General features: G+C 43.3%; 1 protein-coding gene across 2 annotated transcripts; it reads right to left on the reverse strand.

Annotated features, from left to right (window-relative positions):
- Positions 1-21269: 21269 nt before the first annotated feature.
- On the reverse strand, positions 21270-53516 carry WFIKKN2 (WAP, follistatin/kazal, immunoglobulin, kunitz and netrin domain containing 2). Of its 2 annotated transcripts, none has more exons than XM_044004147.1 (2): positions 53438-53516; positions 21270-25254 (listed from the first exon to the last, which is right to left on the reverse strand). In XM_044004147.1, exon 2 carries the CDS (start codon positions 25183-25185, stop codon positions 23740-23742), a length of 1446 nt encoding a protein of 481 aa, XP_043860082.1. In that variant the 5' UTR covers positions 25186-25254; positions 53438-53516; the 3' UTR covers positions 21270-23739. The 2 variants fall into 2 exon arrangements, with proteins under 2 accessions (XP_043860082.1, XP_043860081.1); XM_044004146.1 differs by lacking the exon at positions 53438-53516 and adding an exon at positions 31001-31602.
- Positions 53517-72089: the final 18573 nt, after the last annotated feature.

Below are 72089 nucleotides of genomic sequence, written 5' to 3' on the forward strand. Positions count from 1 at the left end.
TATATTATTTTTTATCCTGCCATCTTTCCTTCCTCTTTCTAACCCCTATCCTTGTTCTTCATCCTCAGTATGACCTCCAGTGCTTCCCCTCTTCAGTTCTTTCACAGGCCATCACCCCTGCACTGATATTACTTTCTTTCCTTCCCTACCTTGATCCTTTAGGGAGTAAGTTCAACTCAACACTGGCCTCCACACATAAATCCCTTGCCCCCTTTTCTTCTTACCAATCACACCTTGATAAACCCCAACCTTGAATTACCTCCATCATTCACCACCTTCACTCTAATTCTTATGCTTCTGAACAGAGCTGGAGAAAATCACAAAACTGGATCCATTCTAAATTTACATCATTTCAACTAGGCCCTTACTGCAGTAAGACAATAGATTATTTTTTTACCCATTTTTTTTTTTTGCGGGGCATTGAGGGTTAAGTGACTTGCCCAGGGTCACACAGTTAGTAAGTGTCAAGTGTCTGAGGTCAAATTTGAACTCAGGTCCTCCTGAATCCAGGGCCAGTGCTTTATCCATTGTGCTAACTAGCTGCCCCCAAGACAATTGATTCTTTTGTTTGTTTGTTTTGTTTTGGTTTTGGTTTTGGTTTTTTGGTGAGGCAATTGGGGTTAAGTGACTTGCCCAGGGTCACACAGCTAGTAAGTGTTAAGTGTCTGAGGCCAAATTTGAACTCAGGTCCTCCTGACTTCAGGGCCGGTGCTCTATCCACTGTGCCACCTAGCTGCCCCTAAGACAATTGATTCTTTTTCTTTTCTTTTCTTTTAGTGAGGCAATTGGGGTTAAGTGGCTTGCCCAAGGTCACACAGCTAGTAAGTATTAAGTGTCTGAGGCCGGATTTGAACTCAGGTACTCCTGAATCCAGGGCCGGTGCTCTATCCACTGAGCCACCTAGCTACCCCAAGACAATTGATTCTTAACCAATTCACCACATCTTCTATTCTAGATCTTTTCATCCCACAACACCCCCTCTCTCCATTCTCTCAGCTGAGGGCTCACCTGATATTTTACCCCCCCCCCCAAAAAAAAATTGTGGCCATTCACTCAGAACTGTCTCTTTTCACTCTCCTCCTCATCTCACATCACTCAAACATCTTTCCCCCACTATCTCCTCCTTCATTCTGGTCTCAGTTAAAGAGTTGGCCCTTCTCTTTGTCAAGATAAATATTAATACGCATACTCTTGGTCCCATAGCCTCCAGTCTCATACAATAAATTGCCCCCACTCTCATCTTCAGTCTTATATTCAATCTCTCCCTATCTACTGTATCCTTTCCTGTTAAAACATGCTCATATCTCCTCCATCCTTGAAAAAAAACACCTTTCATTTCATCCAACTATTCCCACTAACTATTATTTTATATCTCTCTGCTCACACAGCTGCTTCTCGTTGTTCAGTCATGTTTCAGTCGTGTGTAACTCTTCATGATCTCATTTAGGGTTTTCTAGGAAAAGGTGCTGGAGTGGTTGGCCATTTCCAGAATCAAATTTAAATGCTCTATTTGGCATTTTACAATCTGGCTCCTTCCTATATCCCTTTCCAATCTCATTACTTTTTGCTCCCCTACAATCCAGCTATTTACTGTTCTTCAAATATGGAATTCCATTTAACGTTTTTATGCTTTGCATTGAAGTGTCCCTAGTGCCCAGAATTTTCTCCCTCTTCACCTCTGCCTCTATATTTCTCTGATTTCCTTCAAGGCCAACCCTGCCACTAATCTCTGCAAAGTGTTTTCAGGATCGAAAGCAAGACTTCCCTCCATTCCCCCATTGCTGTCTTCCCTCTAAGATTACTTTCCATTGCTCTTGTATATACCTTGAATGTACATAGTTGTCTGCATCTTGTCTTCCTCATTAGAATTTGAGATCCTTGAGGGGAAGGAATATGGTTTTGTTTTGGGTTTTTTGTCATTCTTTGTATTCCTAGCCCTTAGCACAGTGTCTAGCACATCTCAAAAGTTCGCTAGATGCTCATTGACTCACAGATTGAGTGACTGTCCAAAGTTTTTTGAGCCGAGGCAAAGCAAGACAAAAATCTCTGCATAAGGAGGAAGAGTATGGTGGTAATATGAAGAATAGGGTAGCTAGGGGGCATGGTGGATAGAGTTCTGGGCCTGGAGTCAAGAAGATTCATCTTCATGTTGTAAAAACGAATGCTAAAGGGGGCAGCTAGGTGGCGCAGTGGATAAAGCCCCAGCCCTGGATTCAGGAGTACCTGAGTTCAAATCCAGCCTCAGACACTTGACACTTACTAGCTGTGTGACCCTGGGCAAGTCACTTAACCCCTATTGCCCTGCCCTCCCCCCAAAAAAGGTTAAAAGGCTAAAAATTGTCTTTACATATAATTGGAAAAAAATACTATTAAAAAAAATTTTTTTAAAAAGAAGACTCATCTTCATGAATTCAGATCTGTCCTGGGACACCTATGAGCTGTGTGACCCTGGGCAGTGCCTATAAAATGAGTTTGAGATGGAAATGGCAAACCACTTCAGTATCTTTGCCAAGAAACCCCTAAATGGGGTCATGAAGACTAAAAAAATGAAGAATGCAACTGGGGAAAAAAGCTGGGAATGCCTTTTAGGAGGTGATTTGCAATCATCCAGGCCAGTGTTAATGAAAAATCTATTACACTATTTGCCCTGGGAATAAAGAACGGGCATGGATTCCTGTGTATATTGCAAAGTTGAAATCAATATTCTGTAATTGGTTATAAGAGATGAAGGATGGGGGATAATCAGAGATTATAACAAATTCACAGGATTTAGACATGGAAGATGGTTTAGAGATGATCTGATTCAACCCTCTCATTTTACAGATAAAGAAATAGCCACAGAGACATGAAGTGACTCGTCCATAGGCATACAAGTCATCCAGACAATTATGGCCTGAGGAAGAATTCAAATGCAGACCCCTTCTGACTTCAAACCCAGTCCCTTTTCCCATACATTTCCTTTCCCTTCATAACAAGATCAGTTTGGGATATTTTTATGGATTTGTTTGTTAGGCTTTTTTTTTTCAGATGCTGCTGGAATATCTAGGTGGAGATAACATGTAGACAGTTGGAAATGTGGGTCTAGATAGAGTTCAGGAGAAATGCCAGGCCTAGAGTCATCCACACAGAGGCTTTGGAAGAGCTAGATGGAAGATTGCCAAGGACAGAACCTGGGGAAAACACCCTCATAAAGGGGTTTGAAGATGAGGAATTACAGAATGGCACCGTTTTCCCAACCAGAGCTTTCATAGGGAATAATTCAGCCTTTGTTCTCCTTCCCTCCCCCCAAGAATGAAATCTATCCTGGAAAAGTACACAGACCCTGCAGGGAGCAGAGAACGAACAACAGGAGTTGTGGCAAGAACTTCCTTCATTTCTCTGGAGGAGCTGCCTTTTGGATTCCCTGACTGGGGATACAGGGGATGGGATGATGCTCCAGAAATGTATTCCCCAAACCCTGGGGAGAAGGTGAAAACCAAAGTCTTCAGTCCAAATCCTAGGTGTGAAGATGGATTACCCAACTATGAACACAGCAGCTGTTTTTACAAAAGGAGTGTTGGGTGTAATCTGTTAACACTGGTTTCTATATAAGCAGGACATCTAGTCCAACAGGAGGAAACAGAGGCCCAGACAGAAGTGGAATAGTATGGAAAGCATCGGACTGTTTTCTGTTTTATTCATCAGAGTTTGATATTCTAACGAGCAACTGAGCTGCTTTGGGAAGACAGTTTGGAGGGCGTTGCTTTCATTAAGCAGATCACTGCAAAGGGCTTCCAGGATCCAAACCAAGACTCCCTCCTTTCCTCCTTCCTGCCTCTGGCCTAGCACATTTATGTCTTCATAGAGCTCACTGGTCCCTTTCCCCCACCCCCACCCCTCACCCCCCACTCTTTGCCTTTTGGTGGCCTTTAGGATGCCTTGCAGGCTGAGTGTAAAACAAATCAGAAACACTGGGGTCAGAGGGAAAGCTTTGTGTGGGTCCAAGCCAGGAATCACCAGTCACAAACAGCTACTCACTCGGGCTTCCCAGCAACGAGAGGCTGCCCTTCCCCAGCCGCCTCCTCCTGCTGCTGTCCATTCGGTCACCCACTGAAAATACCCGGCAGACTGGCCAGCACTCCTCATGTGACCTGGGCATGGTCAGCAGCAGTACCAACTGTTCTACTTTGGCACTAGATCATGCACTGGGGCAGAAAGCAGAGCAGGGCTCTGTGCCTCACACCAACCTCACCAGCAAGGACAAAATGACCAAGCAGCTGCCACTACAGCAGCAAAACCAGGATATTCCTGGCCACTATCATCTTCAGGTTTGGTGGTTGTTTGGAAGGCCAGCTTGAGTCCATGAAACATCAACATTCCCCCTTAAAACCTCATCTGTCTGCCCCTTGCCTCAAGAAAAGCTGATAAGATGAACTATAGCCGGGAGCACAAGAGATTACTTGCTCTCTTTGTAGCTTTCTTTTTTTTTTTTTTAAGGCACCATGGAAATGTACTCAGCCTGCCCCAGGGTACCTTGGACACAACTTGGTATAACTAAAGTCAATGCAGTAAACATTTAAAAACAAACAAACAAAAACCCTACTGTGTTCTGAGCACTGTGCTAGACACAGGGAGATTTTTAAAAATGAGCATGGGATCACCATTGAACGAATCAGTTATTTACATGCACTGAGGGCGGCTAGGTGGTATAGTGGATGAAGCACCGGCCCTGAATTCAGGAGTACCTGAGTTCAAATCCGGCCTCAGACACTTGACACTTACTAGCTGTGTGACCCTGGGCAAGTCACTTAACCCCCATTGCCCTGCAAAAAAAAATAAATAAATACATGCACTGAGCCTCAGTTTTCCTCATCTGTAAAGTGAGGTGGCACAATCATCTCTAAAGTGTTTTCCATCCCAGAATCTACAACCCTATGAAACTTACAAGAAAGTAGGTAGAAACCACACTTAGGTTCTATTTTGTATTATTGGTTTGTTTTAGAGTAGCATAAATAGTAATATTCGAGGATCTACTGCTTCCTTCCCTGCCCCCCCACCCCCAAAGAAGGCGACTGACTCTTGTTTGGTCCTTTTTGATGGTGGGGTTGGAGAGGGAAATCAGGAAAATCTTCCTGGAAGAGATGGTATTTGAACTAGATCTTGGAAGATGGTTAACTATATCAAATTGCTTTCTCAGTGGGGAGGGAGGGAAAGAATTTGGAACTCAAAAAAAATTTTTTTAAAGAATGCTTAAAATTGTTTTTATATGCAACTGGAGAAAATGAAACAAAAAATAAATGTAATGGGGGTGTGTTAAAATTTATTAAATAAATAAATAGATAAAGTGAAAATACATTCGAAACTACAATTTTAAAAGGAAGGATGGTTAGGATTTCAACAGGTGGACATCAATCAGTGAGGGAGCAGAAGCGGAAAAGCATAAGGTATGCTCAGAAGTGGTCCGGTGTGACTGCTACTTAGAGTAAGGGGTAGGGAGTGAGATGCATAGGTAAGAGAGTACCAGACTGTAGAAGGCTTTGAATGCCAAACTAAGGAGTTAGTGTGTCCTTAGGCAAATCATTTTACATCTCTGATCTTCAGTTTCTTGATCTGTAATATGAGGAGGCTGGATTAGATCTTTAATTCTAAATCCTATGACCCCACTCCCACCCCCAAACCCTAGGTGCTGTGCTCCTTGCATTTGCCTATGTCTGGGATTAGGATGTATGATCTAGGAAGGTTACTCAGGAAATAGGGGACTACTAAAGAGTTTTAATGAAAGGCATGACAAGGTCAGATCATAGATTTAGAACTTAAAGGGAATTTAGAAGGCATCTAGTGCTACCCTCTCATTTCACAGATAGAATATAAGCTCTGTGAAAACAAGGAATGTTCATTTTCTCTTTCTATCCCCAGTACCTAGCTCTGTGCCTTACAAAAACCAAGGCATTTAATAGGTTCTCATTGGATTGAATCACATATGTAGAATTTGAAGCCCAGAAGGACTAAGTGACTTATTTGTGCAAGGTCACACTGGGAGTAAGTGGCAAAGTCGGAATTTGAACCCAGTTCCTCTTATTCTGAACTGCTGATACCACCAATACCACCACCACCACTACTTCTGGTATTACTGTTTCAACTACTACTACTTCTGTTATTATGATTACTCCCACTTCTATTTCTACTACTACTTCTACTTATTCTACTTCTACTACTACTACTATTACTATTTCTACTACTATTATTAGTTCTACTACTACTATTATTTCTACTTCTACTACTAATATTAATACCAATAGTGATAATATTTATATAGTGCTTTAAGATTTTGTACTTTTACATATGCTATCTCATTTTATCTTCACAACTTGTGAGGGAGGTGCTTTTATTAGCCCCATTTATTACAGATGAGGAAACTGATACTGAGAAAGGTCAAGTGGTTTGCCCAGAGTCTGAATAACTTAGTATCTGAAGCTGGATTTGAACTTGGTCTTCCTGACTCCAAATATAATACTCTATCTCCTGTGCTCCTGGCTGCCCCACATTCTATGCATAAGGGTATGTGTAAATCTCATTTGAACGTCATACAACCCTGTGATGTACACTGTGCAAACATTATTCTTCCTATTTCACAGATGAAGGAGCTGAAAGAAGTTAAAGGGCTGTATTCAAGGCCACACATTGACCCTGAGTGAAGAGCAAGAACTGGAAGGGAAGGATAGAGATAGAAATGTGCCTGGGGTAGGGTCAACATAGGAGCTACTATTTGTGCCTTTAGCTAGTAATCTCAAAGGTACTGTGGGACTTAGCCTGTGAAGAAGTCCCCAGTGACCCCAGATTCTTCATGGCCTTGGATGGATAAGTAGAGGGGATTTAAGGCTCTTGCAATTAATGTAAGCAAGTCAGCTTGTGGTTTCCCCAATGAGCTTGGAACTCCATCTTTTATTACCCAGTTTTCTTCCTTCCATGTTCACAGGATGAAGCAAGAATGAAATTATTGACTGCGGTTCTCTTTTGTGGTGAACTGAACAGTTATTGATCATCCTTGGTCTTTGAGATTACCTTCACTTTTGTTCCTTGTTTCCCTTTGAGGAAGAGAAAGGGTAGCAGGCCTGGCCAGAGGGGCTTTGGATGCTCTGAACCCTGACATAGTTGGGGAAGGGGGCCAAGAAATGGTCTTGTCATCTCTATCAAGGCATTGTTTCATATTATAATCACTTTCATCAGTTCACTTCATCTATGTCTGCCATATTTTACCATGGTGGTTGTGAGCCTAGCTTGTTTTACTGGCTTGTTTATCATGGACAGACTTAGACCAACCCTTGCTCCCATCCCATAATCCACTTTTGAGAAAAAAGACTATATATCTTGCCTGGTTATATTGTCTGTGGTGGCTTAGGGTGATGATCATTCTCTTACCACTCTAGTCCACATGACCTTTATTTAAATATTCTTCACAACCCAAGCAAGGCATCTGTTTAAAATAATTTTTAATGTTTAAAACAATACTGCTCGGGGCAGCTAGGTGGCACAGGGGCAGCTAGGTGGCGCAGGGGCAGCTAGGTGGCGCAGTGGATAGAGCACCAGCCCTGGAGTCAGGAGTACCTGAGTTCAAATCCAGCCTCAGGCACTTAACTCTTACTAGCTGTGTGACCCTGGGCAAGTCACTTAACCCCAATCACCTCACTTAAAACAAACAAACAAAAAAAAAAAACCAATACTGCTCACAGAGTACATTAAGGTCACACACAAGTTATCACCCTCATGATGTCATTGGTCCTCTTCCAAAGAAGGAAGAACAACAAACATTAAGGTTTGCAAATATTCCCTCTGGGTTCACTCACTGGTAGGTTGGGTCACAGAGGGGCAGCTGTTACCTTTGGTTCTAGAGGTAACCCTGTGGTCAGCTGTCCTATGTACATGAGCCCCTGCTAGTGTGGTTCCTATTAATAATCAATCAGTAGACTCAGTTCTTAGCAAAGGCAATTTACTCAAATGGCATAACAAGAACAGCAGTTACAAAGCATTTCCCCTCAAACTTTGGGTGTACCCTTTCACAAATATACATATTCTATAGTGTGGAGAGTGAGCATGAACTTACAGTACAATGGTAGTGATGCACATATGCAGGGAACACATTTGATCTAGATAACTCATGATTCTAGAACTACAGCAAATTCCTTTATCTCTAGATCATCCCCATGAAGTTCACTGTTGGTTATGATGTCTATGATGAACGGGATAACTCCGCTGATAGGCTGGGCTGTCTAATCTCAGGGCATAGCATCTCATCTAGATGAGGGGTTTGCTCTTCAAGAATCATGATGTCCGGGCAGCTAGGTGGCACAGTGGATAAAGCACTGGCCCTGGATTCATTTCAGGAGGACCTGAGTTCAAATCTAGCCTCAGACATTTGACATTTACTAGCTGTGTGATCCTCTGCAAGTCACTTAACCTTCATTGCCCTAACAAAAAACAAACAAAAAAAAGAATCATGGTGCCCCTGTTGGATAGGTTGATCTACTATAGGGCTAGGCCAAGTAGGTCATACAGCCACTGGACTGGCTCCTCATTAAACATAGTGGCTACAAAACTGGATCTTGTAGGTCACTTCGCTGATTGCTGGTTCTTCACAAAATGTTGGATGGGTCTATCTACTGGGCTCACTCTTCATTTGCATCTATAGACTCCACCACCTCTAGCCTCTGGCTTAGCTGAATATTGGTGCACCCTTTTCAGCAGGAGTGCTATGGAGCACTTTCAAAAAGGGCTGAGACTCTTACTCTGAAATTGGCAGCTGCCTCTTCTCTTTGGGTCCCCCAGGGCCTCAGTTCTGAGGTTTGTCATCTCCTGGGCAAGACATGGGAGAGCTATAGCCTCTTTTTGTTAGTTCTCAATTCAAAGATGAGTTCCTTCAGGAAGGGACTCTACCTTTACTTATGGTGACCAACCAGTTTTATTTCCCAGGTTCTTGTGATCTTATGCTGAGGAGTGACTGAAAACAAAAGTATCAAGGTAGTTTTTGCTCTGAGATAAGTTAATTGTCTTTTTTGGCCTTTTCCTACACCATTCAAAACCTCAGGCTTCATTCAAAGTGGGGAAAGCTTCATGGACTGAAAGGGTTTCACCTTTTTATTTCATTGTCTCTGTCTTTACCCCCTCATGGCCTTAAATTTTGCTAAAGTCTACATGAAGCATGCCCTTACCTCAAAGTTATCGTCTATCAACTACTCTATGAGGTAGGTAGGGCAAGTGGCATTATTTCCACTTTACAGTTTAAGAAACTGAAGCCCAGGGGGCAGCTAGGTGGCACAGTGGATAAAACACCGGCCCTGTATTCAGGAGTACCTGAGTTCAAATCTGGCCTCGGACACTTGACACTTACTAGCTGTGTGACCCTGGGCAAGTCACTTAACCCTCATTGCCCAGCAAAAACAAAACAAAACAAAACAAACAAACAAAAAAAGAAACTGAAGCCCAATTTGCAATTCTTGTTCATGGTTGCACTGAACCCACATCTTCTTACCCCAACTGCAGCAATTGTACTACCCTAACATAATGGAGGGAAAGCAGGGGAAACAAGTAGAACCTTGATTTTGGAGAACTAAAAACTCAATAGGTCTCAATGTGATTAAGCCCAAGAAAGCTAATGTGATCTTAGGCTGCATTTAGAATAGCATAATGTCTAAGAATAAGGATGATAATCCTATTCTCCTCTCCCCTGGTAAAACCACATCTAGGATTTTGTATTCAGTTTGTGGTATCCCATTTCAGGAAGGACAATGTGTACTGGAGAATATTCAGAGAAGGGCAACCGGTATGGTGAAAGGTCTCTGATTCATAACTAATAACAACATTAGCTAACATTTGTATAGCACTGGGTGTCAGATCTCATTTCATCCTCACAATAATCCTGGGATTATTGTGTTATTATTATCATCCCCATTTCATAGATGGGGAAACTGAGATAAACAGAGTGGCTTGCCCAGGATCACACAGCTAGCAAGTGTCAGGCTGGATTGGAACTCGGGTCTTCCTGACTCCAGACCCAGGGCTCTATCCATTGATCTACCCAGCTGCCACAAATAAAGATGTGTAAGAGAAAGTGGAAATATTTAGCCTTGAAAAAAGAAGACTCAATGGGAACACCAGAACTTTCTGTAAGTATTTGAAGGGGTATCATGTGGAAAAGAGAGCAGAACTAGGAACAATCAGTGGAAACTGAAAAGAGATCCGTTTAGGCCTGATGACAGAAAAAAAAAAAATAACTTCCTCCCAATTAGTGTTGCCCCCCAAATGGAATGGGAAGCCTCCAGAGGTGGTGGGTTCCCTCTTTGGGGAGGTCTTCAAGTGGAGGTTATTTGATCACTCTCCAGGCATGGTTTTTAGACAGGATTCTTGTTCAGGTATAGGCTGAATTTGATGGTTGATGACTGCGACCCTGGCCTGGGGTGGGGTCTGTACTCCTACTGAACTCATAGACTGCAAGAAGATACTTCTATTTACAGAGGCCTGAAGGACAAGAAAGATCACCAACATCATGGAGGACGCGTAGGAAGGAATATGCCTGCTCAGGCAGAAGCAACTTCGACCAGAACTATCGGGGCTGGACACCCCCTGGTGCCAACTTGGGATAGTGCAAGTTGGGTTATATGAAACCAGAGCAAAGCTGCCTGCCACACTCGACCTTCATCCCATAGCACTCTAAATAATGAAAATGGTAGCTCACATTTATGTGATGTTTTACAATTCACAAAGTGTTTTAATTATGTTATTTAATTTCAGCTTTATACCAAGTAGGAATTATCCAGTTTGGAATAGTTAGAAAGAGCACCAGATTTTAATTCGGATTTTGACTAGCTGTGTGACCTTGGGTAAATTGAGTTTCTCTGAGCCTTTATTTTATTTCTATGTATTGATACTGAATTGGCCCAGATGGCACATCCCATAGAATATTTTCAGAGTTTTAATTCCCAGTTCTAGTTGACAATGTGGGAGCTTTAAGGCCTTCCTCTAGGCTTGTGGTCAAGCAACTCAGAAAGGACTTGGGTATGACATAACCAACCCCAAGGGGTCCAGAACTCCACTAGGTGAGTTCACTTCTGGGGTTTTGGTTTCCTTTTCAATGTTTTTGTGTTTGATCTTTCCTCATCTTAGGTGGACAAGTATCTATCCCAAGATGAATGTGTCCAGGCTTACAGGAGACCCTGTCAGCTTGAAAGGTGCTGGGTCCCAATGAATTGGAGCTGAATGGAGGTACTGAAGGAATCCCTCCAGACAGCAGGCCACAATTCTTGATCACAACAAGCCTTCCTGGCCACATTCTTGAAGAGGATGGCTACTGACAAGAGAATTGACCCAAACTTACTTCATTTGCCAGTAGATTTGTACCAAGTGTGGTTTGGACAATTCAGTGCCAAGCTGAAATGTGAAATGCCTAATTAGCAATCACTCAAACTGCTTTATTTTCTATTGAAGTTTAAGTATCAGCCTCCCAGATGATTGTAAAAGTGGTTATGAGTTAAGTTACTAAATTCTATTTTAAATTGTCCCCTTCCTTGTTCAAGGAAACCATAGGTGTGGGCCATAACCTAAGCTATAAGCGAAAGGGCAGGGTTTTAACAAGTCCAAGAATATTTTTAAAAGGGCCCTAACCCGTCTCAATAGAGGTAGGCTCCCCAGGACTGACCCAGGTCCAAATCATAGCCCTGGGGTACAGAATAAGGAACGGGCAACAGTACTCTATCCCCAAAGCAGAAATTTCTCAAGGTGAAGCAGTGATCTCTCAAGGTTAAATGTAAAATAAGGGTATTATGCTGGATGATCTCTCCGTGCAAATGAAACTGAAACTCAAAAGAGACTAACCCGAGTCACTAGCTAATTACTGCCCCACACAGGACTCAGACCCAAGTCTTTTTTACTCCAAATTCAGTCTTCTTTCCACTGTAGTAGAATATAAACTCCCAAGGGCAAGAATTGCTTTGGGTTTTGTCTTTGAACCCTAGCACCTGGCACAGTGCCTTGCCCATTTGATGAAGGTTAGATAAGAACTTGCTGAATTGAAATGAATACACCATTGCTCACAGCTTGAATTTGGAGTCTGAGAACCTGGGTTCGAGTCTAGCCCTGATACTCTGGCAAGGCACCTTACCTCTCTTGGTCTATTTCTTCAGCTGTAAAATGAGTTTGGCCTACAGGATCTCTAAGTACCTTCCAGCTCTGACTTTGTAATCCTATAACTAATGAGGCTTTACAAAACTCAGGCCTGAAAGGAGACTAAAAGAGTTTAGGGAAATTATTGAAATTTACAAATAATAGTGGCTACTAGAAGGGTAGAAGGGAATAAACATTTAGAAACCATCTATTATGTACCAAGCACTGTGCTGAACCTTGGAGGTCGGTGCTGTTTTTAATCACCATTTTACAGTTGAGGAAACTGAGGCAGAGGTTAAGTGACTTTCGCAGGGTCATACAGCTAGTAAATGTCTGAGGCTGGATTTGAATTCAGGTCTTCCTGAGTGTGCTCTACCCACTGCACCACCTAGATGTCTCAGAAGACAAAAACAGCTTTCAGAGTGCCCGTGCAATACCATCCCAGTACCTTTGATCTTTGATCTTCAGGAACCCAGGCAAGAAGTTAAGATGACAATATATCCAGCCTGCCTCCGTGAGGCTAGGGCCTGATGAGGCTGAGTTTGCTGTGGACAAGTTGAAGCTGGTAGGGAAGGGGCTAATCTTTTTTTTTTTTTTAGTGAGGCAATTGGGGTTAAGTGACTTGCCCAGGGTCACACAGCTAGTAAGTGTTAAGTGTCTGAGGTCAGATTTGAACTCAGGTTCTCCTGACTCCAGGGCCGGTGCTCTATCCACTGCGCCACCTAGCTGCCCCCAGGGGCTAATCTTACAACAGGTCTCTTCTTCTAGCTGTCCTTTCCCCCACACACAGAATAAAGGAAGTTCCACTGTCCTCCCTAGGATCAGCCAGAGAATGAGGTCTCTTTTCCACAGATCTTTCTAGAGGTCAGAGTGGATCTAGTGCAGATGAAAGTGGGTATCTTAGGATATAGTGGGAAAAGTGCTGGGTTTGGAGACAGAGGCCCTGGGTTCAAATCCTGGGTCTTCCCTTTAATACTTGTGTGACCCTGAACAAGTCTGGGCCTCAGGTTTGTCATCTGTCCTCTGGGAAGCAGGTCCCATTGCTCTCTGGGAGAGTCAGTGGGAGCTGTGTCCTGTTCCCCCTGCAGAGTAGGTAGCCAGGATCTTCACTTTCAGCCCAGTCATTGGAGCCAAAGGATTATAGAGCCATAGGGTCATTTAAGGATAGAAGGGACTTATAGTCCATTAAGTCTAACCACCCCATTTTACAGATGATGAAACTGAGGTATAGAAAGATTTAAGTGACTTGTTCAGGGTTACACAGTTAATAAGTGCCTGATGGGGGATTTAAACCCTCTGATTCCTGACTCCTACTCCAGGGCCCTATCTGTTATATCTCCTGGTTCCAGGACCAAACACAATTTGAGATGTGGACACTGAAACTCCAACTTAGTCCTGAATTAAACCAGACTTTGGGCTGAGGAACCAGGCTACCCATAAAGGAGGTGGAAACAATGGGGTTTTTTCCATCCACACACATAACCCCCCCTTCCCATTCCCTTTCCTCACCCCCTACCTCATTCCAAGGGATGCCAGCCCAAGGTTTATTCTTTGCACTGACGTATCCTGAGAGAGAGAAGTCACTTGACCCCGGGGCGCATACCAGGCTGAGGCTACCATCAAGAATAGGGCCCAGAAATCCAGGCGCCCAGTCCTTTGCATTAATCATACATTCCCCCAAATTAGAAGTATGAGACAGACTCTTGGAAGCAGAAGGGAGAAGAGAGGATGGGGTAAAAAGCAAGCTGACAGAGAGAAGGGAAATTGTGTTTAGATTAGAAAAATCCCACACAAGGCCTTTGAATAATAACTCTCATCCTGGACTTTCCCCCAAAGACATCCCCATCCCCCACCCCAACCTGGGCCATATCAGGCCCTGGTTTGGATTTATGTCATTTACCATCCCACCTGAGCCAGACTCTGCTGGCCCCTGGAACTGCCTCCCTAAAACACACACACACACACACACACACACACACACACACACACACACACACGGGTTCCATGTCTATATAGGGAAGTATAATTTTGGAATAAAGATTTCTGGGAGAGGGTGGCTTTTTTTGCAAGTTTAGGAAGTGAAATCAGACTGAAGAACAGCAGGGGATCTGGTCAGACAATGGAGTGGAGCAACCCAGGGAAGGGGGCTAAAGCTAAGTTGTTTGTGCACTGAATGAGTGAGTGAATGAATGAATGAATGAATGAATGAATGAATGAATGAATGAATGAAGCACTTATTAAATTCTTCCTACTTCTTACTGGAGATACAAACATGAAAGCAAAAATGATCCCTGCTTTTAAGGAAGTCATTCTGAGAGAAGGAAACAATACACAAGAATCTGATGACCAGGGAGGGGCCCTTTGAGCTGAAAGTTATAAGGAGTGTGAATTGAGGTGGGGTAGGTAGCAAGGCTGTGAAGATGACCAGGGTGAAGGGAGTGAAGTCAAGCTGAAAATGTGGACTAAGTTTCCCAAGTCATCAGTAAGAGCATGGGGGCTAGGGGCAGCTAGGAGGCACAGTGGATAAAGCACCGGCCCTGGAGTCAGGAGAACCTGAGTTCAAATCTGGCCTCAGACACTTAACACTTACTAGCTGTGTGACCCCAGGCAAGTCACTTAACCCCAATTGCCTCACAAAAAAATAAAAAATAAATTTAAAAAAGAGCATGGGGGCTGAGGGCAGGCATCCAAGAAATGAAAGGGCGTGGGTTTTGGTCAGGATGATGTGAAGAAACAAGGAGATAATTCCTGTTCCCTGAACCTTCCTCCCAGCCTCAGCTGTCTCTGACCCAAGAGACTTAGCCTGTCCAGGGACTGGTCTCATTCAGAGCTAACCCACAGATAGTCAAGGCTAGACCAGACCCCACCAGAAATTATAGTGTGATCTTAATCCTTGGGGCTAGAGGAGCCTTGAATAAAGAAAAGGAATGAGGTGGGGAAAAGGCTTCTGTTCCCTTAGGTAGGAGGTAGCCCCCTGACTCTCTGAGGAGAGACAAACCTGGCGGCCATGTCAGGAAGGGGAAAATGAATTCATTCTTATCTGGGGTTGAGGGTCTCCAGCAGAGATCAAACCCTTTTTATAAGTTTTTATAAGTGGGGCATACCGAGGTTGCCTAGATTTTGTCTGTTTCTCTGGATTGTCCTTCTCTCCTTTGAGCTGGGGGGGGGGGCAGGCTTTATGACCAAATTTGGGAGTGTGAGAGGTCTTTGTCAAGCATGGAAGAGCTGGGGGTAAAGGCAGGCTGGGAGCAAAGGGGAGTACCCCTGGGGTACTCCAAATTGGGAACTGTGGTTTGGGCAAAGCACCGGTGAAGATGAGGAAGGGTCAGTTGTGTAGTTTGTCTAGAGGGCTATCCTCCCCTCCCTGTCCAATGCCCACCAACCAGCACCCCTCTTACCCCCAACACAGGCACACAAATCATGTTCAGCAGCACCTTTTCAGAGGGCAGGAGCTAGGCAGCACTGCCACCTGCTGTCCAGGCCTCAGCCACTCAGAGCTAGGAAAGGCCGTGGGGAACTGGGGCAGTTGGTCTCTTTTTGGATGCCAAGACTTAGGGCCCTGCTTATATCAAGGAGGGCTGTGCAAAAGTCCCCACCTCCATCTTCCCCTCGCTGCTTCCCCAGGTTGAGTGAGAAGTTGCTGTCATCCTGGCTAAGGGAAAATGATAGTTGAGGGATTCCCTCTTTGCCACTGGCTTCTTTGTGAAGTGGAGGGGCAGAGACAAACACTCCAGACGGTGATAGATTGTTACTTTCTGAGGCCCAGGAGGGGGGAGGTGGGCACTGCAGATTCAGAGGCAGCAAGGTGCCACCGTGAATAGAAGTCTAGACTTGGAGAAAGGAAAAACTGGAGTTCAAATCTTGCCTCAAACACTTACTAGCTGTGTGACTTTGAGCAAGTCACTTATGTTCTCAGCCTTGATGAACTCATCCACAAAATGGGGATGATAATAATAATACCTACCTCATGTAAGTGGTAGCAATTATAATTCCAGCTGCCTTCCTGTTTGTTCATCAAATTATACATATTGTTCACCCCGGGACTGCTCAAAGATTTCCTCTCTCCAACACCTGGAATGGGAGTAAGGGAAATTCCCCATCTCCTTTTCCTCTTCCCCTACCTTCTTCCCTCCTGAGCTCTTAGCCAACAGGTTACCAAAATAAATTTTAAAACCAAAAATCAGCTATAACATGACAGTAAGAACCAAATGGACCCTATGATAAAGCATGAGCCAGAGAATACCCACTACTCATTGGCCACACTATCAATATCACCCTCATCCCTGGCACCCACCTCCCTACCTCCCCAACCCCCACTGGGTTCAAATCACAGCTCAGCTACTTAACCTCTGAGGGCCCCAGTTTCCTCATCTGTGTAATAAAAGTTTTAGACTCCATGGGTGATCCCTACAGCCCTTTACATCTCTAGTCATATGATTTCTGAGTCAGTGCTTACATGGCAGGCTAGAGGGGTTTTGCTCCAGGGCATCCAGAATTTGGAGGGTGTTGTAAAGCCTTCCAATTCTTCAGCAAGAGAAATGACAGAATTCAGCATATAGTTAGGGAGATAATTAGCTAAAACAAGAAGCTGGCCAAGTGACCCATTTCCTCCAAAGGAGTTCCTTCCCTCTGCTCCCCAGTAACAGGCTCTCAGGTGATGGCCTCAGGTTTCTGCTTCTGGGGGCAGGTGTCACAACCTGAGGGCACATTTTGTGCCACCAGGCCCAGGCCTTCAAATTGCTAAGTTATAGATGCTGTGCCCTGGATCTTTTTATCCCTGGAATTCATCTCCTTTGAACTGTGGCCTGGTTCCTCTTATTCCTGGAAAGTCCAGGACAGGGGCCCAGTGAGACAGTCAAGGCTGGGCCCTTCATTAGTACTTTCTGTTGAATAGGGTACTCTGTGGGGAATCTTGAGCTGGAGGACAGGGGAAAGTGGGGGGGGGGGTGGAGTCTCACCAAAGTCATAAGTGTATATGTGAGTGTGCTCTGTATGTGTGTCCCCAAGGGCCAGTGGGATAAAGTATAGGATGGAGGTATCACCTTCAGTGTTTGTGCTTAGTGGTCCAGTATTCTGGGATTTTGCTTAACATTAGGGAGCGTATAATAATGTTCAGCCCTGAATTTTTCTCATGGAGTCCTGCCCTGGGGAGAAAAGAGGAAGATTCTCTTGGCTTTCATTCATATCTAGTGTGATGTGATATTCCGACCCAAGCCATGTGGGAAGGAGCATAGCATGGCTCTCTCCAGTCAAACTGCAGAATCTTGGGGTCTAAAGAGACAGAGAGAAGCCCATTGTGTCTCCAAGACTTCCTAGTATCTCAAGTAAAACATGGAAAAAAGCTTCTAGTTGTAACTATTCTTGAAGACTAAGGTATCCCTTACCTCATACCCTAGCGGGGCTAAGACTAGTATCTTCTTGTCTCCTGGTGTCTGTGTACGGACTGAGAGGTTCTTAGAAAAATCACAGGAGACCTATCATAGTAATTCTTCTTCCTAGCACCCTCTTATGATGGGGGCTGAGCTTAAAAGCTTCATTCCTTTCTGTTGACTTGGTTCCATGTCTGCATGAGTGAGAAGTTCCCCAAAGCAGCCCATGGAAATATCTTCAGAATGCCAAACCCTGGACAGTGTCCAGAAACTCAGACCACTGTTTCTACTCATCCCCACCCCCAGCAAACTGTAAAATTCAAGCCACTCCTCTTGCCCAGGTAGGCACAAAACCCATCATCCTCTGGGGAAACTCCCAAGCCCCTTTGTAGCCAGCCTCTGCTCCATCTCAGACTGAGAACCTTGATACAAGGACTAGGAATAAAGGCCTCATACAGTAGTACTTAGCTACTTTGCTGCTTCCTTTGAGATGCACAAAGATGGCAGAACACTCCTCACTCCCCATCATGTTGGTGCCAATGGAGAAAGAAGCCAAAGAAAGAACTCTCCTATGAAGTACAAGGAAGTGGTGTGGATCTTGGGGAGCTGAGCTCTTGTAGCCCACGTAGACCTGGTGGACCACAGGCTCCTTGAGGGCAAGGCTTGTTTCATCTTTGTCTTTGTGTCTCCAGTGCTTAGCATAGTGTCTGGCACATACAAAGTGCTCAATAAATGCTGTTGATGGATTGCTCAGACTCTAGACTATGACGACGGGCTGCAAGAGGTATTGATGGAGGCTTCAGTGTTAGTCTGGCCATGAGAAGTCAATTATACCAAACCTAAAGGGGAATTTGGCTAGGTAGAATAGCTTTGTATTCTGAGGGCCAACAATAGAGGGATGAGTGGGAAATGATTGTGCCTCTCTCTTGCTATGTTAGGGATGATGAGACATTAAATGGAGAATTGACTGATATTCCTCTGGAATCTAGGGAGAAGGAAGTCACTATTGTATAGGTGTAAGGAATGCTTACTTACCTTGTTCATTTCTTTGCGATTTTCTTGCTATTCTGCTTTAACTAAATGCATTTTGCTTTTTAAGGCTTGTATTATATGGTGTGGCTTGAACTGTATTTAATTGAATGCTTTGTATTGAATAGAATCGATGGGTTCAACTCCCATTTTGAAGCTGGGTACCCCAACAGGACCCTGAATGGTATTGCTGAAGGAAGTGCTAGTCATCAACAAATATTTATTAAGCATCTACTATATTCCAGGAACTGTGCTAAGCATTGAGGATGCAGATAAAGGTAAAAGACAGTCCCTACTTTCAAGAAAATCACAGTCTAAAAGGGGACAACATGTATCAACTACAGAATAAACAGGAAATAATCAAGATAGGGAAGGCACTAGAATTAAGGGGGTTAGTCTTCCTGTAGAAAGTGGAATTATAGCTGGGACTTGGAGAAACTTTAGAGAAGTCAGGAAGGGGAGATGAGGAAGGAGAGGATTCTGGGCATTGGGCACAGCCAACTCTTGTGTAAGGAACAACAAGGAAGCCAGTGTCATTGAATTGTTTTTTTGTTTGGTTTTGTCGGGGAGTGGGTAAAAGAAGTCTAGAAAAGTAGAGGAGGGAGCCAAGGTTAGAAGTGATTTTAAGTGCCAACTGGAAGATTTTATATTTGATCGTAGAGGTAATAGGGAGCCATTGGAGTTTATTGAGTTGGGGGGGGTGACATGCTCAGATCTTCACTTTAGGATGATGAATTTGACAGCTGAGTGAAGGATGGGTAGGTGTGGGGAGAGACTCATGTCAGGGAGATCAACCATTCGACTATTGCTATGGACTGGGCATGAGGTAGGTGATAAAAGGCCTTTACCGGGGTAGCAGGAGGAGAAAGAGGGGATCATATGTGAGAGATGTCACAGAGGTAAAAATCAACAGGCCCTGGCAATAAATTGGATATGGGGCCTGAGAGAGAATGGTGAGTTGAGGATATCACCTGGGTTTCAAGCCTGGGTGACTGGGAAGATGGTGGTACCTTAGACAGTAATAAGGAAATTTGAAAAGGATGAGGGTTAAGGGAGAAAGATGAGTTCGGTTTGGGGTATGTTGAGTTTAAGATGTCTGCAGGACATCCATTTCAAGAGATTCAATAAGTAGTTGGAGATGTGAGACAGGAAGTTAGGAGAGAAGTTAGGTCTAAGTAAGTAGATTGGAGGATCATCAGCATAAAGATGATAATTGAAACCATGGGAGTTGATAAGATGCTTGGTTGTTTTTCAGTTGTATGACCATTTGGGGTTTTCTTTCTTTTTTTTCTTTTTTTTTTTTTTGCTGGGCAATTGGAGTTAAGTGACTTGCCCAGGGTCACACAGCTAGTAAGTGTCAAGTGTCTGAGGCCGGATTTGAACTCAGGTCCTCCTGATTCCAAGGCTGGTGCTTTATCCACTGTGCCACCTAGCTGCCCCCTGGGGTTTTCTTGACAAAGATACTTAAGTGGTTGCCATTTTTTTCTCTAGCTCATTTTACAGTTGAGGAAACTGAGGCAAAGAGGGTCAAGTGACTCGCCCAGGGTCACACAGCTAGTAAGTGTCTGAGGCCAGATTTGAACTCAAGAAGATGAGTCTTCCTGACTCCAGGCCTGGCAGTCCCTCCACTGTACCAGACAGGGGGAGAAGAAAAGAAGGCTGAGGGCAGAGTCCTGGGAGGCACCCACCTTTAGCAAACATGACCTGGACAAAAATCCCAGAAGGGAGACAAAGGGAAATCTTGAGTCCCTCTGAGGTGACCTTCCCCTTCACAACTTGATTATAGCCTTTTCTCAGGTGTCCTGATGCCCAGATGAGAAAAGTTCCCTGGACAAAATACCTTCTTCCATTTTAGAGAAAAGAGGTTGGGGGTGGTGAGTGGGGGGAAGACAGGTCAGAACTCAGTCTCACCTGTTCATAAGATTTCTGGTTAGAACCTATTCAGCAAGGGAGGCAGATGATAAGAATGTCCCCGACAGGGTTGGCCCAGGGCAAAATTGTGACATAGGAGAAATTTATCCCATGTGATGTCTCAGCTTCTCTTTGAGAGCCTCTCCCTTTTCTAGACCCTGTACCTAGTGTCTTCAGGCTACTCACTGAAGATCCAATTAAGGTTTGCCCTTTATGATAGGGTTCAGTGCTCCAAAATGTGCTCCCTTCTCTTGTGAAAGACCCCCAAACCCATAAGGAGAAAAGAATTGGATTAATTCACAGTGATTTAGGAATGGGGCCAGCAGTTTCATGTGACCCCCCTCTTCCTCTTGTTTTAAAGAAGGATCCATGGAGAGGAAGCCCAGATGAACGCAGAGGCTATGATGTATATAGTAAGTGACAAAAATGTAGACTTGCTACTCCAGAGCACTGGAGTGGGTGGGTGGGTGGAGTCTGGGGACTTTACAAAGCATCATTAGACTGCAGGTGGATCTGACCTCTCTATAATTCCAAAACCCAGGTACTTTGTACATCTTCTCCCCCCAAAGTCTACCTATTGAGAAACTTATTTGAGGGGTCGTTTGGCTGTCCCAATAAAACTCATTTTTCCTTCCTTTTGGTGTTCTTGGTAATGCCAAAGGCCTCAGAACAACTGGGGAAGGAGGCTTTGGGGAACTAATGCCTTATGTCAAAGGGAAAGAGATTAAGCCCTTGTCAGCCCCCCTCCCACTGTAAAGCAGCCATGGCAAAATATCATACCTTTCTGCTCCATGCCCAAACAGCAAGAGCAGACAAATATTTCAACCTTTTAATTATATTTCTCTCCAGACACTCAGGAAAGACAGAGAAATTCTCCACCGTGACCCTCTCCTTTTGTTAGGATCTTAGGTCTTGCCCTCTGTGCTCTCCTGATGAAGAAGGGGGTGAGGGGTGCGGTGCAAAGAACGGGGTGGGGATGGTGAGCTGTTGACTCAGAAATGTTCCACTGTTCAGCTTTCTGTTTAAGATTCAGCAGAAGGAAATGAAGGCCTGATGAGATAAGAGGTGATAGTTAAAGAACAAGTGATCACTCCTTTAGGTGTGCTGCCTTAGAGAAATCCCATGATCACGTGACAAATCCTGTTCATAATGACTGACCACAATAAATCATTCGAGGTGCCTTCCCTGTAAAATGACCTAAGATGATTTCTGAGGTCCTAATTTTTCAAGACTCCTGTTCTAATCTCAGATCATCAATCAATCAATCAATCAATCAGCCAAGCACTTATTACGCACCTACTATGAAGTCAGGCACTCACGGTTAATGCTCTTGGACAATGTTTCTCTGGGTCTCAATTTCTTTCTCTAGTGAGCTCTGATTCTCCTGCCTAATATCCTACTGATTCCCAATTTGAACACCAGATGGTAGCAGTGAGCAACATTTCCATCCCCTCAAACAAATAGGCTTCTCTTCCCTTCCACCTTTCTTCCTCCTTTCCTCTCCCATATCTTTATCTAGAAACAGATTTTTGTCTCCCATGTCACTTTCACAACAGGGAAGGGAAGCAAAGTGGCTTCTGATCTTCTTGAAATGTTCAGAAACGGTGTGTGTGTGTGTGTGTGTGTGTGTGTGTGTGTGTGTGTGTATCAAAGGGCAAAAGGGGGGGGGCATTGCTAGACTAGATACAGGTGATAGCTAAGTCATGTGCACCTGGGAACACTCAACCAAGAACTCACACTGACATATTTCTGTCCCATTTATTTTCCTAACAGAGCAAGCTATTGGAAAAAGGCCCGAGCTCTCAGCTAGGGGAAAAAATCAGGACATCTATTCCAGGACCCTTGTTGGGCAAAAAAGAAGAAATCGCATGCCTCAGTTTCCCTACCTATGAAATGAGACAAAAAATGGTATCCAAGAGGAAAATCTCCAAGAATTGCTCTGGTTCGGTCTGATGTATATCCCCCTCAACCTGTACCTAGAATAAGATGGAATGAAATGAGAGTGTCTGCTATATCTAGGCAGGGGCCTTCCCCAACTGGGAGCCTGCACTAATGTGGGGATGATAGCCTGGCAAGTAAAATATGCCCTGCTATCTCTTAAAAGGTTATGTCCTAGAGTCCTCTGTTCTCCATTTTGGGGTTTTAGCATTTTTGCATGGACTGGCTGGAACAATGCCCTGGAGAAGCTGTGAGAATTAGTTTTTGCTGAGATCGGTGGGAGTCTTGGGGAGGGAATACAGAAATGGAGCTCCTCATAAGCTGGATAATGGGGTGACGGACATCAGAAACTAAACAACAGGCCCTTTTGCCCTGCCTCTGCTAGAGATTTCTCGGGTGTTGTTTACCTTTCCTTTGGGGATGCAATGAGAGATGGGCCAGAACAGAACTGGGTCTGCCTCCCCAGCTCTCTCTAGAAGCCAAGCTGAAGGAAAACGTACCCTGTTGATGTCTTTGTAACATTAAGCACCCCAGGGTATGTTTTTCCAAAGCACAGACTAGCTCCCACCCAAAGACACCTGGTCCACATATGAAAACTGGGTCACCCACCAGGTGGAGAGAGGGATGGCCTGCCCTCCAAAGTTCCCATTAGCCTCCAGTTGGGGCAAGTTTTAGGTTCTGCTCTCAAAGTGGAGGACTCTCCCTTTTCCCCCAATCCCCCAACATCCCCTCCACCAATCCTGGATTTTAGCCCAGAGGCAGCCACGCCCATTTTAACTCAAGGTATTTCTGCCCCCACATGGCCACAGCAGGCCAGGACAAACTGTTCCCTATTCTCTCCCTCTCCCTTAGCACAACAACTCTTCCAGCTCATCTAGTCTCTCTCTCTCTCTCTCTCTCTCTCTCTCTCTCTCTCCCTCTCTCTCTCTCACACACACACACACACACACACACACACACACACACACACAGAGTTACAGAACCCACAAGTCTGCCTTATTTAGGGGTAATAGAACAGGGGCAGAGGCTACCAAGGAAGGTTTGAAGAGACCCCCAGGGAAAACTGGCTACATCACCAAGCTGGCTCTTAAATCACTAGGATGGAGATAGGCTAAAGGAGAAGTCGACCCTTTTCTAAACAAAATTAACGGGACTAAAGATTTTCTTCTCCGGAGCAGGCTCAGGAAATGGTGACTTGCTGCTGACTGATTTTTTTTTTTTAAGTTTTCTTATTGGCCTAAGTAAGACTCAGGGTTGGTCCTAACTATGCCAGGTGTATTTATGCTCAAGAAGGTGATTCAGGGAAGGGGGAAAGGGGTAAAAGAGGACTATGGAGGAAAGGTACACAAAGAGAAGGGGGTCAGTGAAGGCCAAGGAACTCCTTAAGGAGCTCACAGGTCTTCTTGTGCAAGACCTCCCGAAGCTTCCTGACCCGCCTGATGCTAGAAGGCCCCACAAAGCTATCTGGCTGAAGCACCGCCATGCCACCATCCACTTCTCCCATAATGATGAGTGGGGCCTCACTGACAGTTATGTTGGGGCAGGGGCAGGCCCAGTCCATGTGCAACAAGGTGATCTCCAATGGCTCCTGACCCAAGAACTGCAGCCCCATCTTCTCATCCTTCAGTACCTCCTCCACAGTCACGAGGGCTCGTCCAGAATCTGGCTCCTCCGTCACCTCTGAGACTCTGCCAAGGATGACAAAGTCGCTCCGGCAGAAGCTTGTCACCAGCTTCTGCCGGGCTTTGCAGGCCCGACATCTCTGGCTCCCCCGAGGGAAGGGGCAAGTCTCCTCACAAGCCTCTCGGCTCTCGAAGTTGTTTCCGTTGCCCCCGCAGCCTCCATAGACAAATGACTGGCACTGGCCGGTCTGCCCATTGTATGCCCAGCGAGGAGAATAGGCTTTGCAGGGGCCCTGCAGGGCAGGCAGACCACACACAGCCAGGGGTCCACTCATGCACGCCAGCATGCATGCCTCATAGGTCTCAAAGTGATTGTGATTGTGGTAGCAATTGCCAAAGGTGAAAGTGAAGCAGTTATTAGCTTGGGCATCATAGTGCCAACGGGTCAGCTCCTCCCCACAGTCTTCCCCATCAGGTGGCTTCAGGCACTCGTTCATGGGGAAGGCCGTCCCATTTGGCCCATGCTCTGAGGCTGACACCTCCCCCCGCACCACAGACAGAGGGAAATCTACTCGAAGGAGCCCCCCGGCATTTTTAGCCGTGCAGGTATAGATGCCTGCATCCTGGGGTTGGGCATTGTAGATAACCAACTGGGCGATGTTCGTGACAACCACATTGCCGCGTACATGGTTGGGCCGCATGACCACATTTTCTCGGTCCTCCAGCTGTTTCTCCCAAGTGATCTCTGGCCGAGGGCGGCCCACTACATCACAGAGGAAGCTCACCGTCTCCCCTACACGGACTGACTGATGGTGAGGGTGATTGAGCAGGGCTGGGGCTGCCACGTCCACCATGGGAGTTTCTGGGGAGACGGTGGTAGGGCTCAGAGTGGTCTCTGGTGGTGGGGGGCTGGTATTGGGCCAGGTAAGGTGGTAACGACATGTGACTACGGTGAGCGTGATGCCTTTGGAACAGGCCTCAGCATCCATGTAGCAGCGATTATAGTAAGTAAGGCCATCAGAGGCACAAGTGAAGCTGGGCTCCTTCTCACATCGGTCCTTGCATTTGCAGACAGGCTGGCCATCCCAGATATCACACTCAGAGCCCTGCTGCAGGCACATGAAGTGGTCACAGGTGGCCTCTCGGGGCATCCCCACAGGACCCTTCTTGCCCTTCACATCCATGTACCGGGCAGCCACACAGCTCTTGGTGCCACAGACGTTGGGACAGCATTTCTCATATGTCTCACACTCCTGGAAGGAGCCAACCAGAAGGAGGTTAGAATGTAAGGGAGGGAGAAGGGAGGTGGGGGAGAGAGCATCCTGGGGGGAGGGGATGTTTTATTTTTGTCTTGGGATCCCTGGCCCGGTGGCTAGCACATAGCAGATGCTTAATAATTATGGAGTAGGCCTTTAAGGTCCCTTTCAGCTCCAAATCTCTGATCCTGTGATTCTCCTAGGGGAAAATGGGAAAAGTGCCCACAAGCCTAGGGTGAAGGAACTTAAGTTTGTCCTTATCCAAGATTTCTAAGGGGCTGAAATCAAGGCAGGAATGAAAAGCCGCAGGTAGTACGTGGACTGCTGCTTGTTTACAAGACTCACTCCTGGACGTAGCAGGCAAGGCACAGAGAAGATTAGGAGCAACTCCTGCCCAGTGGGTACGACGTGTTATTGTCGAAAACATGCCATGAAATCTTTCTTTGTTTCAGCTCCAAGACTGTGTTGCTAATTTCGAGGAATTAAACTAATACGTGGATTAATAGCGAGTGAATTCTGTAGTGGCTGGGCATCACAGGGACATGCTTAACTGGCTCCTGGTGTTTAGACTCCATGAAGCTGTAAACTGGGTCTTGGACACTGAGCCTCCTCCAGTACCTCGAACAGTGCCCAGTATACAACAGGTACTTAATATATGTTTGTTGAAGAATGAATGAGTAAATAAATGTATGAAACACGAATCATCCCAGTTTTTACAAGAGAAAAACAGAATAGACAACCAGAAAGATATTAGGCTGGGCATCCAAGAATTTGTTTCTATCCCGAGGGGCTGCCTAAGCATTTAACTTACCCATTTTGGTAATCAATGAAACTGATCCATAAAATTACAGATCAATGAAATTGAGGCCCTAGGGAGAGTTGTCCCTGTTATCAAAGCAGATAAGTGGCTCAGTGCATAGACCACTGAACTCCGAGTCAGGAAAATGAGTTCCAATTCTTCCTCAGACACCTTCTAGATGTGTGAGTCACTTAACATCTCTGTTCCTCAGTTTCTTCATCTACAAAAGGAGGATAATTATAGCGCCTATCTCCCAGGAGGTACTGAATGAGATAACATGTAAAGTACTTTGTAAACCTTAAGATGTTATCTAAACTCTAGTTATTATCACTATTTATTCGTGGTTTTTATTTTTATTGTTATTATTGTTGTTATTGTTGTTGTTGTTATTATTATTAAGGAAACGATAGGACAGGGATGGCTGGCTCTGTGATAACTCAATCGGATTGCTTAGACAGGTCTCTGACGTAGGCTCCCATTCTGAGAGAGAGGGAGGGACGGAATAATCCATCCCAGAAAACAGCCGCAGTCAATCCCTCCCAAAGCAAAGGTCAGCCAGGGCGTAAGCGAGGATTTACCAACCTGGACGTAATCGCCTCTGATTTTCTCCGGAGTCACGCACGGAAGGCATTAGTTTAATTCCTCGAAATTAGCAACACACTCTCAGAGCAGAAACAATCAAGATTTTCACGGGTGTTTTTTCCGACAATAACACTTCGTACCTACCGGGCAGGTGTTGCTCCTAATCCTTCTTTGCCTTGGGAGCTACTCCAGGAGTAAGTCCCGTAAACAAGCAGCGGCCCACATACTACCTGCGGCTTTTCATTCCTGCCTTGATTTCAGCCCCTTTGAAATGCCACTTCAGCTAAGAGGGGAAAAATACTAGTTCCTCTCCCGCCTCTTTGCAACTGGCCTTCCCGGGGGTGGGGGTGGTGGAGCTGTTTTTTCCCCTCCTGCTGATAAGAATGGCTGTTTTGTTCTTTTGAGGGTAACAGACCTTATTAGCCCCAGACCTCCCTAAAGAGAGGCGTCTGTAGTGCGGTGGAAAAGAGACTGGCCAATTCCACCATGGATGTTTGCAGGCTACTTCTCTGGGCTTGGCTCTCCTTAACTGTAAAGTGAGAAGGGTAGACTAGATGATCCCCAAAGATGCCACAGTGAAGAGAGAGCTGGCTTGGTAGCCACTTTAGCTGGGTGACCCTGGGCAAGTCACTGGTGATCTGGGCAACTCTCTGAAGACCAGAAGTGCTGGCCTGAACTGGTAGGGGCACGTTCCTTACCAAGTAAATCCCTATGCCAGTGAAGTCACCGCTCCAGTCCCAATCCCTAACCCTCCTTTCTCTAAACTAGTTCTTAGTCTTGTGTGTGTGTGTGTGTGTGTGTGTGTGTGTGTTATAGATCTCTATGGCAGTCCAGTAAAGCCAATGGACCCCTCCTCAGAATGATGTAGTTGTTGTTGTTGTTATTTTAAGCAAAGGAAATGCTAAACCAGTTAGATACTGGTGAAAATAAAGATGTAGACATTTTCCCCATCCAATTTCACACAGCCCTTGAAATCTCCCCATGGACTTCAGAACGCTCTTCCTCTAAAGAAATGGAACTTCACCTAAGATGGGAAGCTCTCAGGTTTGACTACAGTCAAACCAGGTGAGAGGGAGATCAGGAAAGACGGCAATGTGGTAGAAAGTGGAAGGAAACCATTCGCTTCCTTTTCCTTACGGCCATTGAATCTCACAGGTAGCTAGTGCTCAATAATGGACTTCAGGGCTTGGAAGTCCGTGAAAGGAGGACCTACAAATGCAAATGTTGCTGGATCCGGCCTCAGACATTTAACACTTAGTTAATAGCTGTCACTAACCCCAATTGCCTAAAAAAGAAAAGAAAAAGAAAAAGAAAAAGAAAATGTTGCTGGGAGTGTAGGCTGAATGTAAGCCGGTTCATCTGCTAAATTTCTATCAGAGAGAAACTAAGATCACTCCAAATCTTCAGCCATCCATGTGATACAGTGGCAAAAGGACTGCTTCTGGAGTCTAAGGACCTGCTTTCAAATTCCACTCCTGAAGGTTACTGTGTTTGTGATTGTGGGCCTCAGTTTCCTCATCTATAAAATGAGGGGGTTGGACTACATGGCCTCTGAGGTCCCTTCCAACTTTAGCTCTGTGATCTGAAGTGTGCACCCTCATGGATGGACATGCAGAGTTGGCAGGGGCCACGTGGTTATTTTCCATCCCTGAATATTACCTGTTGCAAACCTTGACCAAATGCAGTCCACATCCATACCAACAGAGCAACCAGGCTTCTTGCCCATCCACAAGCCAGGTGAGAGGTCCCCAGCCTCTGAAAATACATCCTCTCATCTCTGTTATTTCTCAGAGCCAACATGAAACATTTGTGTTGTTTGCAATTGACTTGTCCGGGGACTTGTCCCAACTGGGCCCTGGACTTGGGAAATGGGAAGCCCTTGTTACTATTCTGACTCTGTTGGTGTAAGTGAAATAGTTGTGATGAAGGAAGAGGGTTGAGAGAGGGCTACTTTTCCCCCACACCCAAAAGTCCGAAAGCCAAGCATGTTTCCTGATTCAGGCTCAGAGCCATGGAGTTGGTCATAATGCCCAAGACCTCCATCTATCTGCTGGCCTTTCAGGCTAGGTAGGCACCGGGTCAGTTGGCCTGGAATTGCTTCAGCCTGGGGCACGAAGAGAAATCATTTCAAGATAAATGCCAGGCAACAGTGGACCATGGTCTCAGGCTTCCAGAGCCTGCTACTCTTAACAGATTGAAAGGATCGTAGCTCTGGAACCAGAAGGGGTCAGAAGTCATCTATCTAACTCTTTCATTTTGCAGATTGGGAAACTGAGGCTCTGGGAGTTTAAATGACTACCCAAGAGTCACACAAGAGCCAGAGGCAGGTCCCCTTACTCGAGAAATAGCATATTTTCCACTGTTCCATATTGAATAATAGGGACTGTGATTTCATTGATATAGGTAATGCACAAGCAAAACTTCCTCCACCAATGCAGGGTTGGTATCTTCTTGATAACTTGTATTCAGAGAAGGTTGCCTGGAGCACCCAGTTGTCAGGCAGGCAGTCAACAAGCATTTATTAAGCACTTATTATGTGCCAGGGCAGCTAGGAAGCATAGTGGATAGAGCACTGGGACTGGAGTCAGGAAAACTCATCTTCCTGAGGTCAAATCTGGCCTCAGACACTTTTCAGCAGTCTGACCCTGGGCAAGTCACTTAACCCTGTTTGCCTCAATTTCCTCACCTGTAAAATGAACTGGGAAAAGGGAATGGCAAACCACTAGTTGTGTGACCTTGGACAGGTCAATTTCTGGCCTCAGTTTCCTCATCTGTCAAGTGAGCTGAAGAAGGAAATGGCAAATCCCTCTGGTATTTTTGCCAAGAAAACCCCAGACAGGGTCACGGAGAGTCAGACACAACCGCAATTATGTGTCAGACATTGTACGACTTGCCTAGGCTTAAACAAGTATATTCATAAGGTGGGGTTTAAAACCAGGTCTTCCTAGCTCTGGGAAGGGTAGTTACCTACCCATTGTGCCATTCAATTACTCATGGAATCACTGAATTAGCTGAAAGAAAGCCAAAAGGACCCTTAGATATCATAAGATTTAAGGCTGAAAGAGAGCTTGGAAATGATTTGGCTCAATCAATCTGGTTAAATATAGATAAGGTAACAGAGGAGGAACAGTGACTTGTCCAAGGTTACACAGCTAATTAGTGGCAGAACTAAGTACCAGTAACTAGAAGGGCCCAAGTTGAACAGGTTTCTCATATAATTTAGAGATGGAATGAGCTGCTGTTCAGTCAAGTCCAATTTGTATGACCCCCATTTGTTGTTTTCTTGGCAAAGATACTGGAGTGATTTGCTATTTCCTTCTCCAGCTCATTTGACAGATGAGGAGACTGAGGCAAACAGGGTGAAGGGTCACACAAATAGTAAATGTCTGAGGCCAGATTTGAACTCCTGACTCCAGGCCCAGGGCTCTATGCACTGAACCACCTAGCTGCCCTGGAATGAGCTACAGAGATCATCTAGGAACTTCATATTACAGATCAAGAAACTGAAGTGCAGGGATATTCTCCTAAAGTCACACACAGAGTCCGGACTCAAACCCAGGTCTTGTGACTCCGCATTCGGGGCTCTTTCTACCACAAGACACTGCCTCCATGTTCTATACTTCCTCATTTTTGCTATGGAAACTAACGAAGGGTTGCTAGGAGGGAATAACAACTCCCATTCACCATTACTTTAGTTTAACAAACTGCCTTTCCCACAACCCTGTGCCAGAGGCAGGGTGTTATCACCCCCATTTCACAGTTGAAGAAACTGAGGTTCAGAGAAACAGCGACTTGAGTCAAGTTCAGGTCTCCCGGTTCCGGGTGCCAGACTCTTTCCAACGCCTTACTTTTGGTTTCAGAAATTGACCTGTGCTGGGAGGGAAGCCAAGGCTCCCCCAGAATGAGCCCCCTCAAAAACAGCAGCCGCAGCAAGCAAGGGGCTTTTTTTGTCCTCGGTGCTCTTCTGCCTCCCACTACTTACTCACTAATTATTGACTACATCTTTTCCCGGACTCCACTAGACATTGGGTGGAGGCAAGCAGCTGCAGGCAGGGAGGTTCCAACATTGGTCAGGACCCAATGGATAAGCATCTTTCTGGGAGGTACGAAGGGGCCTTTCCCATTTCTTTTCCCAACCTTTTCCATTTCTCCCCAACTTTCCAAAGTTTGTATTTTAAAAAATAACATGAAACCATCTAACCTGGACAATCTTAGGGCGCACAGTGTCCCCGAGCCACATTCAAATCTGGCTGAGCCCACACGTTACATACATTATCTGTGGCCAGTGTTGCGATCCATTAGGCTTCCCTGCTCCCCAGGATACTGTGGGGCTTCTTCTCCCATCCCGACTCTCAGACTCACCTGGTCCGCTTCACACTCCCGCTTGCAGGTGCTCTGAGCGTCAACCCAGAGATTCGGGTTCATGTCGTTGGGGCAGATCCCAGCGTGAGAATACCGAATAGGAGGCAGCGCCTGCCCCACCGGTGGCATCTCCAGGAGCAACAAGGCAGCCAGAGGTCCCCAACAGACCCACAAGCGCCAGGACCACATGGTCCCTTCGCAGAGACTTCTCCAAGGGGAAAAAATAATCTTCCCCCCAGCTAGAGGCGGCCTAGCACCCACCCTGGATTTCAATTCTTTTCCTCCAAGGGACTGGGATACACCTGCCCCTTCCAACCCCAGCGAGGCTTTTCCACTGCCCGGAGTCAGGCTAGGCTGGTTAGCTTTCAACTGTCCAGATGAAAGGGTTTCAGGAGCAATCCGCCCCTACCCCACCCCTTAATTTGAAGAGAAAGCAGCTTCCCTGGAGGCCCCGGCAGCAGGACTCCTGCCCTGTGCTCTCTCCACCGAGCAAGTTGTAGAGCAGCCTCGATGCCTGTGATCGACGAGTTGCTGCGCTGCCTCTGTCCCGTTGCCGACCCACAGACTTGTTGCAAAAAAAAAAAAAGAAAAAGAAAAAGAAAAAAAAAAAGGAAGGGGGGGGGAGCTGGAAACAGTTTAGGCGTCTGTATCTGGCACCGTGGGACACCTGCATGTTTCTGAGCTCAGGGAGGCCTTTAACCCCTTCCCGCGCCGGGAATGGCATGTACTTCCGAGGGGGAGATTGGCTCGGGACGAGGCCACGGGAAAAGAAGGGATTTCCCCCCCTCCCCACTTCGCCTCCCTCCCCCCCCCCCTTTCAATACCCCTACCCCTCTCCAGGACAGCCCCCCCCCCCGCCTCCAATCCCAGCCCTCCCTCCCTCCTCTCTCCCTCACCATCTCCGAAGGAAATCGAGAACACACAATCGCTTGTTACAGGGAGGGACCCGCTCAGCCCCGGCGGTACCCCCTCCTCCACCCCCATCCCCACCTCCACCCTCACCCCGGCGGCCGGGCGGGCCCTGATAACACATTGGAGAGCAAATGACGTGGAAAAACAACAGGCTAGTTCGCTGCTTGCTGCCGCTGCCTGAACGCCCTCCCAGCCCGAGGGAAGCTGAGGCCGAGAGGCCGCCCGGGAGCCGGACCAAGCAACCCTAGAAGCAGCAGCAGCAACAGTGCTGCGTGTCCCCAGTTAGGAGCCTCACCACTACTCCCCCTCCCCCAACTCCTCGCGAGCCCGAGTACTGGGCCTTGGGCCCACGGTGGAGGCGGTCTGGGTCACACAATTGCTCCCCGAGGTCCCGCCTTGGCCCCCAACCCCTGCAGAATCGATACCGGGGAAGCTGGGGTGCGGAGAAAGACTGAGGGGTCTAGCTGCCCGCGCACCGCACCCCACTCCCCACTCCAGGCAGTGGGGGCGGTGGGTCTGGGGCAGTTCGCGGGTTTATCACATTCCTCCACATTCACACACTTCTTAAGGCTCAATGAAAACCACACAGTCAGAGGTGGGAGCGGAGCCCTCCCGGTCGGGGAGATGGCCTGAAATCTAACCTCTCATTACCATGCCTTTCGAAGGGCTTTAGAAAACCATCTTCTCACCACTGAAAGGCTATCGAACAGTTGGTGGAAGGATGGGGATTGAAAAGCGTCCCCTATGCCCTCTCCCCTTGCCCCTGCACAGCCCAAACTTCTCTAACTTTCTTGGTCAAGACAAGACTGACTTAATTGTGTGTGTGTGTGCATGAAATGGAATACTATTCACGTAAGCTAGGCATATATACACATATATATGTATGTATATGTGTGTATGTCTATATGTATATGTATTGTATGTATATATATTTATATATAGCTATATATAAATACATAGCTGCCTTAATTTATCCAAGCACTTTCCATTTGTTATTATTCAGTCACGTCAGAGTCTCTGTGACCCCAGTTGGGGTTTTCTTGGCAAAGATACTGAAGAGGTTTGTCATTTCCTTCTCCAGCTCATTTGACATATGAGGAAACCGAGGCAAACAGCAGTTAGGTGACTTGCCCGGGGTCATAGAGGTAAGTGTCTGAGGCAGGATTTGAACTCAAGATTTCCTGACACATCCAGCACTCTGTCTATTGTGTTTCATTGCTGAACAGTCTATACTTTGAACTTAATCCAATTTGGCAAATATATCTTAAGCACCTGCTATGTGTAGGATCCTGTACTGGGCACTGGAGACAGCATCAGGTCCTGTCCTCAAGGAGCTTACATTCCACATTTGTGCACCTGTTGTTTTTCAACCACTACAGATCATAGAATGATAGATTTGGAGCTGAAAAGAACCTTGGAGATCAACCACTCCAACCTCCTCACTTTATGGGAAACTGAGGTCTCAGAAGGGTAAGTGATTTGCTTAATGTCACATATAATATCATAACAGAACCAGGATTCCTAGTTATGTGACATAGAATAGCCTAATTATTACCATTTCAAATGCTACCTGCTTTCCACAATACCACAAAGCACTGTATGTTTGTTTGTTTGTTTGGGGGGGGCAATGAGGGTTAAGTGACTTGCCCAAGGTCACACAGCTAGTGTCAAAGGTCTGGGTTTGAACTCAGGTCCTCCTGAATCCAGGGCCGGTGCTTTATCCGCTGCGCCACCTAGCTGCCCCTGACCACAAAGCACTGTAATTTTATATTCACCATTTTGCGGATGGGGAAATTGAGGCAATAAAAGCTTAGAGGATTTGTTCAAGGTCCCATAGTAAGTCAGCAGTTGAGCAAAGATGGAACCTAGGAGTCCCATATCCAGGTTCTTTCCCTCACCAACATCTAATATCCCTTTAGGGAGTACATTTCATCCTCTAGATTAGAATTTCAGCAGCTGCTTTGCCTGTAAATAAGTGAAATGTAATTATTTTTTCCCTTATAGACTTTTGTCTCTTTCAGCAGTTTTGTTTTGTTTTTTTCCTCCAGATTATGGGTCCTCTGAGCTTCTGCCTCTCTGCTATGTGGACTTTTTCTAGTAAAATCTCTTTTCTGTTTATGTCAAACAGATAATGAAGGATGTCACATCCTAATCTCCCAAATTGTTGGAATATACTTCCACACCAAGGCTGCCCCTGTAATGAAGTCAGACAGCAGGCGATGTCTGTGGCTATGCATTCCCTGTAATTTTATAAACCTATGTTCCAGCTGCTCCGGGCAGGGGCCTCAGCCTCACTGTCTTGTTCGATTGCTGTTTGCAAACGGTGGGGGATGCACAGTGTCCTTTGATGTTTCCAAGAGAAATGTACAGTGACACATTAACAAGCAGGACTTAGAAAAATTGTCACAGCCCCATTACCCACAGAGATGCAGCTGGGAGAGAACGGCTGGGGCCCACAAATTCCTACTCTGCAGCACAGCCAGGATGAAGGATGGAGAACAGAAGAAGAGGGTTGGGGGGGGGGGCGTGGGGTGGAGGGTATGAAGGAACGCAGGAGAGGACACTAAGGTGGAACAAGTTTTTCTTTTGTTGTAGGGATCAAAAGAGAAATGGAGGAACTATCCTTCCTCGTCATGGTTGCTGAGGCTACCCCCCAATTTGATGCCACTGAGAAGAGGGGGTTGGGCACTCTCTTCCATATTCGCATCTAGCTCCTAGTACCCCTCATTCCCTTGCCAGCTTCTTTGAGAGTCCGTAGAGTGTTCTCACAAAAAGAAGAGGACCTTGAATACCCTTTCCATACTTCTCACCCAATCTAGGCCTTTTACCCCCAAACCCAACTTGGAACTCAGCTCCAGGAAGTGCTTAACTCCACTAACTGAAGGCTCTTTTCCTCTACATCCCCTCTGGACTTAACAAGAAGCAGCATGGCTTAGTACAGCTGTTTTCAAACTTTCTGGCCTTGGGAATTAGGGTTAGGTCTCCGTACCTGCTTTATGCTCTTAAAGACTGTGGACCTCCCAAGAACTTTTGTTTATGTGGGTTATATCTATCAATATTTTACCACATTAGAAATGAAAACATCTTAGTATTATTATGAAAATAGTTTTGACCTTTCAGAGAGTTTTAACCCCCCCCCCAAAAAAAGGGTTTAAGGGACTCTCGGGCAACCCCAGACTCCACTTTGAGAACTGCTGGCTAAGTAAACAGAGGGCAGGATTTCGAGTTAGAAAAATCTGGGTTCAGCTCCTGTCTTTGACCCTTCCTAACTGTATGTCCTTGTGCAAATCACTTTACCTCACCTTCCACATCTTTAAAATGGGGGTGATAATAATAACGTAAAGAAGAATACCAATGGTAGATAGATACATTTATTGAGTGCATATTATGTTCGAAGCCCTGCTCTCAAGGAGCTTGCATTCTAATGGGGGGGGGGAGGAGACAATACATGAAAGGGAGCTCAAGAGAAGGGGGAAAGAGTAGAAAAAGTCAGGAGAATCAGACTGAATAGGACCCTAGATTCAAGGCGGAAATATTTACCAAAGATTCTCCTCCTCGGTGGAGAGAATGGTGGCTCAGTGTTGGATGCATGTGCGAGGGGTGGTCTTGATGGCAGAGCTTGAGAGAGGAGACATAGTCTTTCTTCTATGAGAGATGATACAAGGTCCTCTTTGGAGAGAGAGAGAAGAGAGGACAGGACAGGACAGGACAGGACAGGACAGGACAGGACAGGAGAGGTGAGAGGAAGAGAAGGGAGGAAAGGGGAAGAGAGAAAGGGAGAGAAGAGGAGAGAGGAGAGGGGGAAAAAAGAAAGGAGGAAGGGAAAGAAGAGGGGAGGAAGAGAAGGGAGGAGAGAAGAGAGAGGAGGGGAGGAGAAAAGAAAGGAAAGGAGGAAAGTAGAGAGGAGGGGAGAAAAAGGAGGAGAAGGGAGGATAGGGACAGAGACAGACAGAGAACAGAGAGAACAGACTTCGCCTTATAAGGTTGTCATGCGACCAAAATGAGATGTATGTAAGGTGCTTGGCAAAGTTTAAGGTATTATATAAAGTCTGAACTTGTCAGTAGGTTGCTCTGTGTTTTTAAGAATTTCCTTCTCGGGGTAGCTAGGTGGTGCAGTGGATAGAGCACTGGCCCTGGATTCAGGAGGACCTGAGTTCAAATTCAGCCTCAGACACTTAATACTTAATAGTTGTGTGGCTCTGGGCAAGTCACTTAACCCCAATTACTTGCCCTGCAAAAATAAATAAATAGATAGGTAAATAAATAAATAAATAAGAATTTACTTCTCATGTGTCCTCTATATTTTCAAGTATCCAACAGTTCAATCTAAGAAATACTTATTAAATGCATACTATTTGGAGAAAAAAAAAAGCATTGTACCAGGTGATGGGAATACAAAGGCAGAATTTTAGAAAACCAATCTCTGACCTCAAGGAGCTTACAATCAATGGAATATAATTCTTTTGAAAGCTCTCCCCTTGTTTCTGTCTCTATCCAGTGTGTGTCCTACTGGGCTTTGCTTGCAGCTGGCATTCATGACCACTCTTAGCTGATCAAGAAACCCAGAAAGAGGTCCTAAAGCCGACTATACCCTGGAGTTACTATGCATCTTCCCCTTCTCCCTCCAGCATCAAAATAATCTCCAACATACAAAAGCCAGGCTCTACTACAGGACAAGAGAAATCGGATCCATTTTCCTGGAGTGTAACCTGTGCTGCTTATCCTTTTCTTGGGATGAAGTAGTAGAGTAGAGACAAGAGCAGCCATGGTCTGAACCCTAGGGGCTTATGCCAGGGGGTCCTGGGGGCAGGGTGTGATATGCTAGCCCAGCTCTCAAGAAGGGGGTCTGCTTGGCAGATAGCCCCTTATAGCCCACACCTGATCATTCTAAAGGCCCAAATTCAAAATTGCCATTCAATCCAATTTTGTGTGTATAGGTAGAATCAGGCAGCATGTCAGAGGATGTGAAACCATGGGTGACTGAAGGGAGAGGTGAGCAGCAAGAGGAGGATCCAGGTCCGACTTTTTTAGAAGAAACCAGACCTTATCACCCCATTGACCAGGGTGTGAGCCTGCCCTCCCCTCCACAACTCTGCCTCTGCCCACCAAGGAGCCCATGGCCAGAAGTCACCTGGACACATGAACTCTGAGTGACCCTTATTCACTCTCAGAGTCTGAGCCATCAGAAGATGGCGGGAGGGCCCCATTACCACCATTACCTAAATGAGCCACATCTTCCTTCTTCAGTAATCTTGAGTCACATACACATGGGCTACACAATGAGCATTCACATAGGCAGAGACACCCAGATAGACACCAGCATCCACAGATCCACTCAAGTACACTGACCTCTTCATGTCTCTCACCTCCTCTCCCATTTATACTGATATCCATAGAGTTGGAGGAGGGGCAGGGCAGGGAGCAGCAATGGTCTGAACTCCTAAAAACTTGCTAATGCCCAAGGTTCCTTCCTGGTGTCACACTCTGGCCCCAAAGAAGTCAGGGGATCATATTTTCTTTTCACTTTTCCAGTGTCCCTGTGCTAGAGGCAGCTTAAAGGGGTTGTAGGGGTAAGAGAACAGTTTGCCAGCCTATTTCTTGTGTGGTCCTGGGCTTCAGAACACAAAGTACAGTCACCTTGTCCTAAGGCCCTTTCTTTCCTCTTTGGAGACTGGGGAAATCAAGGCAGAAGTGTTGGGTGGGGCTAAGACATGAGGGTGGAAGTGCTAAGCCCACACTGAGAAATCTCAGCCAAAGTACAAGCCAGCAAGTCTCTGCTCACTCCTATGCTAGGGCCCCCTGAACTGTGTGGCCTGTGCCCTTTTTGGCCACATGGTCTGCACAATTATTAATGATGTTCAGGGTAAATGAGAGGAGAAGGAGGCCAGATTCTGCATCCTAAGAGCATCATCTCTGACCCTCCTCACCTGACCCTTGAGATTGTAGATGAAGCAGGGAGAGGAGGGGAGGAGGTAGAGATTTGATAGTTACTCATCAAGGAGGGGGAATGGAGGTTTAGGGGGAGGGGGAGAAAGAAGAGAACTCACATGGGGTCTATACTTCCCCAATAGGTCATCGGGAATCAGAGGCCGCTGAAGCTAAATGTGATTAGCTGCTAGGCTTGGGCGAGGAGAAATTCAATAAAGCTGGGGAGCTTGTTACCCAGCTGGGGACCCCCTGCCTGAACCAAGCTCAGCGGGGCCTGGGCTACATTACCACTACAGCATGAACTCTCCCCTTAAAGTGAGACAAGGCCAGTCTTGCAATAATTAGCGGGGCCTCAGCAGATGGTTTTCTCTGGGGGTAGGGTAGGGGGGCACCGTTTAGTCTTCAGCCACGTGACAGGCCAACATCTGTGCAGAGTGGAACGGGGACAGCATTCTCGTTTTGCACATTTTTGCCAAGAGCAGCCATTCTGACAAGGGTGACAACCAACCCGGTCGTCTCATGGGTAGAAAACAATGGGAGTGGGCCTTGGGAGGAGAGGTGGAAATCCTCTGGTGGAAACTGAGGTTGTTACTTTGGGGACCATAAGGTGTTATTGCTCAATGCAGAGTAGGAAGAACAAGAGAAATTCATTAAAAAGAAATAAAAGAAATACCTGCCCCTGTTTCCTCAGGGCCCTGCTCTGTGCCACTGGAATTCACCATTATGAAGAGGAGGCCCTCCCTGTAACTACAGGCACGCGCAGCTCTGGGCACAGCCGAGTATATGGGGTGAATGTGTGTGGTGTAGGATGTAGGAGTTGGGTCAGAGGATCAAAGATTTCAATCTGGAAGGGACAACCTTTTTGTTTTATAGAGCAGAAAACTGAGGGCCCTGGAGATTAAGTGACTTGCCCCATGTCACAATATCAGGGGAAGATTTGAATCCAGGTCCTCTGTTGCCAGAGCCAGTGCTGACTCTCAGACCTGGGGCAGGATGATTCTATACAGGGTTTGGGTCCCAGACGCATGCACAGAGTCTACTGTATCGATCAGAGATGAGAGGCCTGATCTTTAACCGTGACGGACAGGCTATGGGGAGAGTGACCTTAACCCCTTCACCAAGTCAGAGAGTGAGAAGGAACCTCATCCAGTGATAGGGATCCCACTGCCTCCTGAAGTAGCCCATTCTGCTCTGGGATAGCTCTGATTTTTAGGAAGTTTTTCCTGATGTCAAGCCTAAATCTGTCTCTTTTCAGTTTCCACCCATTGTTCCTACTTCCACCCTGTAGGGACAAGCAGAGCAACAAGTCTGGCCCTCCAAGGTTTTTCCATGAGCCTTTTCTTCTTCTCTGGGCTAAACATCCTCTAGTGCCTTCAACCACACCCTGAGGCCCCTCACCATCCTACACTGCCCCCCTTTGAATGCCCTCCAGTTTAGCAATATCCTTCCAAAAAACGTGACACCTATACCAAAACACACACATATGCACACAAACACACACACACACATATTCTTGAAGAGGACCAGTAACATCAGGATGGTGATGTCTTGACTTGCAAGTGAATTGGATTTAAGTGAGGCAAGAACAGTACAAGGTCACCAACCTCACTCTTTCCCCCAGAGTCATAAGAATCCACTGGCAGGACATAAGTGAGGACAACTGGTGATGGCCCTCACAGGAATTCTACTAACATTACTACAAAACATGTTCTCAAGAAATACAGAATTTGTTATTGAGTTGTTTCAGATGTGTCCAACTCTCCGTGATCCCATTTGGGGTTTTCTTGACAAAGATACTGAAGTGGTTTGCCATTTCCTTCTCCAGTTCATTTTACAGATGAGGAACCAAGGCAGAGTTAAGTGACTTACCCAGGGTCACACAGTATGTGTCTAAGGCCTTAGGGACCTGAGGACTTGAATTCAGATTCTCATGATTCCCAATGTTCTATCCACTGCACCATCTACCTGCCCCATTAAATAGAGGAAATATTAATTGTCCACAGATGGACCCTACCAACATAATAAAAACTACAATGCAACCTAAACTAATTTACAGATTTAGTGCCACATCAATCAAACTGCCAAAGAGTTACTTTATAGAATAAGAAAAAATAATAACATAATTTATCTGGGGAAACAAAATGTCAAGAATCTCAAAGGAAATCATGAAAAAAGTGGGAAGGAAGCAGAGGGTGAGAAGTGGACTAGAAGTACCAAATCTCAAAGTATACTACAAAGCAGTAATCATTAATATTATTCGGTATTGGTTAAAAATAGAAAAGTGAATCAGTGGAACAGATGAGGTATGCAACACTCATAAGCAATTGAACACAGTAGTGTTTGATAAACTAAAGAACTCTCACTGCTGGGAAAATGATTCCCTATTCAACAAAAACTGCTGGAAAAATTGGAAAGCATGGCATAAATTAGATGTTTAGACCAACATCTCCTACCAAATACTATAACAAGTTCCCAAATGCAAACATAACCTAGATATAAAAGGTCATATCATAAACAAATTTAAGGAAAAGGGAAGAGGGTATCTTTACAATTATGGAAAGAGGAAAAGTTCTTAAACAAGGGAGCTAATATGGACAATCTCAACATAAAATTGAAGTTTCTGTGCATACAAAATCAATAATCAGAAAGGAAACTGATAACTGGGAAAAATATTTGCAGCAAATCAAACCGACAAAGATCTGATAACCATGATAAGTAGGGAACTGATACAAACATATAAGAATGAGAGACGTAACATAATAGCTAAATGGTCAAAGGATGTGGATATGCAATTTTCATGAGAAAGGCAAGTTATTAACTACCATATGAAAAAAGTTTCCAAGTTACTACTAATTTGAGAAAATGCAAATTGAAAATTACTTTGCATCTCACAACTATCAGGTTAGCAAAAATGACCCCCCACCCCAAAATGGATCATGATAATTGAGGGAAGGACTTTGGGAGGAGAGGCATATTAATGCACTATAGAGTAACTTTGAATCGATGCAGCCATTTTGGAAAGCATTATAAGTCACTAAACTGCATACTTTTTGACTTATCTGTTACTCCCACTGTTACCTAACCTACTGTTACTCAGTCTATATCCCCCTCCAAAAGAGAAAGAGTGAAAGGACTCATATGCACAAAATTAATTAGCAACAAATAGCAATGATTTTTTGTTGTAGCAAAGAAATGGAAACAAAGGGAGTTCCCGTCAATTAGGAAATGACTGAACCAAGCATGATATATTAATATCATAAAATATTATTCTGCCATAAGAGATTATTAAAGCAGCAGATTCAAAGAAAACTAAAAGGACTTTTATAAAATGTGGCAGAGTAAAGTTAACAGAACCAAGAGAACAATTTATACAATGGCTATAATGTTGTAAAAGAAAACAACTGTGAATGACTTAACTCCGATCACTGCCATGACCAGTCACAACTATGGAAGACAAGAAGACAACAAACATTTATTAAGCACTTACCATGAGCCAGTCATTGTGCTAAGCACGGAGGATACAAATGCAAGCGAAAAGAAAGACAATCCCTGACTTCACAGAGCTTTTGTTTGAATGATGGAAGACAGCACAGATTGATTTTGAAACTTGCTTCCTACCTCTTGGAAGAGAAACATTGGACAAGAAATGCAGAAGGTAACATATCTTCAAAAACAGTCAATGTGTTTGTTTGTTTTGTTTGACAATGTCGTTTTTTAAATGAAGAGGGTTTTTTGTGGGGGGGGGTGATAAAGGGTTAAGTGACTTGTCCAAGGTCACACAACTAGTAATTATCAATTGTCTGAGGCCAAATTTGAACTCAGGTCCTCCTGAATCCAGGGCCAGTGCTCTATCCACTTCGCCACTTAGTTGCCCCCTTATTTTCTTAAAAAAAAAATATCACTATCATTCTCCTCTACTACTCTCTCTCTTCAAAAAAAGCTCTTCAGGGGGCAGTTGCCCTGCAAAAATAAAAATAAATAGAAGATAAGAAAGAAAAGAATGTCAATGAGACATTTAAAAGAATACACAGGAGAATAGGAGGTTCCAGATGATACACAAACAAGGAAGTACTGAGTTAAATTTTGTATATGTTTATATATATATGTGTGTGTGTGTGTGTGTACACATCAATACACACATATATGTGCAACTATATATCCATAAAAGTTATGCATACATGTGTGCACTAAATATTGTATAAACACATACATACAAATATACATTTTTGTATGTATGTGTGTATATATACATATATGTCTTTTTTGACATGGGATAAGAAATATATTAGTTAAGATCAGGATTCGAATATTTACCAGCTGTATGGCCCTAGACAAGTCATTTAACCTCTGCCTGCCTTAGTTTTCTCATTTGTGAAATGGGGACAATATTAGCACCTATCTCCCAAGGTTGTTAGGAGGATCAAATGAGATACTATTTGTGATATGTTTTGCAAACCTTAAAAGACTATATAAATGCTAGCTATTATTGTTTTTTAAAATATGTTGTAGGTAATAGAAATTCACAATGCCATGCATACTCCTCTTTTTCTATTCTTTGCATAAAGAAATGCTCTTGGTTGTTGATATTTGTCAAGTTCATAATAAGAAGAAAGACTTTTTTTTTAATGTAGTACCCAGAACTGAATACCATAGCCCTAGCTGTCTAACAGTGATAGGGACTATCACCTCCTCATTTCTGGAAGCTACGCCTTCCTTAATGCAGTCCAATATCATATTTCCTTTTTTCGTTCCTATTGTTGACCCACAAAAAGCCTTCAATTGTTTTTTTCAGATGAACTGCTGTCTGACTGTGCTTCTTCCATTGCCTGGCCTGGCTGGTATAGCCTTTTAAGAAGGAGAGGTATCCTTTTAAGTAATTACCACCCAGATGAGCTCAGACTTACAATCTCCAGGGCTAGAAGCCAAGGATGTATTTGTTAAGCCACTGGGAACCCTGCCACCAACCATAGTGGTCCTCCAACATCCTACCCTAATGCCTCCTCACATCATGGAGGTGACCCTGCTTTCTCAAAGACAATACCAGGGAACCATACATAGCCTCTAGCAGTTTCAACGAAGCTGGAAAAGTTTCAAGTTTGAATCCAGTGATAGACTGTGTCTCCTGGCCAAGGAGTGGCTTATTTTAATTTGGAGGCTCTTTACCAAGTTGGACTCAGGGTGATGAAATTTTTGGCCTAAAAACTATCAGCTCTCAAAAACTGTCTGCCAAATCATGGAGGCACTGCCTGCAGTCTGTGTGAGTAGAGAGAGTACCTAACCCAACCTTTGAAGGATTGTAAAGGTGTTCTGTTGACATCAATGTGTGTGAACCCGCAAGTACCTTTGTATAAATGTATATATGCTGATTACTATCCTAGAGTAAAACAAAGTGGATTTTTTTTTTAATTTGGAAAGGGCCTAAGAAGTTATCTGGCCCAGTCCTCTCATTTTTCAGATAAGAAGACTGAGGCCCTGAGAAGGGAAGTTTTATTGTACTTAAGCAAAAATTCATATTCAGGTCACTGGAATTCTAGTTTACCAAAAGACAATAAATAAATCATGCAGGAGCAACCTTTATTGTAGAAGTATTAGCCTGGGCTACAGCCCCATTGGGAGTAGAAGGAGAGGAAGCAAGCCCTGGGATACTTCAAGATTTCTACACTGCTGAAGGACTACAATCTGATGGAGAAGTTTCTAAGAGTGGGGTGAAGAAGTGGTTGGAAGGGAATGAAGGTGTGGGAACTTGAGGGAAGCATGGGAAGAAAGTGGGTTTCTGGATGGTGCCATAAGTACCCTATAAATTGTGTATCCTGGGACAATGCTCCAGCTGCCTCATCCTTGTTATGGCTCTGGGACCTTGTGAAAACCAGAACCAAATGGTTACCATAGAAGTAGTAACCAACCAGTCCAGGCTCTGCACAGGGTCAATCCATTTGTTACATAAATTCAACCCTTAATCTGACTATGCTGCCATTTAATGCAAATTTAGACAGTACCTTCTTTTTTAAGATGTCTAAGAGCCCTGATCCCATATTGTTGGCTCCTTCTCCTCCATTCCCCAACCCAGAATTCTGAGAACAGAGAGAAGGTATGACTGAGCCCAGCCATGAGGTCATTAGGTTAAAGTACCACTAGGGCTAATTGGTATTAATTAATTCTTTGAGCTTGATTTTAAAGGGAAGAAAAAAAAGAATGAAGATCAAACTATGGGGCAGCTAGTTGGCCCAGTGGATAAAGCACCAGTCCTGGAGTCAGGAGGATCTGAGTTCATAAATCCGGTCTCAGACACTTGACACTTACTAGCTGTGTGATCCTGAACAAGTCACTTAATCCTCACTGCCCTGCAAAAAAGAAAAAAAAATTAAATAAAAAAAAGAATGAAGATTTTGAAGGGAAGGAGGCAGTTTGACCTGTAGACCTATTTTTACAATTCCTTTACATAAAATCATTGAAAAGGAAGGGATTTTAGAAGTCATCTAGTCAAACCCCTTCATTTTACAGATGAGGAAACTGAGGGTCAGAGAAAGCAAGTGACTTGTTGGAGGTCACAAGCTAGTTAGTGGCAGAGCTGAGACTAGAGTTCAGCTCTCCTGACTCCCTAACCAGAAGTCTTCCCAGTACATAATGCTGCCTCTTTTACCTAATTGGCTCCCTCTCCTTATGTCGTTGCCTTGCAGAAATTGAGAAACTGATCATGGAAATGGGCCTCGGTGTCAGAAAATCTTTAGCTGATCTTCCTAGCCAAGAAAAACACCCAGTGAGGACACGCTCCACTAGGGATGAGAAAACAGCCAGGCTGTGTATTTGGGCTCTCTGCTTCCTCCCTCTGTGAGGGAAGAACAAGGGTCCTTGTTTCTGAGGGGCTGAGGAAGCACAAGTTTCCCTGTAAATGGAGATGTGTGCTCTTCCCTGAGAGATCAGGGCCCAAGGACCCCCAGGATGCAAGATGGACTAGCTGGAGTGAACAGCAAGGCATGGGGCCAGACTGGTGATCACTGCTATTCTTGATTCCACTATGGTGTGAGCCAGCTGGCATGAGAATACTGCTTCTCCCCATGTCAGGGAAAGGACATGCTTCCCACGCCCTTTCTCACAAATTATAATATGTAGGGGCAGCTAGGTGGTGCAGTGGATAAAGCACTGACCCTGGATTCAGAAGGACATGAGTTCAAATCCAGCCTCTGACACTTGACACTTACTAGCTGTGTGATCCTGGGCAAGTCACTTAACCCCCATTGCCCACCAAAAATAAAAAATAATAAAAATTAAAAAAAAACAAATTATAATATGTGTGGAAAAGAGTATGTACCTTAGATATTGAGGCTGAATGTATGGTTTTACTGGTTTAGGAAATTCCCAAAGCAACCTATTCTTAGAGAGTTGGCTCAGAGCATTGAGAGGTTATGTGATCTGCCTAGGGTCACACATTCAGGTCGTTTCAGAATCTGGACCTACATACATCTTCCTGGCTCTGAGACCAGCCAGGACTTCTTGAGAACACTTAGTCAATGCATGAAACTAAAAGACAGTTTAAAAGAGACAAGGGATGAGAAGTGGGTTCAGTGTAAAAGCCAGCATGAATTAGGAGATAAGGATTTAGGAGTTTACCCATTCTAGTTCACAACAGGCAGGGAATAACTACAATATATACCTTCCTGTGCCTGCTTTTCTCTTTTGCAAGTTCAGTGGTAAAAAACAGCCAGCACTGTGAGGTGGTCAGCTCTCCCATTCTCACTCCCTTCTGGTTAAGCACATCATCATTGCAGAAGTTTTGTCATACCCTGCATGCATTGTTCCATTCTTGCTCCTTTCAAGATTTTCAGCTTCCTGCTCCTTTCAGAATGAGAGGAAAAAAGAAACTATCATTTCCAAAATGGTCTTAGCTTCCATGCCTCTCAGAAGTCAGGTGGGGGAGATATCAGCATTCTCTGTCTTCCTAGTTTAGTAATCTGCTACATTCCTCTCCGGTATCAGAAACTTTATAATCCCTTGCAAAATTAGCCATGGTGCACACATCAAAATAAGTACAAGTACCTAACAGAATAAAGATGATTAATCTTTAGCATCCCAGGTAATCATATTAAGATACCATTCATAGCAAAGATACACCAATAGTACAAGCAACAATCAGCACTGGGTTAAAGCACTGCTTGATGACCACAGGTCTAAATTACATACAAGACATTTTGCATCCCAAAATCACAACAATAAACACATATTTAATCAGGCAGTCAGTGAATAAGGATTTATTAAGCACCTACTATGTGCCAAGCATTGCACTAAGCACTGGAGATAGAAAGAAATGCAAAAGGTAGTAAGCTTTCTTGAGAAGTTTACAGTCTACTAGGGAAGACAAGCAAACAAATCTATACAAATAAGTTACATATAGAATAAAAAAGAAAATAATTAAGAGAGGGAAGGCACTAGAATTAAAAGGCGGGATTTTAGTTGGGACTTGAAAGAAGCCAAGAGAGCCAGGTGGCAAAGATGAGGAAGGAGAAAGTTCCAGGCATTTTTTGTTTTATTTTTGTCTTTCTTGTATAAATAAATATTTATTAAATATTAAAATATTAATAAATATTTATTGACTGCTGTCTTGCCCATTAGAATGTGAGTTCCTTGAGAGCTGGGACCATCTCTTGCCTTTCTTCACACAGTGCATCGCACATATTAGGTGTGTTAATAAATTCTGATTGACTGACTAGACTCTAAGAAAAAGAGACCACCTCTCAGTAGAACAAAGACCCTCTGAACCAGACAATGGCTTATAAGCAGACATTTCCATCGAAGAAGACTCTTGGTTCAAGTAAAGAAAGAAGACTGAATCCAGAGTTAATGCCTTTTCCGCCTCAGACTTCAACAGCTGAGATTCCTGGAGCAGCGCTTCTTAAACGTTTTCCACTCTCGACCTCTTTTCACCCGAGAAATTTTTATGGCTTAACTATGTGTGGTTTTATTACTTGTCTATATTTGCATAGATGTTGCTGTTTTGCATATTTTGTTATTCTGCAAGTCATTACTACTTTATTTTTTCCTCTGCTTACTTGCTTGTGTTCTTTGAACATCATCTCTTTATTGATGATTCTTTATTTATCCAGCTCCAACCTCTCTGCTGACCTTCAATCTCTCATCTCCAACTGCTGTTCAGACATCTTGAACTGGATGTCCTGTAAACTCTTTTTTTTTCTTAAGTGAGGCAATTGGGGTTAAGTGACTTGCCCAGGGTCACACAGCTAGTAAGTGTTAAGTGTCTGAGGCCAGATTTGAACTCAGGTACTCCTGACTCCAGGGCCAGTGCTCTATCTACTGCGCCACCTAGCCACCCCCCTGTAAACTCTTAAACTCAATATGTCCAAGAACAGGCTCATCTTTCTCCCCATGCTCTCCCCCTTTCCAAACTTACCTATTCCTGTCAAGGACACTGCCATCTTCTCAATCCCCTAAACCTTCAGCTTAGGTGTCATCCTCTACTTCTCATTATCTCTCACTCCCCATATCCAAATGGTTGCAAAGGTCTATTTCACTTTGCAACAGCTTTCAACCCCCCCCCCCCCCCGCCTCCTCTCCTTTGACACTGACATCACTCTGGTGTAGGCCTTCATCATCTCACATCTGGAATATTGCAATAACCTGCTAGTGAGTTTGCCAGCCACAAGTCTCTTCCCAATTCCAGTCCATCTTCCATTCAGCCATCAAAGTGAATTACCTAAAATACCAATCTGACTATATCACACATTACTCTTCCTAACCCACTCAATAAACTCCAGTGGCTTCTTATCACCTTCAGGATTAAATAGAAAACTCTCTATCATTCAAAATCCTTCATAATCTAGTCTATCCCAGTTTATCCAGTCTTCTATCTTATGCTCCCAACTCACAGATTGTGTAATTGAGTGACACTGGACTCCTTGCTGTTCCACAAACAAGATACTCCGATGCTCAGCGTTGAGCATTTTCTCCTGCAAAGACCCCCAAACCACCAACAACAGCTGCTCCAGCAACAGCAACAACAACAAAAACCCAAACTTAGTCCCAGCTTTTAAGAAACTCAAAGTTTAATGGGGAAGACAAAACACAAACAACTACGTACAAACAAGATATACAGGATAAATTGGAGATAAACAAGAGGGAAGGCATTAGCATTAAAGGAAGTTAAGAAAAGTAAGTATAAATATAAATGATTTGTGTTGTTCAGTCAGTAGTGTCTGACACTTTGTGACCCCATTTTGGTTTTTTTCTTGGCAGAGATACTGGAATGGATTGCCATTTCCTTCTCCAGCTCATTTTACAAATGAGGAAACTGAGGCAAACAGGGTGAAGTGACTTGCCCAGTGTCATACAGGTAGTAAAATCTGAGACCAAATTTGAACTCAGGAAGATGAGTCTTTCTGATTCCAAGCCCAGGGCTCTATCCACTGTACCACCTAGCTGCATATATAAATGTTAGCTATCATTATTATTATTATTAGGCCATCACTCTCTACCCTCCCATCAGGAAATCTAACCAACCCACTTACAGGAAATAAATAGTTGTGGTAAATTGTTTTTGCAGGGCCCTCACCAATCTCTGGGGCTCTTTTGTAAACACATAAGTTGCCCAGTTTCTACATAGCCAAGTATGGAGAACTTTCCATCTATCTGTTATCTTATATGTCCCAAGAACACTAAGATTTCTCAGCAAAACTCTGTTACCTTGTTGAAGGTGTTGACTATAAACTAGGACATCACATTGGCATTTGTGCCTTTGAGTTCTTTCCTGAACTAAAGCTGTGGTTCTGTAGTGAACTTCTTTTTAGTTTCTGTCTTATCCGGGACTGGTTGTGAATACTGGCAATCCCTCCATCCTTAAAGACTCCAAAACACAAGTCACTCACCCCAATAACAGCAGGTAGGACATAAAGCTGGTGATATCATTCTTGTTAGAACTAAGAAAGTTGGGGGCAGCTAGGTGGCGCAGTGGATAAAGCACTGACCCTGGATTCAGGAGGACCTGAGTTCAAATCTGGCCTCAGACACTTGACACTTACTAGCTGTGTGACCCTGGGCAAGTCATTTAATCCCATTGCCCCGCCAAAAAACAAACAAACAAACAAAACAACAAAACAAAAAACCTAAGAAAGTTGATTCCACTGAGATTTTTGTTCTGGTCTCAGTGTCCCTAACATGTTCATTAGTGTGTATTTGAAATGTTCAGACAAGGAGTCTCCTTGAGGGTATTAAGGTATAGCTCTAGACTCTTTGATGCCAAAGCTAATGTCTCCGTGAGCAGTGTGGTTTCAAAGTCTATGCTTTAGTCCACACATCAGCTCTTGCTGATTTTCCTTTAATCTATCCAACTCTTTCTTCATCTTTTTCTATGGTCGTTCTAAAGACAAGGTGTCATTAAAGTATATCAAAACAGGCAGGTAGGGGCAGTTAGGGGCAGCTAGATGGCGCAGTGGATAAAGCACCGGCCCTGGAGTCAGGAGTACCTGAGTTCAAATCTGGCCTCAGACGCTTGACACTTGCTAGCTGTGTGACCCTGGGCAAGTCACTTAACCCTTATTGCCTGGGGGGGCGGGGGGGGGGGAGAAGGTGTACCAACACTTTTAGGTAGTTCTTATGGCCAATTACCTTTTCTACCAGTTTCTGAAAAAGTGCCCCTGAGATGTCTCAGGGCATTAAGTAAAATTGGAAAAATTCAGAGAGACTGATGAAACCAATCCTCTTGTCTCCTGCCTAGGAATATGTCAGTAGCCGTTGCATGGGAACTACTGACTTCCTAACCTCCAACCCTAAACTCTTGGGCTGTTGGACTGCTCTTGTTCAAAGTTGAGTATTCTGTATCCATGCACAGCTTTCCACTCTTCTTTAGTACTAATATTAAAGGGGGTGCATATAGGTGGTTGGATTATGATGATGCCATTGACCAGCAGGTCCTTGATTTATTGACCTGAAGTTATCAGTCACAAAAAAAGGAATTTTCCTAGGTCACTGGAACAGTAAGGAGTGAATAAGCTGGATCTTGTAGGTTGCTTTTGTGGTACAACCCTCATCTCACTTACACAATGAGAAACCAACTTAATGAGTTCCTTCCTCAAATCCTTCTTCAGTTCTTCCAGTTCTAGGGAAACATCAAAGTAAAATTTCTTGGGGTCCATTTAAGAAACTGAGGTGCCCCATTTTAAATAATCACAAAATGAATAAAATATCTGGAAACTGATCGATCTGTCAAAGCACACAAAAGACTTGTGCAGATTAAATTACAAAGTACTTCTTAAAGACATAAAGAACAATTTAAATAGCTGGAGAAATATTCAGTGCTCATGAATGGGCCATACCAATATCATAAAAATAACAATACTATTAAAGTTAATTCATACTTTTAAAGCTATAACAATCAAATGACCAAGGAGAGTTTTAGAGAATTTGGTAAGATAATAACAAGATTCTTGGGTTTTTTGTTTTGTTTTGTTTTTGCAGGGCAATGAGGGTTAAGTGACTTGCCCAGGGTCACACAACTAGTTAAGTGTCAAGCGTCTGAGGCTGGATTTGAACTCAGGTCCTCCTGAATCCAAGGCCAGTGCTTTATCCACTGCGCCACCTAGCTGCCCCCCAACAATATTCTTTGAAAAAACAAAATCTCAAATATCAAGGGAAATGATAAAAAGAAATAGGGACAAAGGAGAAATAACCCTTCGAGACCTCAAACTACATTATAAAGCAGCAGTCATCAAAAACATTTTGTATGGGTTAAAAATAGAGACAGATAAATAGGTCAGATTAGTCAAGGAAGAATCAGAAACAATGAAACTCAGTAACCCAATGTTTGATAAAGTGGAAAACATAAATTACCTAGGGAAAAAAATTCTTTATTTGATAAAGACTCCTGGGAAAACTGAAAAGCAGTCTGACAGAAGTTAGACTAATACCTTATACCATATTCCATAATATATTCTAAATGGATATGTGACCTTAATATTAATGATCAGACTATTAAAAATTAGAAGAGAAACAAATCATATGCCTCTCACAGCTATGGAGAATGGCTAAAATATATTCGTTTTTGGGGGGGGGTGAGGCAATTGGGGTTAAGTAACTTGCTCAAGGTCACACAGCTAGTGTCAAGTGTCTGAGGCTGGATTTAAACTCAGGTCCTCCTGAATCCAGGGCTGGTGCTTTATCCACTGTGCCATCTAGCTGCCCCGCTAAGATATATTCTTAACCAAGCAAGAGACAGAAGCAATTACAAAAAATAAAAGAGATAACTTTGATTACCTGAAACTGAAAAGCTTCTGCATAGACAAAGTAAGTTCCTAGGATAAAAAGGGAAATGGTTGGATGGGGGGCAAAATCTTTGTATCAGATTTTCTAAATAAGGGCTTAGTATTCAGGATATATAAACAACTAGTAGAAATTTGTAAGACCAAAACCATTCCCTAATAGATAAATAAGTGGCCAAAGGATATGAACAAACAATTCTCAAAAGAATTGACAACTATTTATAACTACATGAAAGAATGCTCCAAATCACTAATAATAAAAGAAATGCAAATCAAAACAACCCTGAAGTTTAACCTTACACCCTGCAAACTGGCAAAGGTGGTAAAAATGGCAATACTTGATACTAGAGGCGTTGTGTAATGACAGGTACAGGAACACATTGGTGATGGAGCTGTGAAATGGTATGACCATTTTGGAGAGCAATTTAGAATTATGCAAATAAAATGGCTAAAATATCCATAGCTTTTGACCCAGAGACTACATTACTGGACTTATCCCCCAAGGAATCCATCGATAAGAAGAAAGTCTTATTATTTTTTGTGGTAGCTAAAAACTGGTAACAAAGTAGATGCCCATTGATTGGGAAATGGCTAAACAAACTATGGAACATGAATGTAATGGATTATCACTGTGCTGTAAGACACAATGTGTGTGATGAATATAGAGAAGCACAGAAAGATCTACACAACTGGTGCAGAGTGAAGTAAGCAGAGTCAAGAAAACCAAATACACAGGGACTATAGCAATGTAAATGGAAAGAAGAACCACACAGCAAAAAAAGCTATATCTCAAGTGAATGTAACAAAATTTTAAAAATCAAATGGGGGCGGCTAGGTGGCGCAGTAGATAGAGCACCAGCTCTGGATTCAGGAGGACCTGAGTTCAAATCTGGCCTCAGACACTTGATACTTATTAGCTGTGTGACCCTGGGCAAGTCACTTAGCCCTCATTGCCCTGCCCCCCCCCCAAAAAAATATATATATATATATATCAAGCGGGACTGAAATGATGAGATATGAAAAGATACCCCCAACCTACCCCATCACAGAAGTGGAAGGTTCATTGGTATTACGCAAGGCTCATGTTTTCAGATTTTTAAAAAATATATCAATCAGCTGTAATGATTTTTTTTAAAATTCTTTAAAATAAAATGTTATTTATTCTATGGAATTGATCTCTGGGAGGGGAAGGAGAAAGAGACTGGGGGTTAACTATGATGATATAAGAAACAGAAAGCATTTATAAAAACTTTAAAATGAGAGATAGATTGATGAGTCAGTGTTCTTATAATGTCCACTGTCAGCACTTCTCTCTGTTCTCCTTTAAACCTTTGCACAGACTGTCTGGAAGGCCAAAGAGTGTATTGAGTCCCAGCTAATTGTTTACAGTATCCTACTAATATCTTGAACAGATTGGAATTGGTTCCAATTACTGCCAACACTCCATTAAAAAGCATGGCAGATCTGGATACAGCAGAGCCAAGGTGCCTATTGCCTTGTGGACACCAGCAACTTCACTGGGAAATTCAAGCTCACTTTGATGTATGCCAAATATGGGAATATTTTGACACTCAGTATTTCAAATCCAAGCCCATTCAAAAGCTGTAAAAGTATGTTGTTGTTGCTGTTGTTTTTCCAGCTATCTCTCATACAATGGCTGGGACATGATGGTTCCTTTCACTCCACTCTCAAAGACAAACAGTGCAGTCTACATTTTCAGTCTTCACTGGAGTCCCTGTGTGGGGTCTTATAAATCCAGATGGAATAAACCCATGGGGAATAGATGAGATCATGTTTGCTCTTTTCAGTATCTGCGGTGACATCATTCCCTGGCCCCCATTTCCTTTTCTTAATGCTGGTCTCTTAGGAAGAAAGGAGGGGGCAGGTAGGTGGCACAGTGAATAAAGCCCTGGCCCTGGATTCAGGAGGACCTGAGTTAAAATCTGGCCTCAGACACTTGACACTTATTAGCTGTGTGACCCTGGTCAAGTCACTTAACCCTCATTGCCCCACAAAAAAAAAAAAAGGATTTCTTGGGGGACCCAGAGATCAGTCCTTTCTTCTCCCCCTCCTTTGCCCCACCAGAAAGTCCTTTTCTCCTTGATCTTATTTGGGACAAACTCAAGGGAACAAAAGAAATGGAGATAAACTCTTTGTCTAGCTCAGTGAAGGACCACACTTAGATAATGGACTTTGCCTTAGGCTACTTGAGTAAGGGTTTTCTCTCTGATACCATCTGTAGAGTTATTTTAATTTAGACCATCCTCAAGTCACGTCAACCAATGGAATTGAATGATGCTGACCAATTAACTTTGATCAATGTATAATGACCCACCTCTATCAAAAGAAGATAAAAGTTGGAAGAAGCCACAAGTTCTCTCTCTCTTGGCTGGTGCTTGGCTCCATCTCTTGGCTTGGCCCTCCCTCTTAGGACAATGTAGGTCTGACAGTCTGAGACCATGAGAAGTTAAGGAAACATGCAGTCAATCCTTTACTGATATATTATATTAATAAATTAATAATATGCTTGCTGCCAAAACTGGTACAATAGTAATTAAATTATAAAACATGGTTTTAGTTAATTTAAAAAAAACATACACACATAGCTTTACCCATGATTATCTTTACTTCTGAAACAAAAGATAGCTCTGTCCTTCTAGGTTTTTTTCACAATGACAGTGTTCATGTCTGTCCTATTCTCTATTCTTGTATTCCTTTATTTTTCCAAAAGAACAGAATTTTTTCTCCCACCAGATTTTCTGTAAGTTTCTTCAAATCTTCACCTGCAAGATAGCTCCTGTGTTTAGTTTCCTGGGGCCCACACATTAGAACATGACCCTGAGGTCATTGGGGTTGAATTTTTGCAATATAGGCCATCTCACGGATGACATTCCAATTGCTCAAATGGTTTCACACGGTCCATTAATTTATCACACTAATGATCATTTCATCACTAAAGGAGTCTTTAGGGATACTCTCAAGTCAAAGCAATCCTGTACTCTTTGGACTATTTGCTTCAGTCTTGTCATTTCTTCTCTTTTAAGTGATTGAACTCTTCTCACTAACAATCTTGATGAGTTTGTCCACTGGTTGATACCAATTTGGGTGGCAAATCCGAATTTGTACTGAATGGTATTTCCCAGGTCAGGACTATTGAACCACTTGAGATTTAGTAAACATTCCAAATATGTGAGTCCAGTGTTTCTTTTCCTTAGACCCTGAAGGCATGCAAATGTGCGGCCTCTGATATTTACCATTAAGCAATTTATCTTTTCTCTTTTTTGATGCCTGCAAGCTCATTAGTAGTTCTGCTGAACATATGGCCCACACCTCTCCTGAGCTTTCCCCAGGAGAGCAAGTACCCTTTCTTGAGAAAGTTCCTCTTGGACTCCAGTACTGTTGTCTTTAATGAGGTATTGAGTTGTTAAATATTAGGCTTCTCTGTACAACCCAGTGATGTGGGATGGAATTAGGGTCAAATTGATCGTGAGTCTTCCCAAAAGAATTACAAGACTCAGTAACTCAGTTTCCCAAGTTTTATTGCAATACTGTGAGTGACCACAGGGAGAGAACCAGAATAGTGGAAAGGTATCTCTCGAATAAGGAAAGATAAGATAGTTATATTTATAGTATGGATAAATTGATTATCAGTCTCTTTATAATAATCTCCACCTTAGAGGGGCAAAGGGGAGGGCCTGTCCTACTCATTATAATAATCTCCATCTTTGGGGGTTACAGGGGAAGGCCTATCCTAATTTGGAGTTCTTGGGGTCCTAAGCCAACCCCCTGAGGTGGTTACCTTTTTCAGTGGAGGTGTGTTTTGGGGGTTTACATGTCATAAGGTGAATTGGGACAAATTTGGCCTTTTCTGCGAATGTCTCTTTCTGATTCCCATGGCTGGTTTCAAAACATCTTCATTTTTCATTTTTTTTCTAGTTTGATTTTCTACAGCCTGTCATTTTATCATTGTTATAGTCTAAGGTCTTCATGGCCTAGCTCCCTGTGTCCCCGTTGTGGCTACTGATTTATGTGGGTAAGAGAACCTAGCATCTTGACTTGTAAATTATCCATTAACTGGGGTCTGAATCCCTTTTAGAGCTAATATCTGAATTAGAACTTGGATCTTAGGTTTTTCTGTTAACTCCTTTTTGCCTCCTACATCACCAGGAGATCTAGCCCTTACTTAGGCACAGGTAGGTTATCACTCTCTGCCATAGGAGACCTAACTTTGGCCCTTCCTGCAGGAGGTGCTCCTCTGTATGGCTTAGGGGAACTAGGGACATCATTTCTGCCATAGAGAATATGGACTCAGTCTCACCCACAGACAAGACATCAGATTGGGGGGGGGGGCAGGGCAATGAGGGTTAAGTGACTTGCCCTGGGTCACACAGCTAGTAAGTGTTAAGTGTCTGAAGCCGGATTTGAACTCAGGAAGTGAGTCTTCCTAACTGTGGTGCCAACACTCTATCCACTGTGCCACCATGTCTTTAGTAATCCATTAAAAACAGTACCCCAAATCTCCTTTATTTTTTTTTTGTTTTGTTTTGGTTTTTTTGCAGGCAATGGGGGTTAAGTGACTTGCCCAGGGTCACACAGCCAGTACGTGTCAAGTGTCTGAGGCCGGACCTGAACTCAGGTAATCCTGAATCCAGGGCCAGTGCTCTAACCACTGCGCCATCTAGCTGCCCCGCAAATCTCCTTTATCCATCCCTCTACATTTTTGTAATATCCTGTTTTATACAAAGGGTCTAGTCCAAATGTCCCCTGTGAACATTAATGCCCACTAAATATTGTTTCACATGCCATTTTCATATCTTCATAATATTGTTCCATAATGACAATATTCAACTAATCAAAATGTGAAACAGAACCAACCATTTAGCATTATACCACAATCATGCTGTAAAGTCAGACTCTAAGCAAGAAATGGTCTGGCAAATATGCAAACCACGACCAATGGCAGTAACAGTCTTCCATCTGCCCACTGGTAGACAACTACACAAGAGTGACCCAGGTAGCACCATTAAAGAAACCTTTCATATGCAAATGTAACAGGGTTATAGCAGAACAGGCGTGATAGAAGGAACTACACTATTTAAAACAAAAATGAGCCTGAAAAAACAAATATAAAACAAAAATAAGTCTAGCAAAAGAAAACCATAAATAGGAGAATTTAAAAAACAATCACACTTCCCATATGAAAAAATGCTCTAAATCTCTAATGATTAGAGAGATGCAAATTAAAACAACTCTGAGGTACCACCTGACACCTATCAGATTGGCTAAAATGACAAAAAAGGAAAATAATAAATGTTGGAGAAGCTGTGGGAAAATTGGAACACTAATTCATTGTTGGTGGAGCTGTGAACTGATCCAACCATTCTGGAGAGCAATTTGGAATTATGCCCAAAGGGCGATAAAGCTGTGCATACCCTTTGACCCAGCAATACCACTTTTAGGTCTTTTTCCCAAAGAAATCATGGAAAGGGGAAAGGGACCCACATGTACAAAAATATTTATAACTGCTCTTTACGTGGTAGCAAGGAATTGGAAGTTGAGGGGGTGCCCATCAATTGGAGAATGGCTGGACAAGTTATGATAAATGAATACAATGGAATACTATTGTGCTGTAAGAAATGATGAGCAGGAGGAGTTCAGAGAAACCTGGAGGGTCTTGAGTGAGCTGATGAGTGAGATGAGCAGAACCAGAAGAACATTGTATACAGTATCATCAACATTGAGTGTTGATCTACTGTGATGCACTATATTCTTCTCACCAATGCAATGGTACAGAAGAATTCCAGGGAACTCATGATAGAAGAGGATCTCCAAATCCAAGGGAAAAAGAAAAAAAAAGAACTGTGGAGTATAGATGCTGAATGAACCATACTATTTCTTTTGTTTTGGGTGCTGTTGTTTTTTTTTTCTATTTTGAGGTTTTTCATCATTGCTCTGATTTTTTCTCTTATAACAGGACTAATGCAGAAATAGGATTAATGTTATTATGTGTATATATATGTGTGTGTATAGATATATATATGTATATGTATATAGATTTATAGATATAACCTATATCAGATTACCTGCTGTCTAGGGGAGGGGGGAGGGAGGGGAGGGAGGGAGAAAAATCTGAAATTGTAAAGCTTGTATAAACAAAAGTTGAGAACTATCTTTACATGTAATGGAAAAAAAAACCCTTATATGTTAAAAAAAATCACACTGAAAATTTAATAAGAGAAAGAGAACAAATTAGCATATGTTAGAATTTCATTAGTAGAGGGAGTTCCCAGGTGAGGAAATTCCCTCTACTAAGTGCATGTGGGCACCTTCTTTTCAATTTTTAATCTTTGAGAGTTATCTAGAAAACTAAAGGGGTGGGGTGGGGGAGCAGCTAGGTGGCTTGGTGGATAGAGCACCCGCCCTGAATTCAGGAGGATCTGAGTTCAAATCTGACCTCAGACACTTGACACTTACTAGCTGTGTGACCCTGGGCAAGTCACTTAACCCTCATTGTCCTGAAAAACAAAACAAAACAAAAAACTAATTGGGGAAAAGGCACACAGACAGCAAATGAACTCAGGTCTTCCTGATGGCAAGTTTGGCTTTCTAATCACTCACTACACCATGCTGCCCCTTAGATGACATAAATGAAAATAAATGTGTACTTTATAGGAAAGCATGTCAAAATTATAAAATTCACAGGGCACATATGGCTTTACTTACTAAAATGATTTAGGGCAACAAAGCTTCCATGTAATAGTAAAAACTAGTCAGCTAAATTCAACTCTAAACTCCAATTAAAGAAATTATTAGAAGAATTAAAGGAAAAACAAAACAATTTAAAAATAAAACAAAATATTATATAAATAGAATACAAAATATAAAAATTAAAGTGACAAGAAATCAAACGGTTGAAGGTTTCCAGGTTCAACAACTTTGTGAGGTAAGTAGAACCCAAAGTACTGTTCTCATTTTATAGATGAGAAGTTCAATAACTCGCTCATGACTGGTAATAGAATAAGGATCCAAGTCAGGACGGAAACCTGAGGGACCGTTACTCTTTCTACTATAACACCCCGCTGTAGCAATTGGTTATTTTCCTTTATGTTTTTTTAATAAAACCAAATGTCACAATATTCCATAAAGTTTTCCTAAATCATTTTAGTAAGTAAAGCCATGTGTGCCTTCATTTTTATGTTTATCCCACCAAAGCCAGAACAAATAAAATGTTTTCTTCTTTGAAAAAAAAAATAAATTTGTAACACAGGTATCTTTAATACTACTAGTAGTAATACTAGAAACTTTTCTTTTCCTTTTCTTTTGCATCTTGCAGATTTTAAGATACTTGAAGGCAAGTACTGTCTTTCTTATTATTATTTGTATTCTCAGTGCTTAGCCATGTAATAGGTGCTTAATAAATGTTTATTGACTGAATAGAAACTTCTGCTTAAAAGAAGGAAGAGTTAAAACATGTTCCTGGAGCAGAGGAAAAATTTAAGATAAAAAAAATAACAAAACAATCAGAACAGGCCTCTACATCTAACAGTGGTTGAGGGGTAAAGGTGAAAAACTCTGCTCCCTCTCTCTGGTCCCCACCCTCATGTGGACAGAGTCCTCTTTTCCCAACTCCTCCCTTCCAGCATCTCTGTGGATGTGACTTTTCCTTTGGTCACTGCCCTTAGAGTGGGAGGGAGGAAGCATGAGGCTCTTTAACCTGTGTGGGAAGAAAAAGAGACATCTGAGACACCCAAGGCAACTGACTCTGAGGGAAGTGGTTTCTACTCCTTTCCTATGAAGTCTCTTTTCCCTTAATGTCACTGAATAGCTATTGTGCCTATGAGAGGTCCAGATTCACATGACCTTTTCTTTTGAGGGAAGGAGTTATCAGTGACTCTTTGATTCATGTTGAACCCACCCCCAACCCCCCACCCCCACCCCCAGCCAAAACACCCTGGTGAGTTGTAAAGAGACTTTTCTTCTGTCTGTGTCCCAAAGTGTAACCCCTCACTTCCTTTAAATATCACACACACACACACAGACACACACACACACATGCCCCTATATAGAGAACAATATCTTAGAGAAACTAGTTTCTGTTTGAAAATACTTGATCAATATAGAAACCAAACAGATTGTTTAAAAGAAACAAGTAATGGGAAATGCACTTAGTAAGGAACCTATCACAGAAGAGACAGGAATGTGAGTTTTATCACTGTGGCTTACAGCTGACAGGGAGCAGCTACAGTCTTCTCTCTGTCTCTCTGTCTGTCTGTTTCTCTCTCTCTGTCTCTTTCTGTCCCTCTCTGTCCCTCCTGTCTCTCTCTGTCTCTGTCTCTCCCTCTCTTTTCTCCTCTTTCTTTTTTCATTCTCTTCTCTGTGTCATTTTTTCTATGTCTGTCTCTTTTCTTTCTTCTCTTTCTCTCCCTCTTTCTGTCTCTATGCCTCCATGTTTCTGTGTCTTTGTGTCTCTGTATCAGTCTCTGCTTTCTTTTTCTTCTCCTCCTCCTTTTCCTTCTTCTCCTCCTCCTCTTTCTTCTTCCTCTCTCTGTTTCTCTCTGTGTATATCTGTCTCTTTGTCTCTCTCTTCTCCCTTCCGTCTAATTCACAGTCATGACCAAAGTCCACAGCACTGTGAAGCAGCCAGGTCATCTGCCCTCACTCTCTCCAAGCGCACTGCCACTGAGAAGTCTCATTCTATCCCTACCACACTGTTTCCTTTTCACCTTTCTAGAGATCTTCAGCTCCTTCCACATTTCAGACGAGAGGAGAAAGACATGGTCATAGTATCCATAGCTCCCAGGGCTTAGGTAGGAGAAATGTCAAAATTTTCTGTCCACTCATAGATATTGAATCTAATGATCCAAGGCACAAACGTTTCATAAATTTAGTATAAATTAAGTATGCTGCTGAGGGGTTTGAAGAAATTATGACTGAGAAAGCTACCTCGAAGGGGACTACAGTAGACCAAGGCTAAAATCTATGAGGTGTTGTGATATGTGACACTGAATGTGGTATTGTCACATTGTAAATAAAGGGAATGCTCTCAAGTCTCTCAGACTGTCCTTAGCTAGACTCCATTCCCACACTGTGTAAGATAAGCCCAGTCCTGATGAGCCTGCGCTATGCACTTGGTTGAGATGATCCCCCATGCAGAAGAGGCTGGAGGACCGGCTTTCAGGAGAGCTGTGATGATGAGCTGTACCTCAGAGAGACTTTGGAGCATGCATGGACGTCCTGTAGCTGGTTCTGATCTGCTAACCGAGTGGTGAATGGCAGCCTTTTTTATTGCCTAAATTTGTGAAATGGGAACTGGAAGCATCTTCAAAAGGCCTTAGTCAGTCTTGGCTTCTCTTCTCTTGAATGACCTCCCATCTCTTGGTTTGACTTCAGCTATTCAGCTTCCTGATAGATGGTGCCCAATGAGAGGCATGCTATAAGGAGAGAGGCAGCTGGTGGTGTGGTGGATGGAATTCAGGGCCTGGAGTCTGGAAAGCCTGAGCTCAAATTTGGCTTCAGACATTTATTAGCTGTGTGACCCTGGGCAAGTCACTTAACTCTGTTTGCCTCAGTTTCTTCATCTGTCAAATGAGTCTGAGAAGAAAATAACAAATCCCTCTATTATCTTTGCCAAGAAAATCCCAAATGGGGTCAGATATGACTGAAAAACAACTGAACATTTGTTAACAATTTATCCTGTGCTTACAGAATAAAACTCATTCTTTCATTAGGAAAATGTAAGCTCCTTGATGGCAGAAATTATCTCCCATTTATATTTCTGTATCTCCGGCACATCGTCCTTATTAAGTAGGTCCTTTAAAATGCTTGTAGATTGAGTATAGATTATCCTTATTTGGTCAATACCCAATCTCAGCTTATTGAACTTCTGGAAGTAGGCCCTGTATAGACAGAATGGGTCTCCAGAGGCCAGAGAGATTCTTAAAGTTGATATTCCCTATCATCATCTGTACTCATGCCAGCCAAACTGGGCCACTTGATACTCCCCTTACATGACATTCCACTTTCTATCTCCACACATCTTCATAGGCTGTTCCCCATTCCTGGGATAGTCTCCCTTTTCTCCTCCAACTCTTAGAATCCCTAGCTCTCTTCAAAGCTCAAATCTGATGCCATTTGCCATACAGGGTCACATTCTATAGCTCCCCAATTATTAATGTTTCTTCCCATCCCCCAATTGTATATGTTTTGTATTTAGTTATCCATGGTCACGGTGGTAGCATGGTGCATCATGAGAAGGAGGGAGGGAAGGAATAGGAATCTGTATAGTGCCTACTATGTGCCAAGCTCTATGCTAAGCACATTACAAGCATTATTTCATTTGATCCTCCTAAGAACCCTGGGAGGTGGGTGCTGTTATGACACATTTTACAGTTGAGGGAATTGAAGCAAACAGAGATTAAGTGACTTGACCAGGGTCAGACAGCTAGTGTCTGAAACCAAATTTGAGCTTTGGTCTTCCAGATTCCAAGCCCAATATTCTATCCACTGCACCACTTCATTGCCTCAAAGACCCCTGTGTTTGGACACAGAGAACTTGTAACCCTAGCTCTATCACTAGTTCCCTGTGTGACCTTGGGCAAGTCACTTAACCTTGTTGGGTGCCAGTTTCCTCATCTGTAAAATCTGGCGGTTAGATTAGATGACCTCTAGAACCCTTTCCTAAATTCATAATCCTATGTACTGTCCATGGGGTTTTCTTGGCAAAGATACTGGAGGGGGTTGCCATTTCCTTCTCCAGGGGTTTAAGGCAAACAAAAATTAATTGACTTGCCCAGGGTCACACAGCTAGTAAGTGTCTGAGGCTGGATTTCAACAGAGGCCTTCATGACTCCAGGCCCAGCACTCTATCCACTGAACCACCTAACTTCTACACACCCCTTTACCCAATAGAATTTAAGCTTCATAAAGACAGAGATTTGGGGGGGGGTTATCCACAGCACCTATCCCAGCACCATGTACTATGGTAGTGGGTGTTTAATAAATGATTATGAATGGAACTGAATTCCCAGATGAAGAGGAAGTTGAGCTGGGCTCTGGAAGATGGTTTGGGTTAGTTTTGACAGAGAGAAGGCGGGAGAGGCTCCCAGGCTAAAGGAATGGTATGTCCCTAATCCTGGCCTGAGGAATGCACACATTGTGTTCAGAGGGCAGAAGTAGACCATTCCAGCTGTCTCAGAGGGTTTGTGTGGCAGAGATAAGGTTGAAAAGTTAGGAAGAGAAATCGTTTGCCGAGGGTCATGAATACCAATACAAGGAGACTTGAGGGGCAACAGGGAACTTCTCTTTTAAGTGGGTGGAAGGAAGGACGATGATATGATTAAAGCAATAGAAACCCAATTCTTTCTCAGTCCACTAAGTCATAGTAACCGATCCAAATGGATTGAGGGCATCTGGTAACCTAAGATACCCTTATTTCTTCCCAGCTTTGGTTTCAGTCCATAATGCAGGGAGGCAGCATGTCGTAGTGGGAAGAACCTTATCCTAAAAGCGAGAAGAGCTGACTTCTAATTGTGAATCTATCAGTTCATGGCTGTGTAGCATTACTTTCCCCCTCTGAGCCTCAGTTTCCTTATCTGTAAAAGGATAATGATGAAAATGTCTGTCAGCTCAGAAGGTTGGGCAGTTAGGTGGTGCACTGGGCTTGGAATCAGGAAGACGTCTTCCTGAGTACAAATCTGACCTCAGACATTTACTAGCTATGTGATCTTGGGCAAGTCACTTAACCTTGTTTGCTTCATGCTTCAATTTCCTCATCTGTAAAATGAGTTGGAGAAGGAAATAACAAATTACTCCAGTATTTTTGCCAAGCAAATCCCAAATGGGGTGGTAGAAAATATCTAGAAAACAACTGAACACACTTAAAAGGGAAGCTGGGAAGGTGATGTGGTCAGATGGGGTTTTATTTTTCTTTCTAACACAAGCCCTGCTGAATTTGGAGAGGTCTACAAACTTTTAATAATAATAAAAGCTACCAATTTCTATTGTGCTGTAAGGATTGCAAAAGACTTTACCAACATTAATTTATTTGAACCCTTGCAATAACTCTGAGAGGAAGGTGCTACTATTACCCCCTTGTTACGGGGGCGGGGGGGAGAGGAGAGGGGGGAATTGAGGCTGAGATTTAATGATTTAACTAAGGTCACATGGACAGTAAATTATCTGTGGTAGGATTTGAACCCTGGTCTTCCTCTAAATTCAGCCTTCTCTCTAATATGCCCTGTTGACATAGCAACTCCTGAATAAAATCTTAACTGTGATCCGGTACAAAGAGTACTGGATTTAAATTCAGAAGGGCTGGATTCAAATCATGTTTGCCATGAATTATCTGAATGATATGGGGCAAGTCTCTTCACTTCCCTAGACCTCAGTTTCCTTATGTGTAAAACAAGAGAATTTAGACAAGCTGAGCTGGAAGGTTCCTTCCAACTCCATCCCTATGAGCCGATGGTCCGTCCACACCTCCCTATCTGCTGTAACTCTTTCCTTTGTCCTCCTATGGATCCTCCACAAGAAGTCCCCCTAAAGAGGCCCTGAGTTCAAATCCGGCCTCAGACACTTGACACTTATAGCTGTGTGACCCTGGGCAAGTCACTTAACCCCAATTGCCTCACCCCCCCACCCCCCAAAAAGAAGTCCCCCTAAAGTACCAGGGTCCTTCTCATTCTCCTTACATGGCATGGATACCGGTGGAACATAAAGGCAACCAACTGGTCCTTCCTCAGTAAGTCGATGAGTATTCATTCACGATGTGCTTGGCCCTGTGCTAAGCCCTGGAACTACAAAGAAAGGTAGAAACTTAGTCTCTGCCTTCAAGAAGCTCACATTCTGATGGGGGAGACAGTGTGCCAATTTTGTTGTTGTTGTTTATGTCTGAGTCTCTGTGACCCCATTTGGGGTTTTCTTGGCAGAGATACTGGAGTGGTTTTGCCATTTCCTTCTTCAGCCCATTTTACAGATGAGGAAACTGAGTCAAACAGGGTGAAGTGACTTGCCCTGAGTCACCCAGGTAGTAAGTGTATGAGGCCAGATTTGAATTCAGGTCCTCCTGACTCTAGGGCTGGCACTCTATCCACTGCACTATGTAACTTACCAATAACTTGCTATCTCATCCATACAAGATAGATACAGCCCAAACGGGAAATAACATAGGAAGGAAGGCAGTAGTAGTGAAGGGGAATGGAAAAAAACCTGCAGATGGTGAGATTTGAGTTGTCTCCAAGGAAGTCAGGAGAGCTAAGAGGTGGGGGTGAGAAAGGAGAACATTCCAGAAAATACACAGGGTCCAGAGATAGAGTGCCTTGTGATCGAGTTAAGGGCTGCCGAGGGATCGCCTGAACTTGTCATTTTGAGTTTCCCTATTTTCCAGAAACACTGGACCCAGAACATGCAGGAGGCCCTGATTGTGTCAAGGACGAAGCTCCCCCTGAGCTGACATAATTTGTTACACCCCAAGCTGGACTCCCTGTGTGTCCTTGGGAGGCAAGACGGGCGCCAGCCAGTCTGTAGCAGGCTGGGATACTGCTTGTGCAGCTGGGGTCCTCTGCATTCAAGCGGACCCTCCTGTCGTCATAGTCTAGCAGTTCCCAAGGGGAAAGAATCTGGCTTTTGCCATCACCTCACTTCTTGGTCTTGTCTTTTCTTCCCACTTTTGCCGCACTGCTCCCATCCCACGTCAGGCCCTTTCCTGGTGTCCCTTCTTCCCTTTGTCCTGTTTTTATAAAATTGTAAACCTGTAGAATCAGGGAACCTTTGGGGTTCCACATGCATGGTCATTTATCTTATAATAAACCTGATTTTCACATAAGTATCGGGACATTGTCATTGCCTCTTGACACTAGGAACAACAAGAGGCCCAGTGTCTCTGGATCAGAGAGGACATGGGGAATAAAGACTTTAAAGACTGGAAAGGGAAAAAAGAGACCAGGTTGTGAAAGCCTCTAAAAGCCAAACAGAAAATTCTATTTCTTCCTGGAGTTTATTGAGTAGGGAGGAAATCTTCACTCTCGTTACATGACTCCCCCCTTTATATTTCCAGTCATTCATTTCTCTGATGCCATCCTCTACAACACCCCTACTGTGCAATTCTTTATTTGTAATAATTTTTAAAGATCAGTAAAATATTTTTTAAATAATCATATCCCCCCTTTTTTGCAAAGGTGGAGGTCTATGGATGTGGAACACGATATATACCATCAGAACTGTATGATGAATTTGTTTTGCTGCTGTTTTCTCTCTCTTTGGACTCTGCTACTGGAGATGTCACAAAGCAGAGAGGAAAAGGAAGGATATACTTGGAAATGAAGGTAATGTAAAGATAAAATTTATAAAAAAATTTTCAAGGTTTAGGTGATTTAGGGGCTATTTGTTAATAAATGTTAATATTTTCAGTTCACTCATATTTGAGGGTTTTTAAAAGTGTGATAATAATTCAAATATACCAAATATCATTGCTATAACCATTAACTATTTTGTCTTCCATATACATAATTTGGGGGGGGGCAATGAGGGTTAAGTGACTTGCCCAAGGTCACAGAGCTACTAAGTGTCAAGTGTTTCAGGCCGGATTTGAACTCAGGTCTTCCTGAATCCAGGGCCAATGTTTTATCCACTGAGTCACCTAGCTGCCCCCATATACAGAAATTTAATTTTTTCCCTCTTCCTTCCTTCTCCCATAATATATGTAGGGGAAAAAAACCCAATCATAGCCTTATAGATCTAGAAGAAACCTTGAGACTGTTTAGCTCAAGCTTTTTACTTCACAAAGGAGGAAACTGAAGCCCAGCCAGGAGTAACTTGCCCTAGGCCACAAAGTTATCTGAGACAAAGTGTTCGCAGGCTGCTGGCATTAGTATGCTGAAAATGACCAGAGCAGATGTCTAAAGCATGCTTTCACTTTGGCCTGTTCCAAATTCTCAGTAAGGTGTATGCCACATTCAGACAAGTATAACTTCTGGGATGAGGAAAGGGAAGTAATGAGTTATTTACCATGATACAGATGAGGGCCCAACAGCCTCTGGTGGCTCCATCTGCATCTTTCCCCTAGCCTTCTCATCCACTGAGCACGGACTCCTGCCAGGGGTACCTCATCCAGAAGGATGAGGGTCCCATTCAAGGTTGTTTCAGGGTTATCTTCTATGGATAAGTTCAGGGAAGAAGGGTGGGGCATAGATCCACTTGGAGGGTGCCCTGATTGAAGGTTAGCCAGGCATTTGTGGGCCAGAAGATCCCCAGATCCCTTTTATTCTTTTTTCAATTCTATTTTTGACTTAAGTAATTCCACAGGGGAAGGGGGGTAAGTGGAAAGAACCTAATGAACATTAAACTAAACTATTTACATCTCTCCAGATATTCTTCTGATCTTTGTTGATGGGCATGCATGTGACTTAACATAATTCAGTGGGCACACATTATCTTATGTTCTGCCTCCCCCCTTAACTTTATTCCATGTTCTTATTTCCAAGTATTAACATAGTCTACATACTTCTCATTTTTCCTGGCTATAGCTTATTTCATTGTGTTGGTAGAAGAGCTCACATTCACACTGAGCCTTAAGGGTTTTTACAAAATTATGTTTTTCTTATGCCTTTTGTTTTTACATCACATTCATTTCCAATTATATCCCCAGCCAGCCAGCCAACAAGCCATCCCTTGTAACAAAGATTTAAAAAAGAAAAAAAAAGAAAAGAAAGACAAAACAAACAATAATGACAACAACAAGAACCAAACCAAACAAAACAACCCCAGTTCAACAAAAACCATCTAGCACATCACACTCACAGCCTCCCCTACCTCTGGAGGTTAATTTTCTCAATTCTTCCCTAGGGCCAAGCTCAGTCATTATAATTGCAACATATTGAGTTACTTTTCCTTTTTGATCTTTTCATTACATTGTTGTAGTAATTGCATATATTTTTCCCCAGTTCTACTCATGTCCCTCTGCAACAGTTCAAATAAGTCTTCCTATGCTTCTCTGAGTTTTGCATATACATTGTTTCTTACGGCACAAAAATAACCCCTTACATTCATGTGCCACAATTTGTTTAGGTTTTCTTCAATCAATGAGTATCGACTTTGTTTTGAATTCTTTGTTACCATGAAAAGGACAGCTATGAATATTTTAGGTTACATGAGACTTTTCTTTCTGTTATTAACCTCTTTGGGGTATATGCCTAGCAATGGAACCTCTGGGACAAAGGATATAGATTTTTTAAGGTATTTTTAAAAATAATAATTCCAAATTACTTTCTAGAATGATTGGGCCTTTTCATAGCTCCATCAAGAATGTATTGTCTGGGGGCAGCTAGGTGGCGAAGTGGATAGAGCACAGGCCTTGGATTCAGGAGGACCTGAGTTCAAATCCGACCTCAGACACTTAACACTTACTAGCTGTGTGACCCTCGGCAAGTCACTTAACCCCAATTAACTCACTAAAAAAAAAATCCCCCCAAAAAGAATGTATTGTCAGTTTTCATGGTTTTAGCTGGAATCTTAGGGTTGTTTTGATCTTCATTTCTCTTATTATTCATTATTCAGGAGCAATCTTTCATATGATTGTTAATAGTTGGTAAATCTCATTTGTAAACTTTATTCATATCCTTTGCTCAATTATCCATTGAGGTCTTATATATTTGTGTTAATTCTCTATCTTTACTCTCGGATTCTTCTTAGAGACATTTGATCTAAAGATTTCCCCAATCAACAGTTTCCTTTCTTATCATTGCTGATTTGATTTTGTTTATGCAAAAACTTTTCAATTTCATGTAATCAAAATTATCTATCTGTTGTGATATCCACTATGCCTTGTTGATTAAGAATTCTCCCTCCAGCCATAGTTTTGAAAAGTTCCTAGTCTTTTTTTCTTCTAATTTTCTTTTATTTTATAGATAAAATATTTACCTCTTTAAAGTTATTATGATAGATATTGGTGTTAATCTAATTTCTTCCAAACTACTTCCCAGTGACTTAATGTTTACAAAGTGCCCTAGAAATAGTCTTTCATGTGAGCCTAACCTGATGAGGTAGGTAGTGGAAATATTGTTATCTTCATTATATAGTTGAGGAAAACTGAGCTTCAGAAAGGTGAAATGATTTGCCTGGAGATCACTTAACTAGTTAGTAGCAGCACAGTGAAGGCACAAACCCAGTTTTGTTTTGTTTTTACTCCAAATCCAATCCAATGTACATTTATTAAGCGCCTGCTGTATGCAAGGCATCATGCTGATCCATGGGGCTCCAGATTACATTCTACTGGAGGGCTGGAACAAAATGTAAGTAAGATAAGTATATGCATGATCATTTGAGGGGCCAGGAGAGAACACTAAATCTAACATCCTTTCCACTAGACTTGCTTGGATATTATTCCCTTGTTCAATTCCCTTCATTTCAAAGATGTCTCAGAATTCATGCTTGGTAGGCTTTGAATAGCTCTTCAGTGTCTGGAATACACCAAAGAAGGATCAAATAAATCCTCAAGCACTTCCTGTTAGGTAGGGTTTATCTGGAAGAATTTTTCTTCTGCTCTTCAACGTTTTTATCAATGAGTTGAATAATGGCAATAGGAGGCATGACTGACTGTCAAAATTTCACAAGACATGAAGCTAGGAGATTCAGCTAACCTATTGAATGGCAGATGCTGGATCAAAAAGAGATATCAAAAGGCTAAAATTATGGGCTGAATCTAATAGATTTTGTGGGGCGGGGGAGAGGGTGATTCTGGATATGTGATTTCATGGATGTCATGTAAGGAGTTTCTGGTGAGGAAACTTTATTTTTTTCTGAACCACAAACACATTTTTCTTTTTAAAACAACATAAAATACAATTTATAAACATAGTCCCAGGAAGAGGGATGTGGGGAACATAGAGACAGGAATACGCCGTCTCTCCAAGGAAAGGGATCGGTCAGTGAGGAGCTGTTCTGGCTTGATCCTGGATTGGGCTCATGTCACCCCCATCTGAGTCATCTGATGGGCTGCCCCGGGAAAGGCTTGGCTGTTTGTGAAGAGGTGAGGAAACTTTAACAACGTGTAGACATATATAGGCTATATATGTCTATGTAAGCTATATAAGTTATACTTATATACATATGTATGTAATATGTATATGTAAACATAGATATTCTAGATTTATATAGCAACTCATAGAGAAGCATTTAGGGCGCTAAGGGGGGTAGGTAACTTAACCATGGCATTAGGTGACACATGGCCAAAATGTGTCAGAGGCAGGAAATTTGAACTCAAGCTCTCTTAACTTGGAGAACTTCCCTCTCTCCACTACACCATACTTCCTGTCAAAAAGAAGTTTAATAAGGAAAAATTGGGGCAGCTAGGTGGCACAACAATGGCCCTGGATTCAGGAGGACCTGAGTTCAAATCTGGCCTCAGATACTTGACACTTACTAGCTGTGTGACCCTGGCCAAGTCACTTAACCCTCATTGCCCTGAAAAAATTTAAAAAAAATAAGGAAAAATTTAGATTTCTACACTTGGGTTCAAAAATCAACTTTACATGAACAGGATGGAGAAATATATCTAGACAGCAGTTCATGTGGGGGGAAAAAAGATGTGGGGAACAAACTGATATAAAAATTATTTTAAAATATTTCTTTTATATTTATATTTCTGTTTCTTTTCTTTTCTTTTGGAAGATAAAGGGTCTTGAACCTCAAGCGGGGAATAATGGGAAAATAGATGAGTGGGAGGGGAATTATCAGACCCCAAACTATATTATAAAATAGAAGTCACCAAAATTCTTTGGTATTGGTTTAAAAATAAACAAACAAACAGAAAAGCAGATCAGTGGAACAGACTAGCTAGCAACAAATAGAAGCAGTTGAAAACAGCAGCTCAAGCATTTGCTAAATTCAGGAACATAAATTACTAATGGAAGTAATGACTTTTTTACAAGAACTTCTGGGAAAATTGGAAAGATGTTTGGCAGAAATTAAGTTTAAGCCAACATCTTACACCAGATACCACAATAAACTTAAAAATGGATCTTAGATTTTAAGCTGGAAGGGACATGTAGGCCATTAAGTACAGTCTAGGAAATGCTGGCAGTGAGAGAATAAGTGACTTCCTAAGGGTCATAGAGCTAGTAAATGTCTGGGGCAGAATTTGGATCTGTATCTTCTTGTCTCAAAGTCCACTGCTCCAATCACTACAACAACATAGCAAACTGAATGTAAAAGGACATAGTATAAAACTTTGAGGAGATTCAATGTCAGGCACCTTTCCTAAGGCTAGGGGAAGAATTTTTTTTTACTAAGCAAGAGATAAAGTAAATTATAAAAACATCATCAAAGACCAAGGATTTATTAAGCCCCTACTATATCCCGCTATCAGTACTGTGCTAGAGGCTGGGGATATATTTGAACAGAATGAAACAATTCCTACTGTGAGGGACCTTACATTTCACAGGAAGAAATAATGTGACTATTTCTGTGTGTCCCCCATCCCACTGATACTACCCCCTTCCCCATTAATACTATACAAAGGATCTATATTTGTTTACACATTATCTTCCACATTAGAATAAGAGTTTCTTGAGGGCAGGGAGCATGTTTTTGTCTTTCTTTATATCCCCCATGACTAGCAAATATTAAGTACTTAATAAACGTGCTTAGGCTGGCACATTGTAAGTACTTATAAATACTTGTTTTTCTGTCTTCTAGTTCATTCGTAAGTCCACATAGTTTGGGGGTAGCTAGGTGGTACTAGCCATGGAGTCAGGAGGACCTGAGTTCAAATCCTGCCTCAGACACTTGACACTTACTTGCTATGTGACCCTGGGCAAGTCACTTAACCCTGGTTGCCTCAAACAAATGAGACCATCTCCAGGCATCCTGATGCATATCTTGCCACTGGACCCAGATGACTCTGGAGGAGAAAGTGAGGCTGGTGACCAATTCAACACAATTCATAACATCATGACATCAACTCCTGATGTCATGGCCCTCTTCAAGAACAAAGGACCACCACCACCACCAAGTCCACATAATTTAATGGGGAGGACTCTGCCCTAGTGCTAAACACCTAATTAATTGAAAGAATTTGATGGACCTTCACACAAATTCTCCTACAGAAGAATGAATTAATAGTAGCAGTCGTAGTCATAGTTGTAGTAGTCGTGGTGGTACTACTAGTACGACTTCTACGACTACTATGACTACTACCACTAATACAACCAATATCACTACTACTACTACTACTAGCTGCTTCTGCTAACATTTATATAGCACTTACTATGTGCCAGGCCCTGTTCTAAGAACTTCACAATTATTATCTCATTTGATCTCACAACAATCCTGGGAGGTAGTTGCTATTTTACGAATGAGTAAACTGAGGCAGAGGTTCCCCAGGGTCACACAGTTAGTAAGCGTCTGAGGCCAGATTTAAACCCAGGCCTTTCTGAATCCAGGCAGAGCCCTCTATCCACTACTCCACCTAGCTCCACCTAGACCTACACCTACCTAGGTCTCCAAAGTCCCATTGATACCATGGGCACCTACAACAGCTGGTACTTCTGGGACACTTCCCCATTTCTGGTGTTTTTGAAAGTCTGCATTTGTCAACATCTCAGAAAAGTCTTCCTTTCCCAGTACACAGGACGCCTCTTGGACATATTTGAGATTCTTCCTTGGTGGCATTCCTGCTTTTGGCTTGGGCTTCTGGGTTCCAATTGGTTTCCAGAGCCACAAACCTGACTGTCTCCACGGTTGAGATTTTTGTTGTTGTTGTTGCTGTTGTTGGGCAATGGGGGTAAGTGTCTTGCCCAGGGTCACACAGCTAGTAAGTGTCAAGTGTCTGAGGCCAGATTTGAACTCAGGTCCTCCTGAATCCAGGGCCGGTGCTTAATCCACTGCGCCACCTAGCCGCCCCTCGGCTGAGATTTTTTTAGGAAGTCTGTGCTTTGCTGCCAGGAGATCAGCTACTGGGAGCCTCCTGACCTGGCTGGACTTCTTCCTCTGTC

Source organism: Dromiciops gliroides, chromosome 4, assembly GCF_019393635.1.
Source record: "Dromiciops gliroides isolate mDroGli1 chromosome 4, mDroGli1.pri, whole genome shotgun sequence".
NCBI classification, from domain to species: Eukaryota; Metazoa; Chordata; class Mammalia; order Microbiotheria; family Microbiotheriidae; genus Dromiciops; species Dromiciops gliroides.

Coding starts and splice junctions, on each gene's coding strand:
- WFIKKN2 (XM_044004146.1), bottom strand. CDS start 31,189: ATGTGGTCCTGGCGCTTGTGGGTCTGTTGGGGACCTCTGGCTGCCTTG. Junction 25,255..31,000: donor GGGAGTGTGAAGCGGACCAG/GTGAGTCTGAGA, acceptor GGCTCCTTCCAG/GAGTGTGAGACATATGAGAA.